The following is a 72,089-nucleotide window of genomic DNA, read 5'->3' on the forward strand; positions in this document are numbered from 1 at the left end:
TTTCATGCTAAAACATGAGATTTTATAGGCTCTTTCACTCTCCAATCATCCTACAAGTGTACAGAAATAGAATAATATGGAATTTTACCTAAAATAAGCTTTTGTTCCTTTCTTTCTAAGTTCTTCTCTTTTTGTATATATATCTTGACAGTATGGGTATCTATATAGATAGAGAGAGAGAGGGAGTCTGAGTATATGGATGGGTGAATTGTTTGTGTTGGTTTTTGCCACAGACAGTGGATGAAATGGGACTGCCTCAGTGAAGATTCAGTAACACAAACACCCCAATGTCGGTGACTTTAAATAGCAAGGCATATTTCTCATTCATGCTCATAGTCCATCCTCATCTAGCTGAGGCTCTGCCTCATGTAATCCTCAGTCTGGAAAACAGGCTAAGAGCAGCCATTGTCTGGAGTCACCATATCAGGGAGAAAGATGGAGGGACATATCGGCTCTTAAAACTGTCTTCCAGAAATTATCAATATCACTTCTTACATTTCACTGGTAAGGCAAGTCGTGTGACCACAGCTAACTTCAAATGGCAAAAAATTGCCATTCCACAGATTTTGAGGACAATCACAAATATTTGTGCGATAGTACTAAGGACTACTACAAAGACCAATCCAAAACTGGTGCTAGTGTGATTCCTTATAGCTGCTTACATAAGTAACAAAAGATGTGATCTCTTCTGGTATTTATCAAACATTTTAAGCTAATATTCATTCTGTCATTCATAATTAATTCTTATATAATTTTTCTTTCTTTTACATTCTTTCTTATTCAAGAAAAATCATTTTATGAGATGACAAATCTATAGCTCCTTCAGACATCTTTAAAAAAACCTATTTTTGATTCTTCATGGCAAAAGACTTTAGCACCAGATTATGTTTGCATGGTGGTTGGTTTGTTAGTGTGGTGGATTGGTTTAAATACTTTTTTAATGTTTATTTATTTTTGAGAGAGAGAGAGAGCATGATCAGGGGGAGGGGAAAGAGACAGATGGAGACAGAATTTGAAGCAGGCTCCAGGCTCTGTGCTGTCAGCACAGAACCCAACGTGGGGCTCAAACCCACGAGCCATGAGATGTGACCTGAGCCGATGTCGGACACTTAAGCTAAGCAGGTGCCCCATGAGGTAGGTTGGTTTAAAGGTTGATTATATTTGATTTAGGTAATGCTCCAAACTTAGGAAACCATAAAATAATGAAAGATGTTGTAAGAGATTTTTCTCTGGGAAGTCATAGGTATTTACTTAAGAGAGCTAAGTCAAGTCTAAAGGAAAATTTAAAGCTTTTATTGAATTACATGACCATTGGGAATAAAGTAATAAAAACTGTCCATTTGTTTGTTCTGATTTATCTGCATTAGAATTTTTCAGTAAGTGATGACACTGTTGTGTTCAGCATTGAAAACTACTGAAATAGATTTTGCATTCAGGTAGTTTCCTCCGGTGGTCCGATTTTGAGCATTCCCATGTTTGTTTTGTTTCTGAGATGAGAAGAGAGTTTGACTCTACACATAAATAAAGAAAACAGTTATTATCTAACTGAAAAATTATTAATTATTGGCTTATATTATCTCTTGGAGCATTGTAAACGGAGGGAATATTGTTTAAGCACTACCATTTATTTATTTCTACTTTCACCTCACTTTTACAACTTTTTACATGCCTGTAAGAACACTCTTCCCCAAAGATCTCAAATAAGTACTTGAATAAAACTACAATATAAGCATAGCTATAAAGAATGCATTTAATTTCAAGGGCTGCTATAAAGAATTTTACAAATGGCATGACAGGGTCCTTTTATTGTCCCTGATTTCATTACACAGCCTTCGTAACAACCCTCCTGAGAGCAAAGGTAGGATAGTGTCAATCCTTTTTATCAATTCGCTTGGTTACAAAAGAAGAACATTATCCTGACATTATGGGTATTGTTCAGCTATTTGCAGTGTCCCCATTGTAACTTCCCTTGAAATATAGTGCTGAACACAGAAGCAGTTTGGGAAGAACCTGCAAGTACTGTCGGCATTAATGGGATAAACTCAAATTTTGCCTAAGTAAGCTGAAAACAAAACACCTTGTTAGAGGGGCACCTGGGTGGTTCAGTCAGTTGAGCATCCAGCTTCGCTCAGGTCATGATCTTACAGCTCATGAGCTCGAGGCCCATGTCAGGCCCTGTGCTGACAGCTCAGAGCCTGGAGCCTGCTCTGGATTCTGTTTCCCTCTCTCTGCCCCTTCCCCAGCTTACACTCTGTCTCTCTCTGTCTGTCTCTCTCTCTCTCTCTCAAAAATAAATAAACATTAAAAAAATTTTTAAAAACAAACAACTCATTAGCTAAAAAAACAAACGTCTTCCAGAATCAGCACCAGAGCCCAAACAAGTTAAGTGGTAAAAGAGAGGTTCTGCTTCTCCTCTTCTGAAAGTTTGGCAATGAAAGCACGTCTGAACCAGCTATTACTCAGATATCTGTCAAGGCTTATACGATTAGGTACTAGAGAATTCCTCCTTTTAAATCAGGATATACCAAATTGGAGTCCACAGATTTTGGAGTTCCACAAACGATCTGTCAAAATTTTTAATTTTGTACTTTCATGATGGTTATAGCCTAAAGCAAAACAAAACAAAAAGATTAGGAAAATTGCACAATCAGACAGCACATGCTAGTCTGGGAATGCCAAATGCAATAAAGCAATGGCACTGGTCATCAGTCTGCACTCGTGTTTTCAGTGGCAATCGCATCTTAACAAAAAGTGTTCATAACTATATTAAGGAGAGTTTTGAAGAGTCTCACAGATGATATACTAAGGAAAGAAGGAAGATATAAAAGAATATACATTGTATGATTCCATTAATGTAAAGAAAGCTAGATTCAAACTAGTGCCTACATCTGTGGCCAAGGAGTGGATGGTGGACAGTGGTATTGATTGAAAAAGGATATGTGGGAGTCCTTTGGGGAATTATGAATATTTTATATCTTGACTCATTAGGTCATAGTCAAGTGAATATACAAATAAATAATGTGTATAAACTTCATACAACTTGGGATTTGATTCATATACTTTCTTGTATGGATATCCGTTGCACTTCAATAATACATTTTTAAATATCTATATTATTAGTTTGAAATTGTTTTATTTTGTTATATTGTTTTTGTATCTTTGTAAGTATTTTTGTTTCAAAACTGTATAAGAACTAAAACATAAAAAATTAGGGGGCACCTGGGTGGCTCAGTCAGTTAAGTCACTGACTTGGCTCAGGTCATGATCTCATGGTTTGTGAGTTTGAGCCCTGCATTGGGCTCTCTGCTGTCAGCACAGGGAACATGTTCCCTTGAAGAGGGTTTGTACAAGGACAGGTTTGGGATATACTTCTGCCCTGAGCTATGACATTTGTCACAAAATAATTCTTCTAAAACAAGAGGAAGCTAGAGATACAAGCCTACTGTCTCTGGGACATTGCTCCTGAGCCATAAATGGATCTCATTTGGGTCTAAGAAATGATTCATATTTCCTGCTGTGACCTAACAGGGCCTTCAGGATAGAGCCAGGGTCTTAGAGATTCAAGCATACAACATTTCTCTTCCCACTTTTGTGCCAGCATCAGACCACCTTCCAGTTCTCCATCTAATTCTGTGCTTCTGACTAGCTGGAAAACCGGATAAAGTGTTTCAAGTGATGGGAAGACTAAGGAGTGAGGCCTTGGGATTTAGGTCCAATGGCAGCTGGCTGACAAATGGTTTGACCTTGAGCAAATAATTTGATCTGTCTGAGCTTCAGTTTTCCTTCTTTCTACTTTGGAAAAACTACTCTAAGGGATTTTTGAGGCTTTTATGTAAAAATATGTAAAGCACTCAGTACAGTAACCAGCAGAGTAGGTGCTCAAAAAGTAACTGTTACGCAGTAATTAAATTAGAGACACTAAAACTGATTATAAAGGCCTAAAGCATAAAATGCATGGCTTTACCAAAGGCATTTTAAGGCTGCTTTTTAAAGTGCTCAGAAGGTCAGTTCCATCTTAACCTAAATTCTAGGCTGTTTCCATGACTGAGACATCAGAAGGCTTCAACGTGGGTGGCTTGTACTGTATTATATTCCTTATAGTTTGGGGGATACTCACTCTAATAAAACTGATCAGTGCACCTGGGTGCCCCTGGTTAAGCATCCGACTTCGGCTCAGGTCATGATCTCACAGTTTGTGAGTTTGAGCCCCACGACAGGCTCTGTGCTGACAGCTCAGAGCATGCAGTCTGCTTCAGATTCTGTGTTTCCCTCTCTCTGGGCACCCTGCTCACGCTCTTTCTCTCTCAAAAATAAACATAAAAAAAAGACCTGTTCGCTATGTAAGGGAGACAGCCTACTTAATGTGATTTCCAACTATTTAAATAATAAAACATAAAAATGTATTTTGAAATTTTTTTTAAAAAATTGAACTCCTCTATGTTGATGAGTAGGAAGACCTTACCAATTAATGGTTATCCTGATTTTATAACTTGAATAATGATATTTTGCATGATTTTTATTTCCTTATATCCATTTTTATTTAGAAGTTAATTATAGAAAACCAGAATTATGCTGGAAGAAGCCAAAGGTGATTGTACAAATCCTAGGGAACAAAAAAAAGCTAATGAATAGTGAATAGGTTCTTTAAGCATCTTAAGTTCCAGATATCTTCATCAGTATTTGACAGGACCTGGATCATAGGCCATTGGATATGATACAGAGGAGAGGATCTATTAGTTATCAAAATCCAAAAAGGATATCAGTCATATTTATTAATGCTTTGTGGAAGTCCAACAAGGAGGCATTACTTGCCAAACCTCCTGAAGAACTGAGTGAATTGACCTGTGGGATATATTTCAGAATGATCATTTTGTAGCTAAAACGTTATTTCTCATGCAGTTAAAATAGACCTGATTTTCAAGGTAATAACCAGACAGCATGTCCTACTGTTCATTGTTTGACAAAAATTGGGCAAAGGCAATATGGCCTCCTTTAAGTTATGGCCCATGCAGCACAATGCTAAAATCTGATAAAAGTTTTCAGTGAGTTCTAGGTGTTTTATTTTCAAAGTACCATCTGTCTCGATATGTAGAAAAATATAGATAATTTTTATGTTTTAATTCAGTTTTATTCAGTTTTATTCAAATGTTTGTGAACAAATCTTACTCATCAGAGTAAGTTATTGATATAACTTTGTCAATGCTTTCAATATGTTTAATTTAGTGGCTGTAACTTGCTTCAGACTATTTCTCCAGGGATGTTAAAATTATAGAACTTTAGAATGCATAAATAACCAAATATACCTCCAGAACAGAAATTTACTATAAAAACTCATAACCACATGTAAATGTTTGACTACATTTCAAACATTTAACACAACCACCTTAAACTTAACCATGGATGGAAGTTCATGAAGTTCAAGTCAAAAATCCTTGTTCTTTATTATTGTTGATTATAATGAATTCCAAGCCAATAAATAATTCAACGATTTCATTGTTTACCTACTATATGTCAGAGCGGGGTCAAGCCCTGGTGATATTATACTACCAAGATCCAGTCCTTGATGTTTAAGAGGTCAAGTATTTTCAATTAACCAAAAAATGAAGTTCATCTGCAAACTTGCACCTCTGATTCATAATCCATAACTCTTAAAAATGGGAAAATTGTAGCTGCAGAACACCAAACATCCAGGCAAGTTGTTTGGTTTTTCTTTCCTTTAATGCCTTTTCAAATGCAGACCCATATAAGAAACTTCCAGTATGTTGCCTTTTGAATCTTTATTTCACCAGTCTTTAACTTGAATGTCTTCCATTGATTTTTAAAGTAGATATATAGATACACAGAAGTTTCTTATGAGTTAACCCAATTTGTAAAGATCAGCACTTTCTCTTCATATATCAATCTTAGCATTTATCTCCACCAATACTCTAAACCCAAATAGACTGCGATTCTTGGCAACAAATATCATGGGCTTTGCAAGTTTGATATCAATTATTTTTACACAATAAATATTGAAGGAATGAATAAGTGAATGAATATAAGAATGAAAAAAATGCAGTGTAATTAAAATTTTGTGCATGTAGATCAAAATGGCATTAAAACAACCTAAGTGGAACAACAACAACAAAAAGAAATACTAAAATTAAGCAAATTCATTATTAAATTTGTGTTGCAATTTAGAGAGAAAAAACCTACTCCTGACAATAAAATAAAGGCAATTATCAATTTGTGAGTTAAAGATGAATAGAAGTGCAGATGTAGTATTCTATTACTGGAGGGGGTTGGCAAGGGATACCAATTAAGAAAGGTTCCTAAGTTGAATAGAAGGAATTTAAAAAAGTCTTGGTGCTTGTCTTCTCATTATTTATTTATTCTTCCTTTAGAGGGGAAGATTTATCATAGGAAGAATTTTTTTAATTCATATGGTTTTCTTATGAAATGTTTTCAGAATGACAATTTTATTCATTACTATAATTCATATTTTAGAACCTATTATAAATCTTCTGCAAAATATTCACATATACCTATCAAACACTATTATTTTTATTTTGTATTTAAAAAGAACTAACATTACACAGAACTCTAGCAATCAAATAATCAGATGTATCTTGGTAGATAGCACACTGAATAGCATTGAATCTAAAGGCTGGATAGCGTAACCTTTGTTTACGATGAATTTTGCCCTGAATTTAGAATTTTACAGAGGATAGAAAAGACAAAGTCAAGAATCTAGCCTATGACCCAACAATTCCACTTCTGGGTATTTATCCAAAGGCAATGAAATAACTATCTTGAAATATTCATTGAAATGTTCATTGCAACATTATTTGTGGTAGCCAAGTCATGGAAGCAACTTAAATATTCATTAACAGATTAATGGATAAAGAAAATATAGGTATGGGTAAATATAACTACAGAATATTATTCAGCCATTAAAAAGAAGAAACAACATGGATGGACCTTTAGGGCATCATGCTAAGTGAAATAAAACAGAGAAAGGCAAATACTGTATGATCTCCCTTATCTGTGGATTCTTAAAAAAAAAAAAAAAACAAGCAAACCAAGAGATAAATATATGGATTGGTGGTTGCCAGAAGTGGGGTGGAGGGGACAAAATGGGTGAAGATGATCAAAAAGTAGAAATTTCCAGTAATACAATAAATAAGTCCTAGGATGCAATATACAGCATGGAAAATATGGATATCAGTAATGGATTGTACATTTGCAAGTTGATAAGAGACTAGATCTTAAAAGTTTTCACCTAAAAAAAAATTTTTGGTAACGCCGTCATGGTTGATAAGACCTAAAATTACCATGGTTATCATTTTGCAATACATCCATATATCAAATCAAGAGGTTGTACACCTAAAGCTAATACAATGTTATATGTCAATTATGTTTCAATAAAAATAAAAGAATCTAGTCTAAAACAAACAAACAATCAAACAAACAAACAGAAACCAGAATATGAGAATTTTGAGTAAGATTTAGGGCAAGTATTATGAACTTGTCATCTCCCTTTGAGTTACATTTTGTTTTTACGTATGAAATAAAATTGTTATGCCAAATTTCTTTACGATCATATTGTGAAAATTAAGTTAAGAAATAGTAACATATATGACATTTAGATTTCTTCATAGGGCAAGTGGAAATATATGAGACAAAGGAGATTTCCATTAGAAGTCTGATATTTCTGCTTTGATTAATTCTTTTATTCAGCATGTATTTATTGACATCAGTCATGGTGTTAGATCACCAAATTATAATCTCCACAACAACCTAATGAAGTAGGTATCATCCTTTAAAATATACACTAAACTGTTTGGAATATGGTAGACACACAATGCATATTTACCAAATGAATGTACAAATGGAAAAATGTCTTCATAAAGAATACTAGGGTAACTGACCCCAAAACACTCATGACTTCATCCAGTTTGTTCTAGCTCCAGAATCTGTATCACTAATCAAGTGAGAGTCAAAAGAAATAAATGGATATATAGGTAAGGGGAGCCTGGGTGGCTCAATCGGTTAAAAGTCCCACTTTTGCTCAGATTATGATCTCTGGGTTCATGAGTCCGAGCCCTGCTTTGGACTCTGTGCTGTCAGCGCAGCATCCATTTCAGATCCTTTGTCTCCTTCCCTCTCTGCCCCTCACCCATTCATTCTCTCCTCTCTTTCTCTCTCTCTCTCTCTCTCTGTCTGTCTCTCTCTCTCTCTCTCAAAACTAAATAAACACTTAAAAATTTTTAAATAGATATACAGGTGCATATATTCATCACAGGAACTCCAATTTCCACACTCCCATCACGATCTCTAATACTGCTGAGAATTCTTCTCAGAGGCTCAGCCTCTCAGTCATCAATGAAAGGAAAACCAATGCCAAATATCAGTTTCATCTTTTGATTCCCTTTTCTTGAAATCTTAACTTCTCTAATCCTTACTGCCTTGGTAGCTCTCCAGAGTTCAAACTGATATTTTATGTTTTATTCAGGTTTCTAGTTGTCCTCAAGTTACTTCATGATTATCTGAGTCAAAACTCAGGGCTGGGATTTTAACAGTAAAAAAGATTAAAATACTAAACACAAATCTTTAAAGTTATATAACAAATGTCCTGGTTGGTCTTTTCCCCATTAGTAAAAGTATTAAATCTAAAAACTCTGGTATAAATCCTTTGATTGATATATCACCAATTATGATCTCCAGAGTTCCTGCATGAGATATACTCAGGTATTTATAAAACATATGGTTTCTGAGCCCCGTTCCAAATGTACTGAATTAGAATAGTAGGGATGGAATAAGGAATTGTTATTTTTTATTTTTATTTATTTTAATTTCTTTTTATTTTAGAGAGAGAAAGAGTGCACACGAGAGGTGGAGAGGGGCTGAAGGAGAGAGAGAATCTTAAGCAGGCTCCACACTCAGTGCAGAGCCTGACACAGAGCTTGATCCCACGACCTTGGGATCATGACCTGAGCCGAAATCAACAGTCAGATGCTCAACCAACTGAGCCACCCACGCACCCTGGGAATTTTTATTTTTAATTAACTTTCTAAAATATTCTTATTTTCATTGAAATTTAAGATTTACTATTGATCCTGTTGTGTGCAAAGAGATAACTTGACTACATAGGCATTTCCTTATCATTTGATGGATAAAAACCACAGGATTTTAAAATATATTTTCATAATATGTATTTCTTATAATCCGATATGTGCAACAGTATAATAGAGTTAAATAAAAACTCAAGTTTGTCAGCTTTGTTTTAGACAGCTATTCTGAAAAACACACTTTCATTTTTATGTTCAAATAAAGATTTTAATCCTTAAAATAAGGAAACCTGTGCATTTATGATATTCCAGAGTTTTCATAGTCTCATATTGCTATCGTAATGATTATCGTCGTTGCTTTTCACTAAAGAGGAAGAGGAATTAAAACAAAATTTTAGAGATTGGAATTATTAATAAAAGTTTCAGAAAACAGGGGCACCTGGGAGGCTCAGTCAGTTAGGCGTCAGACTCTTGATTTCAGCTCAGGTCATAATCTCACGTTTGGTGAGATTGAGTCCCTTGTTTGTCTCTGCACTGACAGTGTAAAGCCTGCTTGGGATTCTCTCTCTCCCTCTCTCTCTGACCCTCCCCACTAGTGCTCACTCTCTCTCTCTCTCTTTCAAAATCAATAAATAAACATTAAAACCAGTCTCGGAAAATAAAGCCCGTGAGGCATATTGTGTGGTTTTAAACATTCCCATTGCCAAACTGCCATTTATTTTTTCCTCAAAGTAAAAAGCTGCTGGGCTTAAACATTTTAGTGACAGATTTTAATTATAACTTTGGCTTCTAGATATTTTCTTTTTTTTTTAAGTTTATAAGTTTATTTATTTTCAGAGAGGGAGAGCATGAGCAGGGAAGGGGCAGAGAGAGAAAGAGAGAGAGTGAGAGAATCCCAAACAAGCTCTATGCTGTCACTACAGAGCCCAATTTGGGGCTTGATCCCATGAACTGTGAGATCATGACCTGAGCCAAAACCAAAGCCAGACACATAACCGACTGAGCCATCCAGGCACCTCAGCTTCCAGATATTTTCTTTTTTTTTTTTTTTTAATAACTTTTTTTCTTTTTTTAAAGTAGGCTCCACACACAGCACAGAGCCCAAGGTAGGGCTTGAACTCACAACCCTGAGATCAAGACCTGAACTGAGATTAAGAGTCCTACACTCCACCGAATGAGCCACCCACATGCCCTCCCAACCAGTTATTTTCTAAATAGAAAATTTCAGAAGACATTTTAAACCTTTTCAGGACCTCATAGCTACAGATTTATTAATAGTTCTTCAAGATGTAGAAAAGGCTGCTTTATCATTTATGCCTTTAGTAAATAGGTTTTGTTTTGAGGGAAGAGAGTTTGGTTGTTTGTTGTTTGCTTATTTTTTGTGAAGGCCAGACTAGTTCCAGCCACCAAGGACATTGAGAGCCATAATAAATTTAAATCGAAAATCAGAAGGATTTAAGTGTGAAATACAAACTTAATTCAGACAAGTGATATTAGCCTTGTAGGTAAAATACTGGAGCATCCAATCATGAAATAAGCTATGATAAAGTTTTAAAAATTAATTTAGAATGAAACTAGAACCTTGTAGCAGAGTATGCCGTAAAACAGATGAATTATATTACCTATAGAGTGTTCTCACTTACAAAGCCTGGAATGGTCTATCATCTCAACTTCTATGAGTATATTATTCATCTGCAGCAGTATTATAAGGTAGTGATGTATCCAAACTTTAGAGTTAAAGCCCAAGAGCAGCCGCTAACCAACTGAGATCTTGAGAAAGTTACTCTTTTAACTTCATATTCTTTATTTGTAAAATGGGAATAATAAAAGATCTAACTCACAGACACCACTGAGTGACTTAAGGAAGATAATATAAAATATTTGACATAAGGCCTGGCACACAGAAAATGCTCCATAAATGTTAAGTTCACATTTTTCCTTGTTTGTCTTATTTTCTTGAGTTTTTAATGGAATATTATACATTTTTTGAGTAATTCCATAAATAGTTAAAGTAGAAAAAATTGTCAATAGCTTAAAATCTCTTTTTAACAATTCATTATGGTTTTTGGGCATTTCTCTTTATTTTTATTCTTCCCATAAAAGATCTACTCTCACTCTCTGATGCTCTCCACCCAATATATCTTCCACCCAAATTTACCTCCTTTTCTAAGCATAGAAAAATGTTCTTTTTTTCAGTGTCTTTCCAATGTGTCATTCCCTCATCAACTTCATCATAAAATATTGAAAGGTGATAAAGTTAACATATGTGACATTTGTACAAGTACATGTTCAAAACGCTTCCTTAGATAAAATGTCACCCTTAACTAGCTTCTTAACTGCCACCCAAATATCTCTCTCTCTCATCTTATTTTATCCCTGAATCTTCACTCTCTTGATGCTGTGTCTCCTTCCTCTCTGCCTATCAAAGCCCTCCTTATCTTTCTTTCTTTTTAAAAAACATTTATTTATTTATTTATTTTGAAAGAGAGAGAGCATGCACACACAAGGGCAAGCGGGGGAAAGGGCAGAGAGAGAGAGAGAAAGAATCCCAAGAAGCTTCCCATGCTGTCAGCACAGAGCCTGACATGGGGCAGGATCTCACAAATCAAGAGTCAGATGCTTACCTGACTGAGCCATCCAGGCGCTCCAGCCCTCTCTTTATTTCAATACGCATTTCCAAACCTACTATCATGAACTTTTCCCTGGCCATCCTCTTCAAAAGCTCCTATTTAGTCTTTGGATTGTTATCTGAACTTTTCAAATATGCATCTCGTCTTTAAATTGTTACCTAATTGTCATCAAACAATTTATTTGCTTACATCTTATTTTTCTTGATACGGTTTACTGAATATAGGAAAACTGACTTTTTGCTAAAATATCTAAATATCAGTATCTCTTCAGTGTTAAGTGTTCAGTGTAGTAGGAGGGCATTAGTTTGAATCCTAATTTTTGGGCTTTCTATTTTATTTCAGACAAGTGAAAATACTCTGTATAAAATTAACAAGCTTATTTTGTAGTGTGTATGGAAATGCAAAGGACCAAGAATAATAAAAAAACTACTGAAAAAAAAGTAATTGAAAAAATTTATATGACCAAACAGCAAGACTTATAAAGGAACTGTAGTTAAGACAGAATTCCATAGAACATGAATAGAAAAATAGAATAATGTAATAGAATAGCACATCCAGAAATAGATCTATATGTTTGTGAAAAACTAATTTATGAAAAAAATTGTCACTGCATCAACAGCAAAGAGAAGTTAGTCCTTTCAGTAGAAAGGCAATGAAACAATTACACATCCAAATGTTAGAAATATCTATATCTTCATTCTACCTCGTACCATTTGCAATAATTAATTTCATGCAGATTATAATCTAAATGTGAAAGATAAAACAATAAGACCTTGTGTTTTTCAGTCAATATGTTTCAGAGATGCTGCAACAATACTTCCCAACCTCCATGCTCTCTTACAATCAAAGGAGGATAAATTGTATTGGGTATTACTATCTAAAATACTCATCATTCAAACATCTGGTTAGAGGGTGCAGAAAGGGCTCGCAAAGGAATTGACAGTTTGAGATTTGCTTTTGTATGTAAGATGTTGACAGGTGGAGAATAACATGTGAAAAATACATTGATGGGAACCTGCAAGGTATATTTGTGAATAGTCCACAGGCCTGCTTAGTTGTAGCAGAGTACAGCTAGATTCAACACAACGATTCAGAAAATGGATTAGAATAGAAGGAAACTGGAATTGCTTATTCATAATCCATATGAGGATATTAAGTTCCTGCAAAATAATTTAGCAATGGAAATGGAAGGTTAGAGCCAAATTTAAGAGACATTATAAAAAGAAAATTACAGAAATTGGCAGCCAATTAGATATAGGCATGAATAGCAAACAGTCTAAGATGATGCCATGGTTTTAAATTTCAGTGATTAGTGAAATAATGTGGTCATTAACAAAAATGGAAAATCCCACAATTTTGAAAGTTAAAGAAAATTTAAACATCAGTTGTTTGAGGACTTTCTCTCCATCTGTGTATTATTATATGGTCCTACAAGAGGTTAAGATGAAGAGACTAGAGATAGAGTATTCAAATTTAATCCTGGTTCTACTATTTAATAGCTGTGTCACCTTGGGCAAATTACATAAACTCTCTGTTTCAACACCCTAATTTATGAAATGAATAAAAATAACATGCCTTACTTCAAAAGACTATAAAGTGCACGGTCTGGCACGCCTGCATAAGTGCTCACTAAGTGTTAGCTAGTATATTTATTACTATTTCAATGAACATTTACAATACATTGATAGATATTTGAGATATACTTTCTGTAGACATGCACTGTAAAGGACAGCACTGCTGTTCCCCAAGGTAAATGTCACACCTTTCATAAGAGACTGCCCTCACAATGAAGAAATATGGCAACTTACTATCAGGAAATTGTGGCCCACACAGATCTATCAGCCAAAATGTTTAAAATGGCATGTGGAGAAGCAGGAATTGAATAGAAGTGTATTTAAATAGAAGAAATTTCAAGAGTAGAAGAAAGCAGTTTAAGAGGTATAGAGAAAAGACTTTCATCTCAATCAACCCATGTATTGGTCTTTCAAATCCTTTTGCTGAAAGTTGCTTCCAATTAAATATACAGATCTGTGATGTTTTGGATTTGCATCAGAAGATTAACTTTTCCATTATGAACACTTATATCTTTCTTACACTTCTTGTTGATGGTCTATTTTATACTATACACTGAAGTGCTTTTCTGTCAATTGATTGTCCTCTAAGAATATCATCCATATTTTTGGTAGTTAAATATTATGTTAGTATGCTACTGAAGGAGGAATGGTGCTGTTCCATACCATCAAGAATTTTGTATTATTGAGAAAGAATTCATTGATTTTTGTTGTTGTTCATAATCAATTTCTTGTTGAATGGTCACATTTTCAAAGGCTATGGAATTGAAAATCCTTCCCTTTCCTGCTAAATGTACTATGCATCTCAAAGAAGATCATAGCTGCATGCTTTGTACTGATCTGTCAGACTATGAAGATATGGACACAATGAACACAATAACTCAGGATTAACTTTGCACCGACAGAATTCTTTCACTCAGCTGAAAACTTCATCAGTTTCTACTGAATTGTATGTATATTTCCCCTTAGGAGTCCAAATAAACACTTCTCCTTGTTGACCAATATGAACATCTGAAAAATTATGTGAGTGATGCATTTAATCTCTTTTAAAAACAAAAGCCTCCAAATACACAAATATGATTATAATTTTATACATATGAAAATATAAATAAAAGCGTCATGCTCAGTACAAGCATCCAGCTAGACGCCACATTAACAACTTGTGATTTCGGGAGTGAGTACCAATGGATAGTTAGATTTCGGGAAAGATAATAAACACCATATTCTCAACTCATTAGGCAGGTAAAAAGCAGTTTAGTCAAAGTCACTTGTCTCTTTCTGCAACTTGATTTTGAGCTAAGCAAATAAAAAAAGGTTGAAATCTGAGCTGTTTGTTTTTCTGTGAACTTGAACCATATAGGCAGTCAAAATGGATAACTGAGTGAAATAATTTCATTTTTCCCCACTATGGCCACACCTATTACCCTGAGCCCTCACTCCCTCCCGCAAACTATTCTGATTTATAATTATTCCCTCAATAATGCATGCATTTTTGCAAGCCGAATATGTACAAACACGCTTATTATCAGAAAGTCTAATAAGAAATAAATATTTTGGCAAGGAATTATGCACCTCTTTAGGCACATATTATGTTAAAGACAGAACAGAATTAGAGAAATATTTTATCGAAATAATTCTTTCACTTTGATTTGTTTGTTTCAGAGACCATAAATCCTTCATTAGACAGATATATCTAAATCATATACAAGTAAATTCAAATTACATTATGAAAACTTATCTACAACTCTGTATAAATTAAATAAATGAAAAAGTTAAAAACTGCTAAAACCGTAAGTTGACTCTCTGTTACCTCTAAAGTGAACACTTTATTTGAAGGTCATACAGTTACCTTGTAAACCATAGGTGATTTCACTGGCTTGAAAGCTAAGAGGTCCTGTGTATGTGTACTATCTTGCTAGGCATGATAATGTTTAAGCCAATTTCCACTGAATTGTCATCTACTCTAGCAGGGATGATTCTTTTTCTGTAGGAAAGAGAGTATCCATTTATACTGTGCTTTTTAGTTCGAAAAGAGGGGAAGAGGTCAATAACCCGCCGTGTGTTATTGTGCCTTGGTACATGGGTGGTGTAACAGAGCTGCCAACACACATTACTGCAGGAATGTAATGTATGTTCCTTCATTCTCAAGCCTTGTATTAGAGGTATAAATGCATGTAGGCTCAGAAGAAGAAAAAAATTCATCAAGATTTTATAAATCCAATCACTGCATGATGGAATGTCTTATCTTATTGGAATATAGTATCTACAAACATTTGTTTAATATTCATCTATTTGTAAGAAGATGAACTGTATGGACATTAAATACACATAAGCAATGATGAACTTTTGTACATATAAAAAATATTTTTAAGTAATACATAACACATAATGCTATTCCAGGCATTTAGTATGTGAAATTCATGTATCTGTCTGTCAGGAACTCTATAAATTAGATTAAATAATTTCATTTGCCCTGATTATTTCTATACAAGTTTTTTTATTAAAACTAAGGCTTGCTCTTGACTTTTAATGACCCTTACACTGGTTAATTAAGGATCTATTTGGAGTACATGTAAATATAATATATTTCTCCTTAATATTAATGGTGACTTGGACAATCCGATGGAATTTAAGACTCTGGTTGGAAAGCCCTAAAATGTATCCACGAGTGTAGGGTGCTATTAAATGTAATATTCTGCTCTCCCAAGACAGAAAGCAAGAAATATAAGAAATTTGCAGAACACTTCATACATCTTTCTTTCCTTATTGCCTTGCAGTATCATATTCTAGGCACACTGGTGACACTTCCTGAAGCTCATATTCCTCCAGATAAAAAAAGATTGCTAAGTGACAAATGATGATGAGCCACCCCCACCACCACCAACCTACAATATTGGATTTTCCAAAGATTCCTTCACACATGAGCTCATGATGATCAAGAGAAATGAATCATTAGTAAAACTAAGTAATATGTCCAAAACGTCAAACCCAGATCTGCTTACTGGAAATCTGGAACTTTTGACCCCTTATGTAATTGAGAAAGTTGCACTGGGGCCTCTATTGGCCACACTGTAGTCATTTTGGAATTTGATTTAAAGTTCTTGGTTTAAAATTGATTCTTATATCACCAAATCTTAGCTGTTTATCCCTTCTAGCAAAGTATTAAGGCTGTCCACTTTTTATATAAATGATTTTATAGATTTTAGCTTCCCCAAAAAAGGTTTTATTGCCACTAAGTGTTTTTCTGTCCTGAAATCATTTAATTTGTTATGGAAACTTCCTCTACAAAATAAGAGTCATGACAGTAAACAGCCTGTGCTCCCATAGATTGGTGCTTTATATACTAAAACTGTAATTTTCTTAGTCCATTATTTAACAATATTTATTTTCTTTTTTATTTCTTATTTTAAAATCTTTATAATATAAAGTACCAGGAATCCAATAAATAATCTGACAAATGGCAAAGAGCATTTCTGGTGTATGTCTTAGAGTTTATTCAGATTGAGACTCATTTTAGGGAAACTGATAAAAATAAATGATGACTCAGATATATGACAGAATCTTGCATTATCAACTAAGATTCTTATGCTCAGGAACTACAAAGTCAGGAATTTGATATTTTAAAACTTAGTGAAATGAAAAAGGAGAGCAAGGGAGCTCTCTGGGGTCTCTTTTAAAGGACATTAAGCCCAATCATAAGGGTTCCATCCTTGTGACCTAATCACTTTCCAAAGCTCCCAATTCCAAATCACATTGGAGACTAGGTTTCAATATATGTATCAGGGGGAGGGATGGCACATGTTTAGTCTATAACATTCTGTCCCTAGTCCCCTTCCAAATTCATGCCCTTCTCATATGCAAAATGCATTCATTCCACCCCAATAGCCCTTTAAGTCTTAACTCCTTTCAGCATCAACTTTGAAGGCTAAAGTCTCATCTAAATATCATCTTAATCAGATAAGAGTGAGACTCAAGGTATGATTCATTCTAAGGCAAAGTCTTCTCCCACTGTGAACTTGTGAAACCAACATATCAAGTGCTTCCAAACTACAATGCATAGGATAAACAGGCATATAATAGACACTCCCATTCCAAAAGGGAGAAACAGGAAAGAAGAAAGGGCTAACAGGTTCCAAATAAGTCCAAATAAGTCCAAATAACTCCATGAGATCATAAGGCTTAAGAGTAATCCTCTTTGGCTTGATGCTTTGCTTTCCAGACCCACTGGGGCTGTGGCCCCACCTCTGAAGCTCATCAGAGGTGGAATCTTGAGCAGGGTGCTCTATTGTTTTGGAGTCTAGGTTGTAGCCTCACTCATACAGCTTATACAGTCTGCACACTAGAAGCTGTGGTGTCTTTGCCTTCTAGAGGAGTGATCACCACAGCCTGTACCACACACGGCCACTGGAGCCACTGGAGCCACACCTAAGCTGGCCAAGGAGTAAGGGAGCAGAGCCTGTGATGGGAACAGCACTAAAACTTGTCTCTAGATCTCACAGGCACCAGCTTCTTTGAAACCACTCCCAGCCTACGATGGGAGGTACACCATGATGATTTCTGAATTGTCTCCAGAGTTATTTTTCCACTGTCTTGAACTGTCAATCCTGGCTTCTGTTAAGATAGCTAGCTAATCTCCTTATTAAATAGTTGTTTGGGCACACCCTTAGTGTTCTCTTTCAATCATGCTTTCTCATTTTTTAAAATGGATAGGCTAAGAATATTCCAACTATTTAACTTCTTTTTCCTTTTTAATTAACAATTTAACCTTTATATCATTTACATCTTCTCAAATTTTACTCTAAGCAGTCAGGAGGAACGAGCCTACTCCTTCAACACTTTGCTTAGGAATAGATTCAGCTAAATACCCAATTCCATCCCTGAAAAACTCTACTTTCCACAAAACACTAAGACATGAACTCAATTCAGCCAAGGTCTTTGCCACTTTATAACAGGATCATCTTTCCTCCAGTTTCCAAAATGTTCCTCATTTCCATCTAAGACCTCATCAGATGGCCATCAGTGTCTGTATTTACCAATATTCTGTTGAGGATTACTTAGGCATTCTCTGCAAAGACTGAGGCTTTCTCAATTCAGTTCTCTTTTTCAGAACTTTCTCTTTTCATCTCTCCTCCTTTCTTTCCAAAATCTTATCAGAATCACCCAGAATGGTCCATTCACAGCAATATAAGCTTTGCCAGAAAGAACTTCAAAACTAGCCTCTACATGGGGCGCCTGGGTGGCTCAGTCGGTTGAGCGTCCGTCCGACTTCGGCTCAGGTCACGATCTCGCGGTCCGCGAGTTCGAGCCCCGCGTCGGGCTCTGGGCTGATGGCTCGGAGCCTGGAGCTTGCTTCCGATTCTGTGTCTCCCTCTCTCTCTGCCCCTCCCCCGTTCATGCTGTGTCTCTCTCAGTCTCAAAAATAAGTAAACGTTAAAAAAAAAAATTAAAAAAAAAAAAAAAAACTAGCCTCTACCCATTATCTATTTCCAAAGCTACTAATGTATTTATAGGTATTTGTTATAGCAGTACCTCACTGCAGGGTTTTAGCTCAAACCCATTCCCAGTGGGGCCGGTGGATCCCTAGATCTATCCTGTGGTCATTTACCCAGTTCCAGAATGCATAACTGACATAGACATACTTGGCAGCTGGCAGACTCCCCACAATGGGCTATAATGTGGGAGAGGCCAACAAGAAGCCAGTAATGCCTTAGGAATTTTAACATCAGGAAAATAGCAATACAGAATTCTGAGAGGTCTTGCAGAGATCAGTGCCATCATGAAAGACTTGAAATATGCAAGGGTGGTGATTCCATCACATCCCCATTCAGCTCTCATATTTGTCCTGTGCAGAAGACAGATGGATGATGGAGAAAGACAATTGATTATTGTAATCTCTGCCAGGTGGTGATTCCAGTTGCCACTACTGTACCAGATGTGATTTTATTCCTTGAGCAAATTAATACATCCCATGGTACCTGGTATGCAGCTATTGATCTGCAAGTATCTTTTTCTCTATACTTGTCCATCAGGTCCACCAGAAGCAATTTGCTTTCAGTTGGCAAGGCCAGCAATGCATCTTTACTTCTTTACCTCAGGGGTATATCAACTCTCCAATCCTATGTCATAATTTAATTTAAAGGGATCTTGATCATTTTTCCTTCCAGAGGATAACACGCTGGTGCATTACATTGATGACATTATGCTGATTAAACCTAGTGAACAAGAGGTAGCAATGGCTCTAGACTTATTGGTAATACAACTGTGTGTCAGAAGGTGGGAAATAAATATGATTACATTCAGGGGTCTTCTCTCTCAGTGAAATTTCTAGGGGTCTAGTTGTGTGGGAATGTCAAGATATCCATTCTAAGGTAAAGGACAAGTTGTTATATCTGGATACCTACAGCCAAGAAAGAGACACAAAACCAAATTGACCTCTTTGGATTTTGGAGACAATATAACCTTCATCTGGGGCTGTTACTCTGGCCCACTCACTGAGGGACCTGAAAAACTGCTAGTTTTGAATAGAGCCCAGAGCAAGAGATCTGCAGCAGATCCAGCTACTGTGCAAGCTGCTCTGTTACTTGGGCCATATGATTCAGCAGACCCAATGGTGCCTGAAGTGTAAATGGCATATGGGGTGCAGTCTAGAGTCTTTGACAAGCTCCTATAGGTGGATCAAAACACAAGCCCTCAGGATTTTCGAGTAAGGTTCTGTCATCATCTTCAGATAACTAATCTCCCTCTGAGAAATAGCTTTTGGTCTGCTACTGGGCCCCACTAGAGACAGAACACTTGACCATAAGCCATCAAGTTACCATGTGACCTAAGCTGCCCATCATAAAATGGGTGTTATCTGACTCACCAGGCCATAAAGTTGCTGAGCACTCCATTATCAAAAAGAAGTGGAATATACATGATTGGGCCTAAATAGGCCCTGGGAAAGCGGCTTGCCCAAATGCATGAGGTCTCTGACTTTGGTTTTAAACACAACAATCCAAAAAGATCTGTTGCTAAGTTTATATTGTATTTGTCTCAAGCTACAGGATTATTCACAAAGACTACTGATGAGATCGTGGCTATTTCTCACTTGTCCATAAACAAAGGGCTCACATTTATCAAGGTCATAGGATAATATCACCAGTGGAGGGTAGATGGCCACAGCACAGTGTCAGAGGTGAGTGCACATGCACAAGGGTTATGATAAATATCATTCATAATTAGTCTTTTTGTCATATGGCAAAAGAATACAAGCTGTACAGGAAAGTTGATGCATAGAAAAATTTTCCTTACATCTTGGTTAGCTGGACAAATTTGCCTTACCTTTATGGTGGGAAATAATGAAAAGTGATGAACAAAATAAGTGTCTCCAGATACAGGGGATGTCCCTGTTAAATAGCACTAAGTGAGCAAATGTCTACATTTATCATGCAATCCCAAAAGGGTAAGGGGTTGAGGAGCAATTATTATTTTTTTAATTTAAGGCAAGCAGTGATAGGAAAGACCATCTCAGAGAGTGTGTCTAAATTAAATCAAATATTCACTGGCTCTGCTCAACCAACATATATCCCTTCCTGCCTAATATCATGCACTGTAGTAAACTACTCATGAAATAAAGAATTTAAAAACAAATTTAAAAACAAAACAGTATGGCTGTGTCTATCAGTGTACATCAAACATCAGTGTAATCCTCTGTATTGTGGAATCCCCCATCCAATTAGATTTGGGTGATTTGACCATAGGTTGCTAACCAAATGTGAACAGAAGTGTCTATGTCACTTCCAGGTCAAAGAAGCTAAGAGCCAATATGCGTCCAGCAGAATACCTTGCCCTAGTTATCGGTCTCAAGGTAACAGAACATCATGCACCAGTATGAATCCCAGGGGAGGACTCCAACTACATTGAGCATAGCAAAGATCATCACTGTGCCAACCTCCAAAAATAAAAGTTCAAACATTTCTTTCTTATTACATATTGGTTTCAGAGTCACCATGGAAAACACAAAAAATCAAGCACTAGAAAGACACTTGACTAACATAGAGAAGAGGCAGAGAAGGATCAGCTTCAATAGGGGGCATTGAAACCCATGGCCAGCAAGTGTCTCCCAGCAACTGATGTAGGACACACACCTCTCTTGTGCCTCAATGGAAGGACCTTGTCCCCTCCCCACAGAACACGGATATAGCAGTGAGGCTGCCCAAGTGTCATATGAAGCACATGCTTAAGCAGAATGAAATAACACTCACTGAATGTAAAACAGGGAAAGATATTCCCACACAAGATGATAAATCACCACAGGCTATGTGGGCTCTTTATCTCATGGTCAAAAAGTGTTCAAGGCTCAAGGCCCATTCTTATGTAGCCACCTGGGACTGCCTGACTCACATCAGAACTTGTGTGGGGAAAATACACATTTTTATTCTGTTAATTTTCTGAGATGCCAAGATCAATTTGTTAATGCAACACAGTCTGGTCTATGCTGACTAACCCAGTGGGTAAATAGTTTTGTAACCTGCCCAAGGGAAAAGACCTCACAACCCTGAATGTAAAGACAGAGCTATGAAGAGAGAGGGGTTTGACTGCTTAAAATCTATTACTGTTGTATGTCAAAATTACTAAAAAAAAATTAAAAGATGAAAAAAACTGAGAAGAATATTTCCAATATATGTAACAAAAAGTATTACTATCTTTAATACATGAAGGATTCTCAAAAGCCAATAAAGTTACTAATAGGACAAGAAGCAATGAAAATTAGTAGATATATTATTTAGAAATTGCATCTCACTGCTAATAACAGAGGCCAAAATTAAGCAAGTTAGAATTTATATTTTATGTAAAAGAAATCTGGAGACAAGAGGTCAAGTGCTATTAAGTCAGATCTAGGATATTATCATGGATCCAATCTACTTCTTTCCTTCTGTTCTGCATCCTTGGCATGTGGCTTCCATTCTCAAGGTTGATGTTAACCCATTTCAGTTACTGAAGCTCAAATCATCTTGCCTATTTTCCAAGTAACTGCAGCAAGGATTTTCTGAGTGTCATATGACAAAATTTACGTTTACATCTCATTGGCCACCTCTATCTTTAGGACACATTGAGAAATGTGAGTACTGTGTTACTAATGAAAAGAAGAATGAACATTGTATAGACACAATTGCCCTTTATCCAACCAACAATCATACTCTCGCTCTCGCTTCTCTACAAGAACATACACTTTTTCCTTCTCTACTGAAACAACCTAAAAGCCATGTCAGGTTATAGCATCCATCCCAATGTCCAGAACCTCTGGTCAAAGTGCAGTCCCCTCCACTGGGTTCTGAGGAGGCACCTCATGGTCTGATAACCTGTAGACTAAAAGGCATGTTATCTACACCCAGCACTCAGTCATTGGTTACAATGAAAGAGGATACCCTGGGGGGTGCCTGAGTGGCTCAGTTGGTTGAACTTCTGACGCTTAATTTCAGCTCAGGTCATGATCCCAGGGTCATGGTATCTAGCCCCGTGTTGCGCTCTGCACTGAGTGTGGAGCCTGCTTAAGATTCTCTCTATCTCTGTCTCTATCACTCTCTGCCCCTCTCCTTTGCACTCTCTCTCTCTCTCTCCAATAAAATTAAAAAAAAGAGAATAATATGAAGGAAAAAAATAACATCCCACCCCCCAGACAGAAAAAAATGAGAGGGGAAACACAGTAATACCTGGTCCTGCTGGGCCAGAGTAAGAAAAGGCCCCAGTCCTGGAATGGAGTGAGTGCTTGGTGAGCCAGTTGGGAAACTCCTGATTCACTCTTCTGAGAGGGTCTCCTTGGTCCACTGTTCTCTGTGGCCTCTGGCTCAGCCCTCAAAAGTGGGCACCTGGAGCACTTCTTTCCCAGTAGCTACACAGCTCTAGCACATGCTGGTGCCCATTCCAGGGGCCATGGGTTGTTATAGAAAGTAAGGCATTGGCCAGTGCAGGCCAAATTTGTGTGTATGTGTGTGTGTGTGTGTGTGTGTGTGTGTGTATGGCGGGGCAGGGGGGTGGGGGGTGTTGGGCAAGACAGTTCTCTCAAAAACATATTAGCCTTCTGATCTCTTCATCTACAGTTGTGAGTATCAACAGGCAAAAGCTTCATCTGGGCATAGATTTTAATCTGAGGCTCTGTCTTTTCAGACTGTGCTTTGCTTCAGTGGAAGACATCGTCATTACTGCTTAATTTTAAAGGAGGTTTGTGATGGGTCCTTGTGACAATTCAGACTGCAAAGAAAGCATAAGAAAAGATAAATGAACAATTTGATAACATGGTAGAAATGGTTGCAGCCAGGTATTGGGTTCATGAAGGTTTATTATACTATTGTTTCTACAATTGTGTATAGTTGGCATTTTCCAAAATAAAAGTTTAAAAAAAAAAACTAAAATAAAGAACAGAGAATATTCAGTCTTTCCCCCTTGGGGTGGGAGGAGAATGGATGGATTAAGACTCCCAGGGCTTATATAAGACCAACTGAATAAGAATCTTTGGGTAGGCATTTTTAATAAGTGTTCCAGGGGAGTCGTAAGCACCCTAAAAATTTGAGAAGCACTACATAAAAATTTAAGGGAAACCATCTACTATTTATCTTCCTTATTTAACAACCTGTCACACATATTTATTAAAATTTAGAGTCTTCCTAATTATCATGTTAAAGAGCTGTAAAACATTTCACTGTTTATACACCATAAATTGCAAGACCCTTTTGGAAGGGAAGCCACAGGTGAGGCACAGGTGGCATTAGTTAGATTAATCTAAAAAGAACATTTCAGCATAGCGATTGGAAGCACGGCAGAATTTGGATATATTTGTCTATAGGGAAAAGGAAAAATGGAGAGCACAGTTCTAAAGCAGAAGGCTACACATACACAATCCAAGAGGCACAAATAAGCACACAAATCCCGCGGCAGCATGTTGGGAGCTTCGAGTAAAGAAGTGAGGCAAGAGTGGAAGGGCGAGATGATGACCTGTCTTGAAAACCTAATCAAGGTCTCAACAAGAGATAAGTCTTTGAGCAGAGAAATGATGAGACACGATTTGCTTAGAAAGGCAGACGTGGGCATATGATGTGAACAGATACTGGAAGCAAAGACATCTATTAAGAGGCATTTCCAACAACGAGAAAGGATAAAGTTCAGGAAAGACTGCCAGCATCGAAGAAGGAAGGAGACAAAGGCAGACGTGATACCAGTTGCTCTGAGCCAGTATCTTGTTTATTCATCCCTTGCAGTCAGTGTTTGGTTAGGCAGTGTCGCCTTTGATCTCTCAGTGCTCTCTGCCCTTCTGACGAAAGGACTGAAGATAATAGACACAGTGTCAGAAAAATGATCAGAATTAATTAAAATCAGAAGAGTGAGAAAAAGGGTGATCCTAAAACCAAAATGCCAAATGTCAAACCACCATGGACATTTCTCTTCTTAATCTGAAATTCAATCCCAAGTGATTTTTTTTTGCTTTTTCATAGATTTTGAATCAAATAAAGTTAAAATTTAATTTCTTTCAAAATGGAAACAGAAACAATAAGAAAGAAATTTATTGAAATACCAAAATGGGTCAGATCGTAAAACAAGTTGATTTGCCCCATTTCAACTTTAAATAAAGAAACAATGTTTTAAATATTCTATTTGTCAAAAGCCTAATTCATTCTATGAGGTTAATAGAAAATTCTGTGATGGACCACACCTTTATTCTTGATTTAATTTGTTTTAGTTTTGCAAACAAATTTCTTCATGCTCCCAATAAGCATTAAAATTATATTACTTTCATTTCTATAAAACTATGCATGGGAACAAATTATTTCAATTTTGCCGTGAGCCTCTTGTTTATCTTACATGAGGTGAAAGTTACGTAATTCTAAAATTAGTAGTCCTTACTGAAAACATCAACCCAGTTAGGTATAAAGATGTATAATTTTTTGAAGAAACAACTATTAAAACTGATGGAAGAAAGAAATAGCAGAAACACTTGTTTGGAAGGTCGACCTTTCTTAAGATATCACTATTACACTCCAAAAAGAAAAGTATCAATTCTCATTATCTCTATTTTTTTCTTTTTCCAATGAAATTTGAAAATAACCACTTCAAATTAGCTGTATCCAAGCAACCATCTCTTTCCTACTCTCATAACTGTGGACATTACCAAATACAACTACATTTTTAATTAACAGTGGTATTGAAACACGGTATTAACAATATGGTTAACAAAACCATGTTTTGAATTTCTTCATAACCATTTATTTAGGCATGCCAATTTTTATACTCTCAGAAATATACACAGTACAATACATTTCTATTAAATAGTAAAACTTCCTTTCCAAAATGTGTGTCTCAGGAAAAAAAGTAACTTAAAATTAGAAAAACCATTATTTGAAGCAATTTGTTTTTAAATGATCAGCTTTTACTTCACAGACTGTATCAATATGATACTAAATCCATGACATTTACTCAAATCGTTATTTTTTTCAGCAGAATCGGCCAAATTGAACTATTGTTTTGGTATTGCCTGGAAAGAATATATGCACACAAAAGTTTGAGAAGCACTGCATAACAATGCTTTTAACTTAGTAGGAAAAAATGAGAAGTAATAAACCAGACAAACTTAGTTTATATAAGCTATATGAACATGTGCCGTATTATTTTGCTAGGGCTGACATAACAAAGTGCCACAAACTAGGTGGCTTCAACAACAGAAATGTATTGTCTCACAGTTCTGGAGGTTGGAAGTCGAAGTCAAGATGTATCAGGAGGGTTGATTCCTTCTAGGGTCTGTGAGAGAGAATCCGTCCTATGCCTCCCTCCCAAGCTTCCGGTGGTTTTCTGGCCATCTTCGGTATTCCTTGGCTTGTAGATGCATCACCCTGATCTCTGCCTTCATGTTCACATAGCATTGTCCCTGTGTACATGTCTATCTGCCCAAATCTCCTTTTATATATGGCACAATTCATATTGGATTAGTACCTATTCTAATGACCTCATTTTAACTTGATTACTTCTATAAAGACCTTATTTCTAATAAGGTCACATTCTGGGCTAATAGAGGCTAGGATTTCAACATATTATTTTTAGGGGACATGATTAAAGTCACAGTATATGCAAATTTATATAAAATATTAAGTGTATGCACACTATGGTAGCATATAAAGTGAATCTCATAGAATAATCTCTCAAGAACATATTTTCTGCAGCCCCAGTTCTGCTGAGAGGGGTACAGGAGAAAGAACCATCACCAAGGACTCTGGATTCAGCTCCATCACTTACTGATTATATGATTATGACAAAATCACAACCTCCCTGAAACTTAGTTTTTTTATCTTTAAAAATAAAGGGATTTACATGGATGATTTCTATGGTGTTTTAAATTATATATATATTTAGATATAATATGTATTTGTAGGAATTTTTTCAATTAAAAGTTAATACCTCAATGTGGTTAGAAAAAACAAATCAAACGTTATGAAAGGAATTGTCATGAAATATGTTTTCCTCCCATTCAAAACTCTTAGCACCTCATAGTCAACTATCATGAACAGATTCTATGGATCATTTCAAAAACATTCTGTGTATATAGAGGTACATACAAATGTACATTCCCTTTTCACACAATATGGCATAGTGTTTCTTAGCCCCATGAATTGTTCTGAACCTTACTCTTTTGTCATTGATCTTTTTTTTTTTTGTGGCAGCAGCACTTATCCGTTGTTTCTTAACTATCTTTAGACAAAAACATCCTTCGAATATTCTAGAATAAATGGGCAAGGTAAGGTAAACTTTAAGGAGAGTAAGCTTCTAAGATTTCTTTATCTTAGATGGGCACTAGTATTAATCAGAAGTGATCAAAATATAATTTTATTCCAAATATATGATACTTTTTATTTTAAATTGTTTAATGTTTATATATTTTCGAGACAGAGGGAAGGAGACACAGAGCACGAGCAGGAGAGGGGCAGAGAGGGAAGGTGACACAGAATACAAAGCAGGCTTTAGGCTCCAAGCTGTCAGCACAGAGCCCCATGTGGGGCTGGCTGTAGGCCACAAACTGCGAGATCATGACCTGAGCCAAAGTCAGATGCTTAACCGACTGAGCCACCCAGGGGCCTCTTATAATACTTTTAATACAAGTAGTTTGAAAAAGCTATGATAATGGAGGAGAAAGGACTTTTCAGTGCTATTATATAGGCCAAAACTAATTGTCTTGTCATCATAAAGGCAAAGATGTCTAAGCCAATAGACACTGAAGCAAGAGGCAGAGTCAAGCATGAAGTTTAGAGGGACATGGAACTGAAAAATTTTGAGAATGAAGATTTAGCCTCCTAAGCTAATATGATAAGCTTAGAAGATTCAGGCTGAAGTGAATCAGTAAGCAATATAAGCTGATTTAGTGATTAGGGGAGTCGGATCCCCATAAGACTTATTGTTCAAAAGGATGTTTCAGGTCTTCAAACTCATCTATATCAATTTTTCCTCTAGTGTATTCACTCTGCCAATGGCACAAAACCATGAGCTCTGGGACAGGGCACCTACTGTGTAAACATCTGATAAATAGACATTGACCAAATGAATTAACAAAAGAAAAATGCTGATATCTAGACACTTGACAGCAACGTTAACAAAGATGAACACTGTCCTCACTGTTAATGTTTAATACAATCTCATGAACTTGATTTTCATGTGCCTCCTGGGAGAAATAGACTTAATATGTTGTTAATTCAGATGAATGGCTGCTTAAAGAAGGCTATTAGGCCCATAATCAAGAATTTTCTGTGCCGTTTGAAGCTAGGAAACAGAGACTATAACTTGGGGTTTTCCACCAAATATTCCTACTTTGAACAGTTAAGATATATCTACTTATAATAGCATAGAATTTGAGGACAATCTAATAACAAAAAAGCAGTAGTTGATAACCCCTGTTTTTAGGTTAGTGTTAGACCATATGTGCAGCAAATACTAACTTTAAGTGATTAGCCAATTATTTTGTAACCGGTTTTTTAAAGCTAGTTTCTAAATATACTAATATCCAAAGTGTTATAATTAGTTTCATGAAAAAAAATTATCAGACCGATATGTTGCTGCATTGAACTTAAATGTCAGAAACAAATTTAAAACTGGGTTTTTAAGGTTGCTAGCATGGAAAGATTCAACCACTTAATTGCATGTTTTTGCAAAAAAAAAAAAAAATTGGATTGTTTTCTTTAATCACTCTTGAGTAAACGTTAGTTAAAATTATTTTAAGAAATACCCACTAAAGGGGCACCTGGGTGGCTCAGTGAGTTGAATGTCAGTCTTCTGCTCAGGTCATCATCTAGTGGTTCCTGAATTTGAGCCCCGTGTCGGGCTGTATGCTGACAGCTCAGAGCCTGGAGTCTACTTCAGATTCTGTGTCTCCCTCTCTCACTGCCCCTCCCCTACTCATGCTCTGTCTCTCTCTCTCTCTCAAAAATCAGTAAACATTCGAAAAAAATTAAGAAATACCCACTAAACATAAACAAGGTAGTCCATGAGAGTGCCATGCAGTAAGGCATCCACTTGCATATGTGTTACTTACAAAGATCCCTAAAATGCTACAGTTCCCAAAAAAGAAATCTCTGTTTAGCCATTCTGCTGCTCTGAGCTTGCCCTGTTGCTGTGGGTTTCCACCATCCTTTCTCCTAAATTCTTGAATTCTTAGTTCCTCTCAGGGGTAAGACAAAACAAAGCCTATGGCGTGAAAATGACAATGTAAAAAGGAAATAGGCCGACTGACTTCTAGCTTCACAAGTGACACTCCCAACTATGACTGGAGCTCCACTTCAGCTCAGAGTCTCAGAAATGTGCAAGAGTTCTCATCCCTCTTTTGTAAAAAGAGCTATGATTTTCCTCTGGGCATATCTTTGACTTTCTCCATGGACAAATTAATAGAAGATGAGATAATCTCTAAACCCCTGGGTATTTTTTTATTGTTATAACACTGAATGCCCATAGAAATTTCCAAATGGATGAATTCTTGCTTTAGGGTTAGACAAAACCACTGGCAGTGTTCTGTTCCTTACCAATCCAGGGGACATAGAGACTTGGTTCCAAATTAATAAGTGGAGAAAGGGGCGCCTGGGTGGCTCAGTTGGTTAAGTGTCCAGCTTCGGCTCAGGTCAGGAACTCGCGGTTCGTGAGTTGGAGCCCTGCGTCGGGCTCTGTGCAGACAGCTCAGAGCCTGGAGCTTGCTTTGGATTCTGTCTCCCTCTCTCTCCGTCCATTCCCCACTCATGCTCTGTCTCTGTCTCAGAAATAAATAAACATAAAAAAAAAAAAGTGGGGAAAAAAGACTGAAAATCAGGTGTTCTGTTGGAATAAGGAGAAAGTGGAATGTAAAGACAACTTGAACGCCTTTTTTATTTTAAATAAACCATATTTCTACTTCCATATGTATATCACACAAGTTCTCATATTTTTTTCCATTTTAAAGGCAAAATCTACACTTTCAAATAATAATACAGTTTTATTAAAGGACCACAATTATTTCCTGAGATTTAAAGAATATCAAAATTTATAAATAAATCCAATTCTGATATTAAAAATCCTAATTATTTCCTGAGATTTAAAGAATATCAATCTGAAAAGTTTTTTTTTAGATAGCTCTCTTTACTTTATTTATTAATTTTTAAAAGACACCATATGTTTCCCTGATGTCTTGTATTTTGATCCTTCAGACTACTCTGAAAAATAATAAAGTATAATAATCAATAATTGTGATTTATTCATTCATAAAGCTAACCAACTTTTACTACATTTGTATTATGTGTAAAATGCTGTGGAAATGCTATTAAAAACACAAAGAAGAGAAAAAAACAGCTTCCTATTCAAAAATTATTTTCACTTTCTTTTTTTTTTTTTTAAATTTTTTTTCAACGTTTATTTATTTTAGGGACAGAGAGAGACAGAGCATGAACGGGGGAGGGGCAGAGAGAGAGGGAGACACAGAATCGGAAACAGGCTCCAGGCTCTGAGCCATCAGCCCAGAGCCTGACGCGGGGCTCGAACTCACGGACCGCGAGATCGTGACCTGGCTGAAGTCGGACGCTTAACCGACTGCGCCACCCAGGCGCCCCTATTTTCACTTTCAAATGGAGGCAATGCCTAGTAAATAAAGTACTAACACTAAGATGGGAAAAGATAAAAAAAATATACAGAAGAGATTTTTTTAAACAGCAAACCAGAATTAGAAAATCAAAGGACACAATAGAGGGAGATGTTTGTAAGCAGGGTAATAACTTCCCAGCTATCAAGTAAAAGAACAGATGGCTGGTAACTAGTCAAATGAGTATATTTTAATAAGAGATTTGGTATGCTATGTGGAGAATTGTGGACTGAAGGAATCTGTAAATTAGGACAATCGCAAGTATCCACTTACGTTCTATATAAAGCGTATTGACTCTCATTTTAAAACAAAAGCCTTTAAAAAACGGAACATTTGTGGACACACAAACTCTGAGCACACTGACTTAAATGACTCACATACATCAGTAATCAGCAAATTGGCAGATTAAGTCCATGTTTCGTTACTTTTGAAGTCAAGGACCAACACTGAGTTTCTCCCATCCCTAAAAGGCACATTGTCAGGACTTAGTAGCTGATTTACTGACTGATTGATTCCTAATATCAAGAAAGTAAACTTGTTATGAGTAAGGATGTTTTCTTATTTTCTTATTTGGTTCACTGATAAATCTCTAGTGCCTTGATGAGTACTTGACACATAGTAACATTCAATAAATATTAGCCAAATAAACGTTCCGACTGATCTGTTAACTTTACTCTCCAGATAAGGAACTTTTTGGACAACAGTGAGATATTTGGAAATAGTATTAATAATTTAGAAATAAACACAAAATACAAATTTAGATTCATCTAATACAAATTAGTTTTAACATATTCACATTCCCAAAGAAAGACTAGCCATAAATTTTTATGATTTTTTCAGATTGCCTTCCCATCACTAGTCACTCATCAACATAACCCTAATTGATAGAAATAATATAAAATACATGTATTCATTTAACATTTACTGAGTATATGCTTTGTAGGTCTGCTTTTCAATCAGAGAGGCAGGACTAGTTGAAGATAAATAGGGAGAAAGGGATTTATTATAAAGAATTGACGTGTACAATTGTAGATACTGGCTAAGCAAACCTTAAGTCCACAGGGCAGGCAATCAGGAACAAAAGCTCACAAACAAACTGGAAACCCACCAGCACTAACTGAAGCTAGTAGTCTCTGAATTCATGGAAGATTGATGTCCCATTTTAAAGGTTTTCACACTAATTAGGTCAGGTCCACCCAGTAATCTGCCTTGTGATCAACCTAAAATCAACTGGTTAGGAACTATAATAATACCTGCAAAATCCCTTCCCAACAACACCTACATTAGTGTTTGATTGAATTACCAAAAGAAGGTGTTTTTTGCTGCAAAATGGCTGTTGCCTCCCTCTGTCCTCTAACTCTTACTAAAGAATATCTCTTGTAGTTCACTGACCTGGAAACATACTAGCAAAGAATTATGGGGAATATAGTTTAGGCTAGCTAAGGTGATACATCACAAAGCAATTCAAATGGGTAGACTTTGGAAACATAATAATGACTATGACATGGACCCTGCCTTCAAGAGGTTTACAGTTATTAAAAAAAGATTGGCATGCATTCATGTAGTCGTTAGTCTTACAAGTGCTCTATAGTAATATACATACATTAAAAATACTGTAGTAGAAAAGAGTAAGAAGCAATAAATTCTTATTACTTTAACAGACAAAATTCAAATTCATTTACATCATAAATCATCTCATGGCCTGTTCTCTACTTTCAGGTTCTTCTCTTACTAGTTTTGCCTATCCACCCTGATTTTCTGTCCTTGGATGAGCCAGATTCTTGTGTGCTACCGTATGCTAAACTATGCTTTCTCTTTACTATGCTCAATGGATGCTTCTCCTCCTTCTCTATTATCCCTAGACTGCCTATCACCTACTCATTCTTCAAGAACTATCACATGTATCTCTATTCCAGGGCAAAATCAAAATTTTGGTTATATATACATCAAAAGTAAGAACATTTATACATTTCTAATAATCTGAGAACTTTTTGCTTTTTTGACCTAAGTCAAAAAGAAATGTAATTTTTCATTGTAATTAAACCATAACTGATGCATATTTCAAGGAAACATTTGGACAACTGCAAATAATGGGTTTAGCATAATATAAACAATACCTTGGGGAAGACTTCGAGGGAGATAGGAATGAGCTATCAAGGTAAAGAGAGAGAGAGAGAGAGAGAGAATTAGTACATTTGTCCAAGCAGAGTAAGAGAAAGATTCTTATAACCAGAGAATTCTATAGCTTGAAGGTCCATCAAATCATTATTATCAAATTTTCCTTTTATTTATATAGAAACGCAAATCAGAGTGAAGAATCAGTTCACTTCACTTTTAGAATAAGCATACTAAGAAGTTGCTTCAGCCGAGGTCACAGAAGTTGCTGTCTGTGTTTTCCTCTAGGATTTTGATGGTTTCCTGTCTCACATTCAGGCATTTCATCCACTTTTAACTTTTTTTTGTGTATGATGTGGGAAAGAAGTCCAGTTTCATTCTTCTGCGTGTTGCCATCTAAATTTCCCAACACCATTTGTTGAAAAGACAGTCTTTTTTCCATTGGATATTATTTGGATATTCTTTCCTTCTTTGTTGAAGATTAGTTGACCGTATAGTTATGGGTCCATTTCTGGGTATTCTATTCTGTTCCATTGATCTATGTGCCTATTTTTGTGCCAGTACCATACAGTTTTGATGACTACAGCTTTGTCATATAGCTTAAAATCCCGAATTGTGATGTCTCCACTTTTGTTTTTCTTTTTCAGGATTGCTTTGGCTATTCGGGGTCTTTTGTGGTTTCATGCAAATTTTAGGATTGTTAGTTCTAGCTCTGTGAAACATGCTGACGGTATTTTGATAGGGATTCCATTAAATGTGTAGATTGCTCTGGGTAGTGGAGACATTTTAACAATGTTTGCTCTTCCAATCCATGAGCCTAGAATGCTTTCTATTTCTTTGTGTCCTCTTCAGTTTTTTTTTTTTTATAAGTGTTCTATAATTTTCAGAATTCAGATCTTTTACCTCTTTAGTTAGGTTCATTCCTACGTACCTTATGGTTTTTGGTGCAGTTGCAAATGGGGCTGATTCCTTGATTTCTTTTTTCTGCTGCTTCGTTATTGGTGTACAGAAATGCAAGTTTTTTGCACATCGATTTTATATCCTGATGCTTTGCTGGATTCATGTATTAGCTCTAGCAATTTTTGGGCAGAGTCTTTCAGGTTTTCTGTGCAGAGTATCATGTCATCTGCAAATAGTTTGCCCTCTTCCTTGCCAATTTGTATGCCCCTTTTTCCCTTTTGTTGTCTGATTGCTGAGTCTTAGACTTCCAGCACTATGTTAAATAGAGGTATATTCTGTCTATGCCTACTTCTTACAAGTCACGTTGCCAAAGGCAAAGGAAACAAAAGCAAATACAAACTATTGGGATTTCATTGAGATAAAAACCTTCCTCACAGCAAAGGAAACAATCAACAAAACTAAAAGTCAGCCTACAGAATGGGAGAAGATATTTGCAAATGACATATCTCATAAAGGGTTAGTATCCAAAATCTATAAATAACTTATCAAACTCAATACCCAAAAAACAAATAATCCAGTTAAGAAATGGGCAGAATACATTAATAGATACTTTTCCAAAGAAGAAATCCAGATAGCTAATAGACACATGAAAAGATGCTCAACATCACTCATCATCAGGGAAATACAAATCAAAACCACAATGAGATACCACCTCACACCTGTCAGAATGGCTAAAATTAACAACACAAGAAACAACAGGTGTTGGTTAGTAGGCAGAGAAAGGAGAATCCTTTTGCACTGCTGGTGGGAATGCAAACTGGTGCAGCCACTCTGGAGAAGAGTATGGAGGTTCCTCAAAAAAATAAAAATAGAACTATGCAACAATCCATCAATTGCACTATTAGGTATTTATCCAAAGGATACAAAAATACAGATTCAAAGGTGTACATACACCCCAATGTTTATATCAGCATCATCAACAATAGCCAAACTATGGGGAGAGCCCAAATGACTATCAACTAATGAATGGATAAAGAAAAGAAGGTATATTTATATAACTGAATATTACTCAGCCATCAAATAGAATGAAATCTTGCCATTTGCAACGACATGGATGGACCTAGAATGTTTATGCTAAGCGAAATAAGTCAGTCAAAGAAAGACAAATACCATATAATTTCACTCATATGTGGAATTTAAGAAACAAAACAGATGAATATATGTGGATGGGGTGGGAGAGAAGAGAGGGGAACAAACCACAAGAAACTCTTAACAATGGAGAACAAACTGAAAGGTTGATGGAGGGAGGCAGGTGAGAGATGGACTGGATGGGTGAAGGGTATTAAGGAGGACTCTTGTGATGAGAACTGGGTGTCATATGTAAATGATGAATCACTAAATTCTACTCCTGAAACCAATATCGCACTCTATGTTAACTAACTAAAATTTAAATTAAAAGAAGAAGAAGCATACTGGGGTATGCCAAACATTTCTCTCTTAACTTAATATACCTTTGCTCTATAAGTCTTGATTGAAGGTATGCCTAGTACAGGGATATTTTATCATTGTTTGATGATATTAAAAAATTAAGCCCATTAGTTTTTATGTAGGTTCTCCTTTCCTAAACAAGAAGTGTAATTCTAAAACTTGGGGGAAGATTCAAATGATTGTGCATCCTCAAAAAATAACAAAAACTCAAATTTAATTTCTTCAAAATAGGATTTTTAATAAAATTGATATAAAATTCTGGTTAAATTGAGAAAACAAGATATCTATTCCAAAGGAATCTATTTCAAAGATATCTATCCCATTAAAAAACTACTATAACAATAACAAATCTTGGATTCTCTATAATTGAAAGGATTAAACATATGTTTATGTTCAGCAGCAACAGAATGAAATTCACTTTTAACTAAAATAGTACTAAGTTTGCAGAATTTCAACATAGTATTCCAATTTATACACTGATTTTTCTCATGCCAATTATAATGTTTCTGTTACATCACCTAACTCGTGATTGCCAAAAACAATAAAATATTCTAGTAAGTCTGTTTTAAGCACTGCATTTAGTCTTTCAGTTAAAAATCTAGAAGTTGGAAGGTCCTGTGATATTCAGCTGTTTAATGACATTGTGATTCTGGTTCCACATGTCTGAGATTCTCTTGGCCTTCTTATGGTTGAGTTCCTAGCATCAAGCTCTTTTTTTTTTTTTTAAATTTTTTTTTTTTAACGTTTATTCATTTTTGAGACAGAGACAGAGCATGAACAGGGGAGGGTCAGAGAGAGGGAAACACAGAATCTGAAACAGGCTCCAGGCTCTGAGCTGTCAGCACAGATCCTGATTAGGGGCTCGAACTCGCGGACAGCAAGATCGTGACCTGAGCCGAAGTCGGCCGCTCAACCGACGGAGCCACCCAGGCGCCCCAACTTCTAAGACACTAGTGAAAACAAGAAGGAAGAGACTAAGAGGAAGACAGGGTTTTCACTCAAGTAACTGTTTCAATTAAGGGAGAAAAATCTTTTCAGAAGCCCCTTGTGGCTAATGTAAAAATGACCACAATTTTTTGCAGCTCCTCCTACTGAGTCTATTTCTTCAAACTTCAAATCTGTGCTAGCTGTGACTTGCTTGATCAATAGAGTACACATAAGTAATGTTGCAAGAGTTTCAATGCCGGAACCCAAAGAACTTTGCAAATTTCTATTCTTGTTTTATGTGTATATGTATATGTATATGTATATGTATATATATAAAATCATTGCCATGTGAAAAAGACTTCCTCAGTCTGGCTGATGACAGACATGGAACCTAGTCAATTATTCCTTTTGCCCTGGCTAATATATTGCCAAACACTAGGCATGTGATTACGGCCATCCTATATCATACAACTTCCTGCCCACCTGCTGGATGAACACAGACTCATGAGTAAGTCCAGAACAGATCAGTTGAGCCTGCCTGAGCCAGAAAAACCATCCAGCCAAACCACAGAATTGTGAGTTAAATAAGTCACTGATATTTTTAAACTATTAGTTTTAAGGGAGGCAAACCATAAGAGACTCTTAAATACAGAGAACAAACTGAGGGTTGATGGCAGGAGGGTGAGGAGTGGAAAATGGGTGATGGGCATTGAGGAGGGTACTTGTTCGAATGAACACTGGGTGTTGTATGTAAGTGATGAATCACAGTAATCTACCCCCAAAACCAAGAGCACACTGTATACACTGTATGTTAGCCAACTTGACAATAAATTATATTAAAATGAATAAATAAATAAATAATAAACTACTAGGTTTAGGGGAGAATTGTTATGCAGCAAAAGTTATCTAATACCTTTTTTATGACCTTTTATTTAAATCTCTTTCATCAGAAATCAAGTTGTATTTCCATATCTAGACCAAGTTTTATTACAATGATTGACATAGAAATCCTTAGACACTGTATACACTGCCACTTAAATAAAAAGAGGCTTCTATTAACAAGGAAATAAAAATATTGGCTTTCAACAAAGCAAACAACATTATCAGCTACTGACATATTGTAGTCTTTAGAGCAAATGAGAGGGGAAAACCATTTAAGGAGTCACGAACTTGTCTTGACATAATCCCATATATGAGCCTACTATAGAATAAACAGCTTCAACATATGTTACAACTTTAAACCCAAAAATAGTCATTTCTCTTAGTCTCTAAAAGCAATTACTATTTGCTATTTCTTGATAATCAAAATTTAATTTAGATTCAATTTCTTTCAAGAGCTAAAATAATGGCCGTAGTACCCAATGTGATCTATACAGTCAATGCAATTCTTACCAAACCCCAAAGATATTTTTTTTACAGAATTCGAAAAAATAATCCTAAACTTCATATGGAACCACACAAGTGCCTGAATAGCAAAAGCAATTCTGAGAAAGAAGAACAAAGCTGGAGGCATCACACTTCCTAATTTAAAAATATATTGCAAAGCTATAGTAATGAAAACAATATGGTACTGGCATAAAAACAGACATGCAAACCAATGGAACAAAATAAAGAGCCCAGAAATAAAGCCATGCATTTTTGGTCAATTGATCTTCAACAAACATGCGAAGAATACACAATAAGGAAAGGGCAGTCTCTTTAATAAACGGTGTTGGGAAAACTAGATAAAATTGGACCTCTCTCTTACAGTATACACAAAAATCAACTCAAAATGGATCAAAGACTTAAACATGAGACCTGAAACCATAAAACTCCTGGAAGACAACATAGGCAGTAAGCTCCTTGTCTGGTCTTGGCAATGATTTTTTTTTCCTTTGGGGAGGTTGAAGGGAGCAGGGAATATGACAACAAAACCCAAGGTAACAAAAGCAAAAATAAACAAGTGGGACTAACTCGAACTAAAAAGTTCTGCACAGCAAAGGAAAACATTAACAAAATGAAAAAGCAACCTTCAGAATGCAATAAAATATTTGCAGACCTATACATCTGATAGAGGGTTAATATCCAAAATATATAGGGAATTCCTACAACTCAATACAAAAAAAATTAAATAAATAAACAAATAAGTAGATTTTTTTAATCGGCAAAGAACCTAAATAAACATTTATCCAAAAAAAAAGACATATAGATGACCAACATGTATGTGAAAAGATGCTCAATATAACCAATTATTCAGGGAAATGGAAACTTAAACCAAAATGAGATGTCACCTCACATCAATTAGAATGGCTATTATCTATTATCAAAAAAAAAAAAAAAGGTAAATGTTGATGAAGATGTGAAGAAAAGGAAACTCTTGAACACTGTTGGTGGGAATGTAAATTGATTAAGCCACTATGGAAAATGGTATGGAGGTTCCACAAAAATTAAAAATGGGGGCACCTGGGTGGCTCAGTCAGTTCAGCATCCGAGTCTTGATTTTGGCTCAGGTTATGATCTCATGGTTCGTGAGATCAAGCCCTGCATTTGGTTCTGTGCCGACAGCACAGAGCCTGCTTGGGATTCTCTCTCTCTCCCCCTGTCTCTGCCTCTCCCCCACTCATTTTCTCTCTCTCTCTCTCTCTCTCTCTTTATCTCTTTCACTCTTTCTCTCAAAATAGATAAATAAACTTTAAAAAAATTAAAAATAAAGTTACCTAAATGATCCAGCCATCCCACTTCAGAGTATATATCCAAAGGAATTGCATTCAGGATCTGCATTCCCATGGTCATTGCAGCAATTCACTATAGTCAAGACATGGAAGCAAACTAAATGTCGATTGACAGATTACTGGATTTTAAAAAAATGTAGTATATACATACGATGGAATATTACATAACTTTAAAAATTAAGCAAATCTTGCTATTTGCAACAACGTGGATGAACCTCGAGGACACTCTGCTAAGTGAAATAAGCCAGGCACAGAAGGACAGATACAATATGACACAAGTCATATGAGGAAACTGAAATAGTCGTAGTAGCAGGGAGTAGAATGGCCCTTTCCATGGTGTGAGGGGAGGGGGAAATGATGAAGTATTAGTCAAAGGGTACAAGTTTCAATTATGCAAAATGAATGAGTCTTATGGAACTACTGTACTACATAATACCTGTAGATAACAATATTGTGTGCTTAAATATTTGTCAAAAAAGTATATATTATATTAAGTATTCTTATCCCATACACTAATAATAATAAAGAAAGAAAGAAGCTGGAAGGAAACTTTTAGAGGTGATAGGTATATTTATGGCATAGATTACGGTGATGTTTCACAAATAACACCTCCAAATTTAGCAAGTTGTATACATTAAATATGTACAGCTTTTTATATGTCAATCATACCTCAATAAAGTAGTTCCTTTTTTAAAAAAGAAATTGGTAGAAAGTACATTTTTAAAGTAAGGGCATAGTAAAAATGTAGGAGGTAAAGATTTCACAACTGCAGTTTGAAGAAATAGAAGAAATAACCTCCACTTTACTGCATTAAAAATGACATGAAACCACTACTGCATTGTGAGAACAAGAAAATGTACAGTCATATGCACTTTTCTACTATCTGAAAATTCCCGTATTGTGTATATGTGGTTTTAGAAAAGACAAAAAGTGGTGTACTTGTTACCATTAGAAGGACTGGATGATATAAATTGCACTGAATGTTAGTTTTACAGTATAGCTAGCTGTAAGTTGATTATCCAAATCAAATACATCATGGCCTTCCTAGATGGACAGAAGTTTTCATTAAGGCTCATATATTAAGAAATGTTTGGAGTTGAGTCTAGGAATAAAACTCATTCTATTATAATTGGTTGCACCTGAAATGCTCTTCAATTAGGTAGTCTAGATTAGTCAAGGGCTAATGTCCAGGGTACTGGAGTATTCAAAGTAATAAATGGCCCCTGCATTTGATTAAATGCAAAATGAGGCTGATGTGTTTAATCAACCACAAATGCCTCTTTACAGAAAATGAGTACACTTTAACACATGGGCCATTATAATTTCTCTGTAGCAAGGGAAAACTTTCAGTGTGTTTATCCAGCAGATAATGAAAACACCATCATACTGTAAGGGAGACTATTCTGCTTTTTGATGCTCACAGCAGGATTTACACAAGGCTACCAAATTGATCATTTTACTGATTGAACAAAATAACCAATTGTCTTTCCTATAAAATTACAGACATTTTACTCTTAGGTTTGTGAAGCTCAGTGAAACAACTGTGAAACAACAGTCCGTAAGTAGTGAAACATTATCTAACTCAATAAAGATAATGGAATCAAGCAAATGATTTGAAGTGGTTAAACCTTGAAAAAGTAGAAGAACCACGTGTAGAGTGATGAGTTGTCCTCTCCTTTTCCAAGAGGGAAAGATAAATATTGCCACAGGTTAGAGCATTCTACTTTTCCACCCCTTCCTGCCACTCATTACAAAGCTGAGACTGCTCAGAGAGAAGGTGCCCTCTTCATTCTGGATCATCTCTGTTTGACTCAGGACACCTGCTAATGAAATCACCGTGACACTGTTCAGCTTCATGCTTGCCCACTGCCTCTGGACATATAGATTAGAAAATTCTCTTTCTCCAATATAATTTTTCTCTCTGCAAATTCTTCATTCCTTTAGGGAACATAGAAAAATTCAGAACATTCATATGGATAGCTCATGTTCTTAAGACCTACAGAATTCTCCATCCTCTTTTCAGTGGTATAGAAGTCCAAATTCTCTGCGCAAAACCCTTATTTGAGATTGTCCTACAATGGGGAAATGACTCCAGCCCTCTGAAAAAAAAGGGGATAATTCTTAGACACTGGCCAAAATGGCATATTTGTTACATCCACTTTTACGTTAAATAATCTGTTTTCACCTAAGAAGACATTTTTTATTTATACAGTGTGTTTGTTTCCTGAAGCTGCGGTGACAAAGTACCAGAAACTGAATAGCTTAAAATAGCATAAATTTATTTTCACAGTTTGGAAGGCCAGAATTCTGAAGTCAAGATGTCACCAGAGAAGCACTCCCTCTGGAGGCTCAAGGGAGAAATTCTTTGCCTCTTCTAGTTATGATTTGTCTGCATTCTTTGACTTGTAGCCACATCACTATAAACTCTTAATCTCTGACTCTGTGGTCATATTGACATCTCTTCTGCCTGTGAAATCTCCCTCTGCCTCACTATTACAAGGACACTTATTATTAGATTTAGTGTCCAACCAGATAATTCAGGATAAACGTCTCTCAAGACACTTACATTAATTGTATCTTTTGTCTTATAAGGTAATATTCACTTTTACCGTATCAAATCATATTCACATGTTCCAAAGATTAGAATGTGGGCATATCTTTTGAGAAGGCCACCGTTCAGACCACTTTATACAGAGATATATGTTCATTCAAACATCAACAATTTCTTCCAAATGGAACTATTCAGCTATCACTTCCAAATCCCACTTCATTAACCCTTTTTCTTTTGAATACTTCTTTTTAAAATTTTTTTTTATATATTTTTTTGAATCTCTGGATTTTTGACGCTCTACTAATGTGTTTTTATTAGCTCCATGAGACATTTCAACATATGGAGGAAAAGTCAGTGATGAAAATAAAAATATAATTGTCACAGATTTCATCCTTTGATCTTTATTGCCCTATGTGCTTTATCAAGCTACTCCAAGAACTAATTCATCCATGAGGTTCAAATTTTCAGATTATTCAATCTATAGCTCCAGTCCTGACCTTTCTTCTTTATCTTTCACTGAATGTTTTCACTTTCACATCCCCCATCCTTTTAAACTCAACCTGTATAAAATATAACATGTGTTTGCTCCAAGATCAGTTCTCCCTCAAGTTTTCCTATTTTGTCAGAGGTTATTTTTCTCCACAGTAAACTGCCTCTAATTCTAGAAAGAAACTCTGAACCCTCTCTCTTTGCCTTTTGTTTATAATAATGTAATGTTAATTCATCCTTTTTTTTTTTTTTTTCAGATTCTTGTCTCTTTTCTATCCCAGACTTTACCACTTGAGAGAAAGTAGCTAATACAGCTAACCTGTGATCTAATTACATCATTTTCCTGGGGGAAATGACCCAGTGAGTTGGGATTAAACAAACAAACAAACAAACAAACCCACAGTCCCCCGTCTGATCTCCTTAACAACTGGACCTCTGAGTAAGTACACCGATGATATTTGCTAGAAAAAAGAAGTTTATCTCTGAAATACCACTGGCAAGATGTCCCTGGCAAAGGATTATCTATAGTAAATAGAACATTGTATCTATGAGGCACTGCTCCCTGGAAAATGTCAGGTGGGCTACACAACTCTCCAGAGTGTGAGATGGAAATGTTTTATAATTGAATGCTCCTTCTGTGTAAAGCTATCACGTGGACCTCACAAAGACCTCTATTCTAGAACTGAAAGGACTTGAAAAGCTGCCCTTGACATTCCAGATCTCTTCCTATTTCCTTTGAGCCTTTTGATTACTTGCATTCCCGAGATTTACTCAAGTTTGATATGAGTAAGAACTCTGATTCGTGGGAGTCTGATTCTGTGTGTTAAGTCATCACCTATCTATTACTTGGATAAACCAATACTGCTTCCTAACCTCTCCAATCTCTTATAAAGACTGCCGTAGATAAATTTTTCTCGGATGCCATTTTTAATCACATCTTTTCCTTGTTCAAATATCATTAGTGAGACACCTACTGCATAAATATTAAGTCCAAAGTCCTTATCCTAGAAATTAAGGGTAACTGTGTAGTACAAATAGTGGGCCATTTTGGCTTTATCTGGGTACATCTTAGCAGTCAAAAATTATTAAAAAAAATAATTCCAGATGGATTGAAGATTTAAATATGAAATAAAACTGTAAAATTTATAGAAAATAATATTGGTATCAACTTGAGATCCAATTACTTTCTTCATTGGGGAAACATCTATTCCCAATGGGAAGGGAAGGATTATTTGGTTATATATGGTTATATCATTACATATGGTGTGTGTGTGTGTGTGTGTGTGTATGTATGGTTCCTATGAATTACTAAGAAGGATATGAAAAAAATAGAAAAATTGGGTAATAAATGCATGAAAAATACTTATTAATAAGGAATTACAAATTAAAAGACGGTTAGATACCATTTTATATCTGTTGGATTGACCAAAGTTTCAAATTCCGACAATATCATCATTTGCGAAGATGCACATTAAAAAAAAAATGTTTAAAATTTTCTGGTAGGAGTATAAATTGGTACAAGCACCTTTTAAAATAATTTTGCATCATTATATCATGAAACTGAATATGGGCATCACTTACCACTCTGTAATTCTCTACCTGGTTATATGCTCTGAAGAAGTACTTTCTCTTAGGAGATGTGAGCAAAATTATTCATTGCAGCAAATAAAAGACAAAAGAGAGAGAGAGAGAGAGAGAGAGAGAGAGAGAAGTAACCCAATATACATTTGTGTTAAAATGTATACATATAATGTAGCGTGTTGATGCAATGGACTACTATAGAGAAAGAACATCAGTGAGGTTCAACATCACTGAATCTCAAAAACATGATATTGATGGAAGAAAGCCAAGACTCAGAGAACTAGAGTACAATTTCATTAAATGAAGCTCAAAAACAATTTAAAATAATATATACATTCACAGATAATGAAACTACAGGGAAATCAAGGAAATAATAGACATAAAATTGATCATACTGGTTATTTCTGGGCATAGGGAAAGTTGGGGAAAGGGGATTAAGGTGGGCACATAGATCTGAAAGGTAATGGTAAAGTTTCATTTATTAAGTAGGTGAGAAGTGTACAGAATTCATATTATTGTTATTAATATTGATATCCCACATAAACATTAGAAATATTATTTTATATATTTAATTTTAATATAATTGATTATAATAATAATTAGAGCCCTGCCCAGTGACCCAATAATACAAAATAACTAATAATTCACACATGAAAATTTATAGAAAGTAAGTATATTTTTAAACATTTTTTTAATGTTTTTATTTTTGAGAGAGAGGCAGAGCATGAACAGGGGAGGGGCAGAGAAAGAGGGAAACACAGAACTTGAAGCAGGCTCTGGGCTCCAAGTTGTCAGCACAGAGCCCAATGCAGGGCTCAAACCCACTAACTGTGAGATCATGACCTGAGCTGAAGTCAGACACTTAACCGAGTCACCCAGGTGCTCCAGAAGTAAATATACTTTTAAAAAATTAATCGGTGATGGGTTCTTCTTTGCGTCATCCTTTAGAACTGATGGCCTAAAAGTTGATACTCTATGATTCTGACTTTGGCACAATTCTCTCCTAACTCTTCATGCTCTTCATTTGCAACCTCATCTACTATCATGGTTTTAACCACCACCCAAAAACCTATTTTTGCCCTGTGTTTCAGATTCATTTATTTGAATGTATCTGAGTTCACTTCTCTTGTTGTTAATGAACACTTCTATGCCACATGAGTAAATCTAATTTTAATTTCCTCTACGCTAGACATATTGTCTCATCTAGTGTTCCCTTTCACAGTTCACAGCCTCTCATTGGGTACTCCAGTCAGAAACTTGAGCGTCATCTAAGATTCATCTTCCTCCCTCCCCTTAGCAATCAATACTAAACCTTACTAATTTTACATCCTTGCTATTTGTGAAGTTTGCCTCTTTCCTCCATTCACTGCACCAGGACTTGTTAGTGAGGGTCTCAATTATGTCAGTGGGAGTATGACTGCACTTGGATATATATGAATGCAATACTATATGATCATTTTCTCTTCAGTCTTGCCCATCTAAAATCCATCTTCTATCCCTCTTTGAATATGATCTATTCAAAGTCATATTTCCCTCCTTAAAACCTTCATTAGCTTTTACCATCTAGACAATGAAAACCATTATATGCATTTCCCTTCCTAACTCAACCTTTCCTGTTGCTGTAAATTCATTTGCCATGACCTAGTTTCTGTTTATGCTCTAATTACATCACATCATGAGCCTTTGCCATAAGTTTTCTTATGCCTGGAATAGGCTTCTCCATACTTTTTTACCTACTTACCCTTCAAGTTTATCTTCTCTGGAAACTTTTTTTCCACCTCTTTCTACTGCTAAAGATCGCTATGCATATTTCTATCAATAAATTTTCCATATTTCATTTAACATGTTTACATCTGTGTCTTCTCCTCTAAGCTATAATATCCTAAAGTACACAGATTGTAATTCATCTTTGTACCCCTCTCTTTGTACATAGCACAGGTTGGCTCATGGTATGTACTCCACAAATATTAGCTTAAATGGACTGTGGAGATGTTGAATAATTAGACTTATTACCTGAGGAATTGCCTTACTCTGTTTGCACAGCCCTTCTGAGCCGGCAACTTAGAATTAATTTTGTGAACTATTTTTGTGTCCTGGACAGTTGAGAGAGAAATACTCCTCTCTGTTCCAAATCAGGTATTTTAACCCCATTTGATTGGAAGATTAACTTCTTAATTGGGGGGCTACTTTAGAAAACAGAGGTCCTCATTGATAGCATAAGCATACTATGACACGTTCTGTATATAAGCATTAAATTTTTCCTTGGCTGCAAAATTCAGGGATATTAAAGTTTAATTACTTCTTGCTAACTGTTGAGAAACAGCTCACCCTAAATTTAAATTTCAAGTTATGTTTTTAAGATTGTGGGAGCGATCAAAATTAGAATAAGAAACTCATAGTGGAAATGAACATTTAAATTGGTGAAGATTATGGGTTTTGGAATCAAATAGAACAGAACTCAAATCTTACATCTGATTATTACTAATAATATGATTTTGGGTTAGTTACTTCACTTCCTGAGCCTCAGTTTTTTTACCTGCAAAATGAAATACATAACACATAACTCTGTATGTTGTACCAAATTGTTTTATAGACAAGTTTTATAAATCATTCACTAATAGGTCATTCTAGTCTTACATCAACTCTTTCATATAATAAAAAAAAAAAAAAAGAGAGGACATTCCCTGTGCTAGGGATCCCCATGATTATGCCCAGGGCCTATTTATTCACCAAGAGGACTCACAAGACTCAGGATAGAATTATATTTATGGCTGTTATGATTTATTATCGGGAATGGATACTAATCCAAATCATCAAAAGGAAAAGGTGCACAGGGTATCACCTAGGGAAAACTGGGTACAAGCTTGCAAGAATTGTTTCCCATGGAATCACACAGGCATGCTTAATTCTTTCAGCAACTGAAAGTTGTGACAAAACACATGAATTTTTCCACCAGGGAAGCTCACTAGAGACTGTCCAAATTTTATTGGAGGCACAAATTTAATACAAGCACTATCTGCCTGGAACATGCCAAAATTCCAGGCTCCCAAAAGGAAAGCAGGTGCTCAGAATAAGCCACATCAGGTACAGTGTGCAGCTCTTATCATTTAGGGACAGTTTTATATCAGTGTAGATAGTAGTTCACCATTCAAGTTCCCAGATGCCAACCAATAGCCAACCTTGCATGCAGGCCTTTCCAAGGACAGCAGTCTCAGGCATGCTATCTTAATTTTTTTCTGCACAATGGCCAAATCATTTCGTGAAATTAATACACCATCATGGCTAAGTGCACCACTATGGAACAAAAATGACTGACTGAATCCTAGCTTTGTCACTTATTGGTCTCTCCAGGCCCTGCTTCCCCCACAAGTGAAATGGAGACCCTGGCAGTGTTTACCTCATATAGTTGTTGTGAGGACTCAATGAGTCATCACATGTGAAGTGCCCCTGGCAAACAGAGGTCTAGTTGCAATAGCAGAAACACCAGCAGCAGTAGTAGTAATGTGACTTTGATTCCAGTATGTGACAAGGATAGAATTATAGGCCAATTGCAATCATAAACTTAGATATAAAATCCACTCACAAAACTATTAGCAAACTAAAGTTAACAGCGTATAAAAAGTATAATATATGCTAAGTTTACCCGAGTAATGCACAATGACTCCAAATTAGAAAATTTATTACTGTATCTCAATAGATAATTTTTTGATAAAATTTAACATCTATTTCTGAATTGTAAAAAAACTCTAGGGGTGCCTGGGTGGCCCAGTTGGTTAAGCATCTGAGTTTGGCTCAGGTATGACCTCACAGTTCTTTAGTTCAAACCCCGTGTGGGGCTCTGTGCTGACAGCTCAGAGCCTGGAGCCTGCTTCTGATTCTGTGTCTCTTTCTCTCTCTGCCCCTCCCCCGCTCACTCTCTCTGTCTCTCAAAAACAAATAAATGTTAAAAAAAATAAAAATTAAAAAAAAAAACTCTAAGCAAACTAAAAATAGGAAACCTATTTCTTAACTTGATGAGTCACCTGCCAAAAAATGCAGAAAATAGCATACAAAAGTAGTAAAAATTTTTAAATAGAAACAAAAGATTTGCCTTCTATGAGGACTTTTATTCAACATTGTACTGGAGTTCCCAGCCAGCACGATAAAAGAGGAAAAAAGAAAAAGTATAAGGATTAGAAAGGGAAAACCCAAATTGTCACTATTGTTTACATCTACAAAATAATCTAGAAATTATAAGAACTGGTGAGAGGTTAACAAATTTTGTGGATATAAAATCAATTAGAAATATCACTTATATTTTTATACTCCAATAACAAAATGTTGAAAGATTAGAAACAAAAAATATATAAGCTACATAGCAATTTAACGATAACAAAAAAAACAAAATTCTTCATACAAAAACTTAAGACTGAAAGACACCAAAGAAAAAAAATTGAAACACATGAAAAAGCATAAAGATTCATGAAATAGAAGATAATATCACTTGAAAAACAGAATAAGTGCGATTTCAATTAAAAATCCCAACATAGCATTCCATGGAACTTGAGAAGCTGATTTTAAATATTTTTATGGAAGAGACAAGATATTTCTGAAAGAGAATAATAAAGTAAAAGGATTTGGCATATGAAAAATGAATCATAAACTATTATAACTAAAATGGTGTGGTATTGGCCTAGGAAACAAACAGATTAATGTAATAGAATAGCGAACACTAAAACAGATTCATACATAAAGGGGAATTTGCTATATGGTCGTAGCAGCATTACAGATCAAGTAAAAAAAGGGTTGTATTCAATAAGTTGGTTCTTTGAATCAGAGAAAAATACAACTGAATCCCCCCATTCATATCCCACACAAAAATCAAGAAAGTTTAAGAACTTTAATGTAAGTGGCAAAATCTTAAAATTTTTGTTAAAATATTTCAGTAATATCTTTGCTGCCTTGGCAAAAGAAGTAGATATCTGGACGGATGGATGGATGGATGATGATAGATGCATAGATGATAGATAGATAGATAGATGATAGATAGATAGATAGATAGATAGATAGATAGATGATAGAGGCAAGAAATGGCACTGTACTCAGGATAGTGTATTCTCTGAGTAAGAAAGGGTGGAGAGATCAGGGACAGGTACTTTGGAGACATCAGTGATACTTCAAGGCTAATAATGCATTTTCTAAGATGATAGTGAAAACATAACAGTTCACTTAATTATTATTTATTATTATATTATTAATTATTATTATTTCACAGAAAAACACACTTTCTATTCTCAGGTATGTCCAAGTCATTTCCAAAGTGTTTTCATATTGATTACCAGAGTTTCTAAAAGAATTGGGCCAAAAATCTCTATTCAGTGTCAGTTATAGAGGAAAAGATTAACATTTCCCCGTCATGCTTTTCTAATCTGATGCTTCAAAGAAAAAGTATAGAAGAATTTTCTATGGGTGTAATATAAGAACCCTAAGTTCTGCTTCTGGAAATTTATTTTAACCAATATATAAGAGATAAAAAATTGCAGGTTTTCTAATTTTAGATTTATACATAGTTCCATTTCATCTGCATTGCCACAATCACCAGAGACAGCATATATTATTTTTCCTGAAAGCAAATGAGCTATTATATGCAAATTCTGATTTAAAAAAATTTTTCATAGAGTTTAAAACTCAATGTGCCACAATTTTATGTTTTCCTGTTGGATATTTCAGATGAACTTTTTTTTTTTTTTTTATTTATATATGAAATTTATTGTCAAATTGGTTTCCATACAACACCCAGTGCTCATCCCAAAAGGTGCCCTCCTCAGTACCCATCACCCACCCTCTCCTCCCTCCCACCCCCCATCAACCCTTAGTTTGTTCTCAGTTCTCAACAGTCTCTTATGCTTTGGCTCTCTCCCACTCTAACCTCTTTTTTTTTTTTTTTTTTTTTTTGTTCCCCTCCCCCATGGGTTTTTCTTAAGTTTCTCAGGATCCACATAAGAGTGAAACCATATGGTATCTGTCTTTCTCTGTATGGCTTATTTCACTTAGCATCACACTCTCCAGTTCCATCCACGTTGCTACAAAAGGCCATATTTCATTTTTTCTCATTGCCACGTAGTACTCCATTGTGTATATAAACCACAATTTCTTTATCCATTCATCAGTTGATGGACATTTAGGCTCTTTCCATAATTTGGCTATTGTTGAGAGTGCTGCTATGAACATTGGGGTACAAGTGCCCCTATGCATCAGTACTCCTGTGTCCCTTGGATAAATTCCTAGCAGTGCTATTGCTGGGTCATAGGGTAGGTCTATTTTTAATTTTCTGAGGAACCTCCACACTGCTTTCCAGAGCGGCTGCACCAATTTGCATTCCCACCAACAGTGCAAGAGGGTTCCCGTTTTTCCACATCCTCTCCAGCATCTATAGTCTCCTGATTTGTTCATTTTGGCCACTCTGACTGGCGTGAGGTGATACCTGAGTGTGGTTTTGATTTGTATTTCCCTGATAAGGAGCGACGCTGAACATCTTTTCATGTGCCTGTTGGCCATCCGGATGTCTTCTTTAGAGAAGTGTCTATTCATGTTTTCTGCCCATTTCTTCACTGGGTTATTTGCTTTTCGGGTGTGGAGTTTGGTGAGCTCTTTATAGATTTTGGATACTAGCCCTTTGTCCGATATGTCATTTGCAAATATCTTTTCCCATTCCGTTGGTTGCCTTTTAGTTTTGTTGGTTGTTTCCTTTGCTGTGCAGAAGCTTTTGATCTTCATAAGGTCCCAGTAATTCACTTGTGCTTTTAATTCCCTTGCCTTTGGGGATGTGTCGAGGAAGAGATTGCTACGGCTGAGGTCAGAGAGGTCTTTTCCTGCTTTCTCCTCTAAGGTTTTGATGGTTTCCTGTCTCACATTCAGGTCCTTTATCCATTTTGAGTTTATTTTTGTGAATGGTGTGAGAAAGTGGTCTAGTTTCAACCTTCTGCATGTTGCTGTCCAGTTCTCCCAGCACCATTTGTTGAAGAGACTGTCTTTTTTCCATTGGATGTTCTTTCCTGCTTTGTCAAAGATGAGTTGGCCGTACGTTTGTGGGTCTAGTTCCGGGGTTTCTATTCTATTCCATTGGTCTATGTGTCTGTTTTGGTGCCAATACCATGCTGTCTTGATGATGACAGCTTTGTAGTAGAGGCTAAAGTCTGGGATTGTGATGCCTCCTGCTTTGGTCTTCTTCTTCAAAATTACTTTGGCTATTCGGGGCCTTTTGTGGTTCCATATGAATTTTAGGATTGCTTGTTCTAGTTTCGAGAAGAATGCTGGTGCAATTTTGATTGGGATTGCATTGAATGTGTAGATAGCTTTGGGTAGTATTGACATTTTGACAATATTTATTCTTCCAATCCATGAGCAGGGAATGTCTTTCCATTTCTTTAAATCTTCTTCAATTACCTTCATAAGCTTTCTATAGTTTTCAGCATACAGATCCTTTACATCTTTGGTTAGATTGATTCCTAGGTATTTTATGCTTCTTGGTGCAATTGTGAATGGGATCAGTTTCTTTATTTGTCTTTCTGTTGCTTCATTGTTAGTGTATAAGAATGCAACTGATTTCTGTACATTGATTTTGTATCCTGCAACTTTGCTGAATTCATGTATCAGTTCTAGCAGACTTTTGGTGGAGTCTATCGGATTTTCCATGTATAATATCATGTCATCTGCAAAGAGCGAAAGCTTGACTTCCTCTTTGCCAATTTTGACGCCTTTGATTTCCTTTTGTTGTCTGATTGCTGATGCTAGAACTTCCAGCACTATGTTAAACAACAGCGGTGAGAGTGGGCATCCCTGTCGTGTTCCTGATCTCAGGGAAAAAGCTCTCAGTTTTTCCCCGTTGAGGATGATGTTAGCTGTGGGCTTTTCATAAATGGCTTTTATGATCTTTAAGTATGTTCCTTCTATCCCGACTTTCTCAAGAGTTTTTATTAAGAAAGGGTGCTGGATTTTGTCAAAGGCCTTTTCTGCATCGATTGACAGGATCATATGGTTCTTCTCTTTTTTTTTGTTAATGTGATGTATCACGTTGATTGATTTGCGAATGTTGAACCAGCCCTGCATCCCAGGAATGAATCCCACTTGATCATGGTGAATAATTCTTTTTATATGCCGTTGAATTCGATTTGCTAGTATCTTATTGAGAATTTTTGCATCCATATTCATCAGGGATATTGGCCGGTAGTTCTCTTTTTTTACTGGGTCTCTGTCTGGTTTAGGAATCAAAGTAATACTGGCTTCATAGAATGAGTCTGGAAGTTTTCCTTCCCTTTCTATTTCTTGGAATAGCTTGAGAAGGATAGGTATTATCTCTGCTTTAAACGTCTGGTAGAACTCCCCTGGGAAGCCATCTGGTCCTGGACTCTTATTTGTTGGGAGATTTTTGATAACCGATTCAATTTCTTCGCTGGTGATGGGTCTGTTCAAGCTTTCTATTTCCTCCTGATTGAGTTTTGGAAGAGTGTGGGTGTTTAGGAATTTGTCCATTTCTTCCAGGTTGTCCAATTTGTTGGCATATAATTTTTCATAGTATTCCCTGATAATTGTTTGTATCTCTGAGGGATTGGTTGTAATAATTCCATTTTCATTCATGATTTTATCTATTTGGGTCATCTCCCTTTTCTTTTTGAGAAGCCTGGCTAGAGGTTTGTCAATTTTGTTTATTTTTTCAAAAAACCAACTCTTGGTTTCATTGATCTGCTCTACAGTTTTTTTAGATTCTATATTGTTTATTTCTGCTCTGATCTTTATTATTTCTCTTCTTCTGCTGGGTTTAGGCTGCCTTTGCTGTTCTGCTTCTATTTCCTTTAGGTGTGCTGTTAGATTTTGTATTTGGGATTTTTCTTGTTTCTTGAGATAGGCCTGGATTGCAATGTATTTTCCTCTCAGGACTGCCTTCGCTGCATCCCAAAGCGTTTGGATTGTTGTATTTTCATTTTCGTTTGTTTCCATATATTTTTTAATTTCTTCTCTAATTGCCTGGTTGACCCACTCATTCGTTAGTAGGGTGTTCTTTAACCTCCATGCTTTTGGAGGTTTTCCAGACTTTTTTCTGTGGTTGATTTCAAGCTTCATAGCGTTGTGGTCTGAAAGTATGCATGGTATGATTTCAATTCTTGTAAACTTATGAAGGGCTGTTTTGTGACCCAGTATATGATCTATCTTGGAGAATGTTCCATGTGCACTCGAGAAGAAAGTATATTCTGTTGCTTTGGGATGCAGAGTTCTAAATATATCTGTCAAGTCCATCTGATCCAATGTCTCATTCAGGGCCCTTGTTTCTTTATTGATCGTGTGTCTAGATGATCTATCCATTTCTGTAAGTGGGGTGTTAAAGTCCCCTGCAATTACCACATTCTTATCAATAAGGTTGCTTGTGTTTATGAGTAATTGTTTTATATATTTGGGCGCTCCGGTATTCGGCGCATAGACATTTATAATTGTTAGCTCTTCCTGATGGATAGACCCTGTCACTATTATATAATGTCCTTCTTCATCTCTTGTTACAGCCTTTAATTTAAAGTCTAGTTTGTCTGATATAAGGATGGCTACTCCAGCTTTCTTTTGGCTTCCAGTAGCATGATAAATAGTTCTCCATCCCCTCACTCTCAATCTAAAGGTGTCCTCAGGTCTAAAATGAGTCTCTTGTAGACAGCAAATAGATGGGTCTTGTTTTTTTATCCATTCTGATACCCTATGTCTTTTGGTTGGCGCATTTAGTCCATTTACATTCAGTGTTATTATAGAAAGATATGGGTTTAGAGTCATTGTGATGTCTGTATGTTTTATGCTTGTAGTGATGTCTCTGGTACTTTGTCTCACAGGGTCCCCCTTAGGATCTCTTGTAGGGCTGGTTTAGTGGTGACAAATTCCTTCAGTTTTTGTTTGTTTGGGAAGACCTTTATCTCTCCTTCTATTCTAAATGACAGACTTGCTGGATAAAGGATTCTCGGCTGCATATTTTTTCTGTCTAGCACACTGAAAATCTCGTGCCAATTCTTTCTGGCCTGCCAAGTTTCAAAAGAGAGATCAGTCACGAGTCTTATAGGTCTCCCTTTATATGTGAGGGCACGTTTACCCCTTGCTGCTTTCAGAATTTTCTCTTTATCCTTGTATTTTGCCAGTTTCACTATGATATGTCGTGCAGAAGATCGATTCAAGTTACGTCTGAAGGGAGTTCTCTGTGCCTCTTGGATTTCAATGCCTTTTTCCTTCCCCAGTTCAGGGAAGTTCTCAGCTATTATTTCTTCAAGTACCCCTTCAGCACCTTTCCCTCTCTCTTCCTCCTCTGGGATACCAATGATGCGTATATTATTTCTTTTTAGTGTATCACTTAGTTCTCTAATTTTCCCCTCATATTCCTGGATTTTTTTATCCCTCTTTTTCTCAGCTTCCTCTTTTTCCATAACTTTATCTTCTAGTTCACCTATTCTCTCCTCTGCCTCTTCAATCCGAGCCGTGGTGGTTTCCATTTTGTTATGCATTTCGTTTAAAGCGTTTTTCAGCTCCTCGTGACTGTTCCTTAGTCCCTTGATCTCTGTAGCAAGAGATTCTCTGCTGTCAGCTATACTGTTTTCAAGCCCAGCGATTAATTTTATGACTATTATTCTAAATTCACTTTCTGTTATATTATTTAAATCCTTTTTGATCAGCTCATTAGCTGTTGTTATTTCCTGGAGATTCTTCTGAGGGGAATTCTTCCGCTTGGTCATTTTGGATAGTCCCTGGCTTGGTGAGGACCTGCAGGGCACTTCCCCTGTGCTGTGGTGTATAACTGGAGTTGGTGGGCGGAGCCGCAGTCAGACCTGATGTCTGCTCCCAGCCCACCGCTGGGGCCACAGTCAGACTGGTGCGTGCCTTCTCTTCCCCTCTCCTAGGGGCGGGATTCACTGTGGGGTGGGGTGGTCTGTCTGGGCTACTTGCACACTGCCAGGCTTGTGATGCTGGGGATCTGGCGTCTTAGCTGGGGTGGGTAGACAAGGTGCACAGGGGCAGGAGGGGCAGGCTTAGCTTGCTTCTCCTTAGGTGATCCACTTCAGGAGGGTCCCTGTGGCAGCAAGAGGGAGTCAGATCCGCTGCCGGAGGTTTGGCTCCGCAGAAGCGCAGAGTTGGGTGTTTGCGCGGAGCGAGCAAGTTCCCTGGCAGGAACTGGTTCTCTTTGGGATTTTGGCTGGGGGATGGGCGGGGAAGATGGCGCTGGCGAGCGCCTTTGTTCCCCACCAAACTGAGCTCTGTCGTCCGGGGGCTCAGCAGCTCTCCTTCCCTTTGTCCTCCAGCCTTCCCGCTTTCTGAGCAGAGCTGTTAACTTATGACTTCCCAGACGCTAAGTCGCGCTTGCTGTCGGAACACAGTCCGTCAGGCCCCTCCGCTTTTTGCAAGCCAGACTCGGGGGCTCTGCTTGGCCGGCGAGCCGCCCCTCCGCCCCGGCTCCCTCCCGCCAGTCCGTGGAGCGCGCACCGCCTCGCCGCCCTTCCTACCCTCTTCCGTGGGCCTCTCGTCTGCGCTTGGCTCCGGCGACTCCGTTCTGCTAATCCTCTGGTGGTTTTCTGGGTTATTTAGGCAGGTGTAGGTGGAATCTAAGTGATCAGCAGGACGCGCGGTGAGCCCAGCGTCCTCCTACGCCGCCATCTTCCTTATCTCTCAGATGAACTTTTTTAGTATCTGCAAGTGTTAGGGCTTAAAAATTCCCATCCCAAACCAAGAACAAAAATTAAAACACCCTCAAAGAAACAGGCTTTATAAATGCTTTCAGTGAGAAAATAGAAATTTAATCAAAACAGCATTTATCTAATAAGCACCTTCTGTTTCATTTAGCATGGGTAATCAGGGTGAGCATGATTTTTCTGGCAGCTGTGTTCTCCACATTAAGTTGATGCAGTTCAGGAGCTGTGCTGATACTGTGACTCCATTAGAATTCACTTCACTAAAAATATACTGTTAACATTTAACAGAGACTTTCTAAATAACCTACAAGTCTATAAACTGTCCCTTTTTTCAAAAATGGATGAAACTGGTCTACCATATTGTCCTGAAGGGCTGTCTGTTTCTTTCAAACAGAAGAGACACAACTAAATTGCAACCTGTATCAGATTATATCCCCAGGGCCTGCCATTTTGAATACTCTGAGGTGTATGCATAGACAAGAGGGGGGTCCATCAATGTTGAGTTAGATATATTTCATTCAATTCCTAGCTAATAGTCAGAAGGAATCCTTAAACAGAAAACACTATTCTAGACCTCTAATATGACCAGCCCAAAGTCTTCCAGTACAAGTACAACGTACCCTGATGCTGCTTTATTGCCCAATAAACTATAAGGTTATAGATTAGTCAATCTGATAAATCCACTGATGGTTTTGTGGTTCTATGATCAGTGTGCAAGGATTTTTATAGCTCAGTAAAACACAGGACAGCTTTACAACCCAAGACTAAACCTGTGATAAGGGGGGGGGGGGGGGGAAGGCATCCACATATTAAAGGAAAATCTTCAAAAGTCACAGAAAGATGTATTTACATATTAAAATTACACATATCTAGAATCTAAACCACTAGATTCAGAGAGTGAGACTTTTTTCTAAAGTATAAAATGCAATCTATATTTATTATAATGACCCTAAGGGACTGTTTAGTACTAAATCCCTTCAGAAAACAAAACATAAATTAACTCCTGTATAGTGTGATTATGGTGTGAATTGTATCTTATTATATCCTAATTCCTTTAAAACTGTAAATTAAAAACCCAAATTTTCCTTCCTATGTAGGGAAAAACCCAGTTCTTTCTCACTGTGGGTCTCCTTTACTATTCACACAAACACTTCGCTTCTAACCCTCTGGTCACCAAATATGTGGAGGTCCCCCCCCCAAACAAGCAATTCTCTGCAACACCAGCTCATGTCTTACAATTTAACTCAACTATGACACTATTTACCTGGAGGTAGTGTTAGATCCTGCAGGTTAAGGCTCAGTCCCACAAGATTGTCCTCTACTCCCAAACACACACACACACACACACACACACACACACACTCCAGATGCCAGTCACAAGTCCAGGTTAAGATAAGATAGATAAGATAAGATAAGATAAGATAAGATAAGATAAGATGAGATAATAAGATAGATGAATAGCCAGAAGCAGAGATACATAGGGTGAGGTCTGAGAACTTCTGTCCCTGTGGAGCTGGGGTAAGTCAACCCTCCCAGTGTTGATGTGTTGATGTCTCCAAACCCTGTGTTATTGGGATTTTATGAGGTTTCTTCACAATGGCATGATTAATTACTAACTCCATTTCTAGCCCCTCTCCCCTGTCTGGAGGATGACAGATGGTCTAAAAATTCCAAGCTTCTAACTATGGCTTGGTCTTTCTGGTGACCAGTCCTTCCTTATTCAGGAGCTACTCAGGAGTCCACCCAGAGTCCCATGGTTAGAAAGTAGATGCTCCAAGTGTTCTTATCACTTATGAATGTACAAGCCAGACCCATGCCAGGAATCCGGAGCTGATATATTTTTTTTCTATTATCTCACCCTGGCCGTCTATATCTTCTAATGGTGAAATACAGTTAAATAATACACTTATTTTTTTTTTTTAACATTTAGGAGTAACAAGAATGTATTTAATTAAAAACTGCTTTGAAAAGCGGATTTTAAAGGAACCCCTTAAAAAGCAAGAAAAAGAAAAAGGAAAAGAAGGGGAAGGAGGAGAAGAGGCAAGGGAGAAGCAACAAGAGGAGGAGAAAGAGGAGTGGCCATAACCTGCTATTTCCTGTCCTTTAAAAGGTGCCCAGAGGGGCGCCTGGGTGGCGCAGTCGGTTAAGCGTCCGACTTCAGCCAGGTCACGGTCTCACGGTCTGTGAGTTCGAGCCCCGCGTCAGGCTCTGGGCTGATGGCTCGGAGCCTGGAGCCTGTTTCCGATTCTGTGTCTCCCTCTCTCTCTGCCTCTCCCACGTTCATGCTCTGTCTCTCTCTGTCCCAAAAATAAATAAACGTTGAAAAAAAAAAATTAAAAAAAAAAAAAAAAAAAAAAGGTGCCCAGAGTCTTTTAGGGCAATAGTTTTAGTGCTCACGTCCATTAATTTTCAAATACATTGTGCAAATTTTAAAACTGCTCTGAAGCGTTGATTTATTTTTGGATCTTTGCTTGTTTCATCAATTTGCTATATGAAATACAAAGCCATTTAAAATATTATGAATACATTAGTATTTTTGCCTTTTCAAAAAGTAATGGCATTTTTAAATGTTATTCTTTTAACTAATCAATGTTTCAAGTATTTTAAGGAAAGACAAGTTTAAGGATTTATACACCAGTACTTCAGCAATTCAAGTGAAAACTCTGCCTCATAGTGAGATTTTTTTCAGTATCGCTTAAGATAAACCTGAAATGAGACAGCATTCTGTTTGCATGTGTTATTTGAATTATAAATTTTAGCTTAACTCTCTAATAAAAGTAAGTGATTTTGATCAGGGAATGCCTTGAGGAAAGCTATCATATTGAATGATAGAAGTTCCCAGAAATCCTTTGAATAAAATGTCCATTATTCTTTGGATTATTAATGATAACTCTATACTACTGAAAAATAATGCCCCAGTGTGCTTTGTGTTCTCTCTAGAGATAAACTGATTACTCAGAACCTGAAGACATCTATTTTACTGAATAGAAATGAATCACCTAAGGGAACCAAGAACTCACTACTTGAAGGAAGTATTGTTCATACATTTTCATTCCTGTTAGAAAATTCAACATGCCTGCCTTATAAAATTGCCATCATATAGATTAAATCAAAGGGGACTGCTTTCTTTATTATACTGCTTTCACTTTGCTTATTTATACATTATATAACTCACACTTTTACTTTAAATTCCACTTTAGAAGATTTCATAAATTAGCTTGTCAGAAACAATTCAAACCAAAAAACTTTGATATTGCATTTAGAATGAAGCTAGTACACTTAAATTTGGCTTAGAAAGGTCCATTAGACGAAACATATAGTATAAGGCATCCAACACTATGGGGCTGTATCACAGATCTATCCGCTGTTTTTCCTCATTGGATATCACATTAACATTTTCTTGAGCCCCTTGAGATTGAATCACTATAAAATTTGATAAAGGGAGGGTGTATTTAATATTTGTGAACATAACATCATACATATATGATTAAAAATGTGATAATTCTCAGAAAATTCAAGTAAATAAAATAACTTGGGCTCTCATGCCTCGATTGAGTTTAGCTGCACAACCTAAACTGCTGACCATTTGTTAGTGTTCTCTCAGTTGGCTACATTCTCTCTGGAAAAAGAGAAAAAAATCCCAATTTTAACTCTGATACCTTGTTAACAAACATCTTCTAGTCTTGCAACTGATTGGTTCACAAAACATGAACTGATAAACCCTTTCTTTCATTTGTGCCATATTTCTAGATTATAAACCTACACTGATGAATTTCTAGAAATAAAAGTGAAAATTGTGATTCATCTATTCTCTGCCAAATTTCTGTTAAATCACCCACACTGTATTTATATGTGCTTTTCATTACATCATTTTCCATCTCAAAGTATTTTTTTAAATTTCAGTGCAGAACAGTTAACATCACTCTTTATAATATCCAGGAAATGCAGAAATGCAATACTAATCTTCAGTAATAATTTCCATTGTCTTGAAAGGTTTTGGATTTTAAAACTGAATTAAATAAAAGTATATATAAATGACTGAAAGCAAATATATCAACTCTACTGGAAAAAAATGAAAATATATATCTTGCTATCAGTAATTAGTTTAAATGTAAAGGAATTAAATTTCCCAATCAAAATATAGAGATTGGGGTGCCTGCATGGCTCAATCAGGTTAGCATCCAACTTCAGCTCAGGTCATGATCTCGTGTTTCATGAGTTCGAGCCCCACATTGGACTCTGTGATGACAGCTCAGAGCCTGGAATCTGCTTTGGATTCTGTGTCTCCCTCTCTTTCTGCACCTCCTTCATTCATGCTCTGTCTCTCACTCTCTCAAAAATAAATAAACACTTAAAAAATTAAAAAATATAAGTACAATCCAACAATACACATCTGCAGAGACTCACTTAGATCCAAAGATACAAATAAGTTGAAAGTGAAAAGATGGAAAGTGATATTCCATGCAAACAATAACCAAGAGGTCAGGAGAAGCTATCCTATTATCAGATGAAATAGATTTTAAGTCAAAAAAGTTACAGAATACAAAGAATGATATTATATATTAATAAAAGTTTTGATGAAGCAAGAATATAACAATTATAAATATTTATGCACCTAATAACAGATCATCAAAATATGGAGCAAACTGACAGACTTGAATGAGAAAGAATTGAAGTGAGAAAGAGTTCTATGGTAATAGTTGGAGACGTCAATACTCCACTCTCAATAATGAATAGAACAATCAGACAGAAGGTAAGTAAGGAAATAGAATAGTCAAACAATCAAACAATACAATAAACTAATCAGATGTAACAGACACATACGGAACACTCTACCCAACAACAGCAAAATACACATTCTTCTCAAGTACACATGGGACATTTTCTAAGACACACCATATGTTAGGCCACAAATTAAGCCTGAATAGATTTTAAAAGATAGATATCATACAAAATAACTTTTCTGACCACAGTGGGATGATGTGCATAAAGTTGGAAATCAATAACAAAAGGAAAGCTAGAAATTTCACAAATTTGTGGGGGAAAAAAACAATACATTCTTAAATAATCAACAGATCAAAAAATAAAACACAAGAGAAATTAGAAAATGCTTAGAGATGAATGAAGACAAAACACAGCATACTAAAAATTAAGGGACACAGCTAAAGAAATGCTAAGAAGGAAGTTTATATTATAAATGCTTATATTAAAAAACAAGGAAGATCTAAAATCAACAACCTAACCTGCAATTTAAGGAACTAGAGAAAGAGGGACAAACTCAATTCAAAGCTAACAGAAAGATATAATAAAGATTGGAGAGGAAATAAATGAAATCGAGAATAGAAAAATAATAAAGAAAAATCATTAAACCAAAATTTATTCATTGAAAAGATCAACAAATTCACAAACCTTTAGCAAGATGGACTAAGAAAAAAAGAAGACTCAATTACTAAAATCTGAATGTGGGGGCATTACTACCGATTTTACAGAAATAAAATGAATTATAGGAGAGTACTACCAATAATTTTACACCAGCAAATTGGATAACTTAGAATCAGTGAACAAGTTCCTAAACACACAAAACCTACCGAAACCAAATCATGAAGAAATAGAAAACTTAAATAGATGTATAACTAGAAAAGAGATTGAATCAATAATCAAAAGTCTCCCAAGAAAGAAAAGCCCTGGAACTGATTGCTTCACTAGTGAATTTTACCAAGCATTTAAAGTACTAACAATAATTCTTCTCAAATTATTCCAAAAAATTAAAAACGAGGAAATGCTTCCTAACTCATTCTTTGGGGGCAGCATTACCTTGATACCAAAGCCAGACAATGGCACTAAAAGAAAAGAAAACTACAAACCAATATTCCTTATGAACATTGAGTTTAAAAACCCTTAACAAAATACAAGCAAACCAAATTTGCCAGTATATGAAAGGAATATATACCATAACCAAGTAGTATTTATTCCTGGAATGCAAGAATGTTTCAATATACAAAAAAAAAAAAAAAAAAAAAAAATCAATAGAAATAAACCACATTGACAGAATGAAGAGGGAAAAAATCACGTGATCATCTCAATCGCTGCAGAAAGAGACTTCATGACATTTTTTTAAAGCTTATTAATTTTTATTTACTTGGGGGGGGGGGGGTGTGTGCAGGGACAAAGAGAAAGAGAGGGAGAAAGAATCCCAAGCAGGCTCTGCATGTGAGCCCAGTGCATCGCTTGAACTCATGAACCATGAGATCACGACCTGAGCCAAAATCGGAAGTCAGATGCTTAACTGAGGGAGCCACCCAGCCGACCCCTCTTCATGAAAATTTTTAAGTTTTGTGCATCAAAGACCTACAGAATAAGAGAAAATATCTTCAAATCATCTATACAATAAGGCATTAATATCCAAATTATATTGAGAATTCCTAAAATTCAACAATTAGAAAACAAACAATTCAATTAAAAATGGTCAAAGGACTTGAATAAACATTTCTCTAAAGAATATGTACAAATGACCCCTAAGTACATGAAAAGATGCTCAACATCACTAATCATTAAGAAGATGCAAATTAAAACTACAGTGAGATAGTACCTCACACCCATTAGGATGGCTACTGTCAAGAAAGAAAGAAAGAAAGAAAGAAAGAAAGAAAGAAAGAAAGAAAGAAAGAAAGAAAGAAAGAAAGAAAGAAAGAAAGAAAAAGAAAGGAAACAAGTATTGGTAAGGATATGGAGAAAATGTTCACTGTTGGTGGAACATAAAATGATACAGCTGCTATGGAAGTCTGTACGGTGGTTCTTCAAAAAAATGAAAATGTAATTTCCATATGATCCAGAAATTCCCTTTCTAGGTATACACCTAAAAGAATTGAAAGCAGGGCCTTTCTTATGTACCCATGTTCATAGCAGCATTATTCACTGTTATGGATGGAATGTTTGTTCCATCCATATTGAAATCACATATTGAAATCCTAATCTCCAATATGACAGTATTAGGAAAATTCACATATTGAAATCCTAATCTCCAATATGACGGTATTAGGAAATACAACCTTTGGGAGGTGATAGAAAATCAAGGTGGAATGCTTGTGAGTGGGATTAATAATGTCCTTATAAAAAAAGACCCCAGATAGCTCTCTTGCCTTGTCTACCATAGGAGGACACAGCTAGAAGATGACTATGTGTGAACCAAAAAGCCATTCATCACTGAATCTGCCAGCATGTTAATCTTGGGCTTTCAGGACTCCAGAACTGTAATAAATAAGTTTCTGATGTTTATAAGCCACCCTGTGTATGGTATTTTTGTTATAAAAGACGAAACAGACTAAGACATTGACAAAAACTAAAATCTGGAAGAAACCCAAGAGTACATCAACAGATAAAGTATAAGCAGATTGTTATATACACATACAGTAGATTATTCACCCTTAAAAAGAAAGGAAATTCTGACATATGCTACAACATAGTTGAACCTTGAGGACATTATGCCAAGTGAAATAAGCCAGCTGCAAAAAAAAATCAACAAATACTGTATGATTCCACATATATGAGATACTGGGAGTAGTCAAAGTTAGAGAGACCGAGAATGTAATGGTAGTTGCCAGCAGCTAAATGGAAGGGGGGATGGGGAGTTATTTTCTAACTGATAAAGAATTTCAATTTTACAAAATGAAAAGAGTTTTGGAGTTGGATGATAGTGACTGTAGCATATTATGAATGCATTTAATGCCACCAAACTGTACCCTTAAAATGATTAAGGTGGTAAATTTATGTTAGTATATTTTACCACAATGAAAAATAATTGGAAAAATATATTAGTCTTGCTCATGTCATCTTTGCATATAATGATCAACATTATCTAAATGGACAATATTATATTGAAATTTAATTAGCAGAATCTATAATACCTTTCCAATTTTTTTTAAATATTACAATTCTAGGGGCGCCTGGGTGGCGCAGTCGGTTAGGCATCCGACTTCAGCCAGGTCACGATCTCGCGGTCCGTGAGTTCAAGCCCCGCGTCAGGCTCTGGGCTGATGGCTCAGAGCCTGGAGCCTGTTTCCGATTCTGTGTCTCCCTCTCTCTCTGCCCCTCCCCCGTTCATGCTCTGTCTCTCTCTGTCCCAAAAATAAATAAAAACGTTGAAAAAAAAAATTTAAATATTACAATTCTAAATTTGTCAGAATTCTTTTTTAACTTGCATTTCATAATGGCATAATGGCAAGGAAAAACAGCAAACATTAATGTCTCAAAGTTTTCATTCTTATGATTCAGTCACATAATATTTGCCCTGGTTTCCGTGGTCTTAGACTTACTTGGATTTCAGTTCTGGTTTAGTTGTATGATCGCAATCATGTTAGGTACCTTTGCTCAATCTGTTTCCTTATTAAAAAAATACAGTGTGTGATTGTTTATTTTTATGGGTTAAATAAGGATGGGGGTGCAATACGGCAGCTTTTGTTGGCTTAATCGAGGCACAAACATTATCAGAAGAAACATGCCTCACCTTTCACCCAATTTTCTTCAACCTTACTTTTTCCTTAAAGGAGAGGAACAGACCCTATTCTCCTGCAAGCTCCTGGACCAGGTAAACTCTTGACATTAAATGACACAGGACAAGAAGCTGACAGACTGTCTGGTATAATTGGTAAGATTATGGAAACATGGGGGCCTGGGTGGCTCAGTTGGTTAAGCATCTGACTCTTGATTTCGGCTCAGGTCATGATCTCATGGTTTGTGAGATTAAGCTCTGCATCAGGTTCTGCCACTGACAGCACAGAGCCTGCTTAAGATCCTCTCTCCCTCTCTTTCTGCCCCTCCCCCCGCTCACATGCATGCACACACTCTCTCTTCCTCTCAAAATAAATAAATAAACATCTAAGATTGTGAGAAAAAACACAGTATTTTAGGGTTGAGGAAACAAAGTGTGGTAAGTAACTATAGAGGAGTCTATTCTTCCTATTCACCCTAATTCCTCATAGAAACCAGCCATTATCTGGAACCTTCAAGATTGGAAGCCTTGGAGGCGCCTAGGTGCTTGGTCAGTTAAGCACCTGACTTCGGCTCACGTCATTATCTCACCATTTGTGAGTTTGACCTCTGCGTCAGGCTCTATGCTGACAGTTCAGAGCCTGGAACCTGCTTTGGATTCTGTCTTCCTTTCTCTCTGCCCCTCCCCCACTTGCACTCTGTCTCTCTCTCTCAAAAATAAATCAACATTAAAAAAATTTAAAAAAAAGAAAAAAAGATTGAAGGCTTGGGAGACAGCACTCAGTGTCAGGTTGCTTAACATTGACACTAGATGTCCCAATACAGGCAGTGACTAAGTGGCTTCATAGGCAGTTGATATAAACAGATGGGAACCAAAAGAAGATGAAGGAAGTAATACCCTCAGTATTTGTAGCTAAACTGGCTGGATTATGAGACTATTGGGAGTCTCATTTTATTATTTCTGAAAATAATAGGAAATACATTGAGAGCTGTTTACGTTTAGCAATCCAGAGATGAAGGTTCATGGAGTTCTAATTTGAATATAAACAATTTCACTGTATTTTGTAGGTACAGACTGGTGAAGCCTAAGCCATGGATATTACATGTGACTGGCCCTTTATTGCCCTTATCTTATAAATAGCTTGGAAATAATCATCATACTTTCTCCATCTTTTTCCACTTAATATTCTGAAATATAGAAGGAATTGAGACTTTTAGGAATTATCTGGACTGGTGTTTTGCCTCCAGATTGAACTGTATTTTAAAATGAGTAAGTGTGGGGTGCCTGGGTGGCTCAGTCGGTTGAGCATCCAACTTTAGCTCAGGTCATGATCTCGCGGTCTGTGAGTTCGAGCCCCGCGTCGGGCTGTGTGCTGACAGCGCAGAGCCTAGAGCCTGCTTCTGATTCTGTGTCTCCCTCTCTGTCCTCGCCCCTGCTCATGCTCTGTCTCTCTCTGTGTGTCAAAAATAAATAAACATTAAAAATTTTTTTAAATAAAATAAAATGGATAAGTGTATCTTACAACTAAAAAGTATGAGTTTAGTACATAATTGCTAAGATGACACCATCCCATAGTAGCTGGGTGAGAAAAAAAAAAAGCCTCACAATGTTCATCTTCCTTACTGTGAGTTATGAATTTTGTAATTATCTTTCATGGAGGAATTGTCAATACATTTTTGTTACCCGCAAAGTGTTCAAAACTGAAAAGGGAATTTTTCAAACATGTATTCCAGTGCAGAATATGAGAATGCCACATTTTCAAAGCCAGATTAAATCTCCAACTTAAAATATATTTCCAAATAGCATAGCACACTCAGGGATATATTTAAAGAAATGAACATTGTCATCATTATATCATCCAGAAATTTAGAACAATTTAGCAACAACTCTGGAATCTACCTAGGGTGTATCTAATCTTTAACAATTTTTCCATGCAGACATAAGTGCAAATCCATTGCTATTTTAATCATTTAATCCATTATACTTATGGCTTTCCTCTCTTGCTAACAACTGGAGTTCTCTGATCTCATGCATATATGAGCTAGGAATACATCATGAAGAGTCCTTGGGGATTATACAGATATATGTAATTTTTTCAGGGCACAGGCACTCATATAACAAGAATAAATTTCAAAAGCAGCCTTTCTGTCTCATGGTAATTGCCAGTCCTCTCAATTTCCCATCATCTACATCCTGTAATTCTTAATATTCATGAAATATGAGTCACTGTCATTCTATTAAAACTGGCTTCTTTCCCACTTTCTTAACACAGTTATACATACGCCAAATCCTGAAAAATAATTTTGGTGCTACTTATGCTTTTCTTCTCCTTGATGTACTCAGGAATTGCACTATGACATACACTTGACTTCTTGCAGTCTAGCCACATGACAGTGTTATGATTAGGTTATGCTGTCTCTGCCAATGAATTTTTAAGTGCTTGAAAAATATCCCATATAAATTTGTCATTTGCTAAATTCTACTATGCAAAGAAAAATATGTACAGTCACATAGGGTTTTTTTAATGTTTATTTATTTTGAGAGAGAGAGAGAGACCGCGCACAAGTACATGCCAGAGAGGAGCTGAGAGAGAGGGAGAGAGAGAATCCCAAGCAGTCTCTGTGCTGTCAGCATAGAGCCCAACGTGGGGCTTGATCCCTAGAACCATGAGATGATGGCCTGAGCCGAAATCAAGAGTCAGACGCTTAACCAACTGAGGCACCCAGGCACTCTTGGGTGTTTGTTTGTTGGTTAGTTGGTTGCTTTTGAGAGAGAGAGAGAGAGAGAGTGAAAGAATGATCAAGGGAGGGGCAGAGAGATAGGGAGAGGAAGAATCCCAAGCAGGCTCTGTGATGTAGCACAGAGCCCATTGCTGGACTCAATCTCACAAGTCGCAAGATCATAACCTGAGCTGAGATCAGGAGTCTGATGCTTAAAGGGCAGAGCCACCCAGTCACCCCTGTACAGCCACATTACAACAAATGCTTTTCACAACAGTCCAATGAGATAACAATGAAATAATAGTCACGGGAAATGAGTATACATCTCCTAAATGCTACATAATAATTACAAACACAATGTGAAAATGAAGAAACCAGGATTTGAACTTAAGTATGTTTTATTTGACATCTCGTTGCTCTGCAAAATTTCATCCCAGAAACATGGGTTAGTTAATGCTGTAGGCAGCAACTGTCAAACAATGGATATGAGCCGGACAGTAAATACCTCTCATTTTTCTGTATGGTTAATTCTAGGAATGCTCTTGTATGTTTCTCAGAATATTTATTGGAATATGTTACTCATTTCTCAGAGCAGTGGCCTTGGAAATATACCATAATACTCCTTTTCCTTCTGTCTTCATTTTCCCCCAACTCTCATTCCTGTTTTCTTAGATAATCTCCCCAATAAGCTATCTGCACCCAAGCCCTTGTCTCCAGCTCTGCTTTTGGGGAAATAGAAACTGACATAGGCCTGTGTGTATCACCATAGCCTGCTGCTTCCTATAGAGGTTGACCCCAACAGGATTGTGTTCATTTACTTTGGCAGACCTCTCTTTTTTATGGTTTTTTTAAATCTTTATTTATTTTTCAGAGAGAGAGAGAGACAGAGTGCGGATGGGGGAGGAACAGAGAGAGGGAGACACAGAATCCGAAGCAGGCTTCAGGCTCCGAGCTGTCAGCACAAAGCCCAATGAGGGGCTCGAACTCACAAACTGTGAGATCATGACCTGAGCTGAAGTCGGATGCTTAACCAACTGAGCCACCCAGGCACCCCTACTTTGGCAGACTTCTGAAAGTTATATGTTGAAAGAACACAAGATGCTATAAAGGATGCAGATACAATGGAAAGAGTGTTGGGTTGGCAGAGTGAACACTTTATAAATAACTAAAATGGCTTTGGACCAATCAATTATACTTTTTGGCACCTGTTTCCTCATCTAGAAGAATAGAGCTACATAGTCTATAAATTACTTCTTTCCCAGACCTAAATTCAATATTTCAAAGTCTTAAGTAAGAAAGAAATGTTTGATTAAGTAATAGGTGTAACCTAAATTAGTCCAAACTGGAATGCTGAAATGATAAAGTGAGTCCTTCTTTATGGTTAGTCAATGACCCACAGGTCAAGTGATATGACATGAGGCATTTTTATAATTACTAGACACTTTTTCTGAAAGCATTTACACTTTTCTTTGTCAGCCACAGTGGAATTTAGTGGACTCTATTCTCACTAACATTATCTTGGATAGTTACTCTCTACAGCTATAAAGAAAGAGAAATACTACACAATGAGATGATATACTGAAGTCAAGGATGAGAAAAAGCTCAATTTAGCAGATTATGTGTTTTGCCTATATAGGAAAATTTTGCTGATTATTGAGATAGCAAAATAAAAAAGAGGAAATATTCCTTCTGCAATTTTTGCATAGTAAGCACTCTTACCTCTGGGAGTCCTAAACCAGTTCAAATTTGGAATAAAGAGAAAGTGGTGGGGGAACCATTAACCTCATTGTTTCCTAGGTTTTCTCCAATGTGTTATAAGTGACTAGGATGCTCTGTCTGACCAGAATGAGTCTTGCTCCCTGGAGACAAGATGATGATAGACTAAACAAAGTGTAATGGTCTCTTTCAGTCCACTATTTCAATGATAAACCTAAATTATTTTAGAGGCACTGTATATGCATCTTTTCCATTTTGAAATTTGCTCCTCTCATGAAGTTATTTTCTCGTACTATTTATGATGTTCCCATTATAACATAAATTTCTTAAATTTATATGTCAGTTTCAAATAGCTTTCCCCTGTTCCAGACCCATATACCCAACTATATGCCAAACATCTTCACTTAGAGACTTCGACTCCACAAACACCTGCACTCCAATATGTTCCAAGTGAATAATCACGATTCCTCTTAAAACCTCTTTTCTTTTTCTTTTCACATCCTTCTTTATTCTGAAAATCCCTCTACTAGGAGATGACATCATCATCCTTATTTTTTTTAGAAACCTCAAGGTAATCATTGCATCTTCCCTCTCATTATCTGATTTAGTCTTCTCAGGCTGCTATTAAAAACATACCATGAGCTGGGAGGCTTAGCAAATAGGTATTTATTTATTTCTCAGAGTTCTGGAAGCTGAAAAGTCTTTAAGATCAAAGTGTCAGTCAACTTGGTTATAGGGGAGGGCCATCTTCCTGGCTTGCAGCTAGCTACCTTTTTTGTGTCCTCACATGGCAGAGACATTTCTGGTCTCTTCCTTTTCTTATAAGGACATTAATCCACTATCTTATGACCTTTAAACCTAATTACTTCCCAAAAGCACCACTTTCAAATACCATCACACTGAGGGTTAGGGCTTCAACATATGTATTTGGAGAGGACACAAATATTCAGTCCAAATATTCCACCCATGGCCCCCCAAAGCTCATGTCTTTCTTGGATCAAAATGCATTCATTCTATCCAAACTATCCCAAAAGTTTTCATTTACTCCAACATCAACTCTACAATCTATACTTGGATTTACATATTATCTCAATGAAATATGAGTAAGACTTGAGATGTGATTCATCCTGAAGCATATTTTTCTCCAGTTATAAATCTGTAAAACCAGACAGGTTATGTGCTTCCAAAATACAATGGCGGACCAGCCATCAGAGAGACATTCTTGTTTCAAAAGGGAGAAATCAAAAGGGAAAAGGGGTGACAGGTCCCAAGCAAGTCCAAAACCTAGTAAGGTAAACACCAGTAGATCTGAAGGCTCAAGAATAACTCTCTTTGAGTTGATACTCTGTCTTCAAGACCTGGTGGGGATGCTGTCCTGCCTCTGAAGTTCTACTGGGAGTGGGTCTCCAGGCAGCTGCTGTCTGTTCTGTTGAAACTGAGGTAATGTCCCTCCCCACCCCACTTTGGAACTGGGAAGGCAGCCCTGGTGATCTTTGAATCACTTTCAAGGTCATTCTTTTCTTGTCTTGAAGAACAGCTCATGCTTGCTGCCAAATAGCTCTGTGGTCCTGTCTTGTAGGACCTTAAAAGTCTTACAGCCTTCCTTCATTTCATCCTGCTTCTGTTCCCTTCAGTTCAAACTTGCAATGTTTCTGCTCAGGTAGCTGCTCAGAATCACCTTTAACAGTCCCTATATGGCAATCTTGGCTTTTTCCAGCATGCACTTAAAAACTCTGTGGTTCACACTGATAATCTCCTTAGCAAATGATTCTTCAGCCATACTCTTATGGTTCTTTTCAGAACAAGCCTTCTCATTTTTGCACTATAGATGGGCTGAAAATTTTCCACATCGTTAGATTCTGGCTCCTTTTTTGCTTAACAGTTCCTTCTTCCTTTCATTTTTCTCTTCTCACATTTTTCTATAAACAGTCAAAAGGAACCAAGCCACTTTTTGAATTATAAATCTCCTCAGCTAAATATCCAGTTTCATCACTTGCAAATTCTACCTTCGCAAAACACTAGAACACAGTGCAGCAAGGTTTTTTGATGTTTTACAACAAGGATCACCTTTTTTCCGTTGTCCAATAACATGTTCTTCATTTCCATCTGAAACCTCACCAGAATGGCCTTTACTATGCATATTTCTACAGACATTCTGTTCATGTTTATTTTGTGTATTCTCCACAAAGATGGAAGCTTTCTCTACAGCTTTCTTCTTTCTAAGTCATTACCAGAATCACCTTTAACAGTCCCTTTATGGTAATCTTGTCTTTTTTATCATGCACTTCAAAACACTTCCAGCCTCTACTCATTACCCAGTTACAACGCAACTTCCATATTTTTAGATACTTGTTACACAGCACCCCATTTCTCAGTACCAAAATCTGTATTCACCAGGATTTTCTAGAGAAACAGAACCAAAGGAATATAGATAGATGATATAGATAGATATAGATATAGATATAGATATAGATAGATATAGATGATATAAATATAGATATAGATATAGGTATCGATAAACTGAGAGGGAAAGAAAGAGAGACTATCAGATCCATGTGATTATGGAGGCTGAAAAGTCCAGACCCAGGAGAGTCAATGGTATAGTTTCAAAGTCCAAAGTCCTGAGAAACATGCTGTACGTTCCATTCCCACTCTGAGTCCAAAGGCAGGAAAACACTAATGTCCCAGCTTGAAAACAATCAGGCAGATAGAGGGGATTCTTTCTTACTAAGCCTTTTATTCTATTCGGACCTTCGAGAGATTGGACAAGGCTCATCCATGCTGGGGAGGGCAATCTTCTTCACTTAGTCTACCGAATGTTAATCTCATCCAGGAACACCCTCACAGACACAGCCAGACAAAAGGTTAAATCAAATATTTGAATACCCCATGGCCAAGTCAAATGGACACATAAAATTAACCATCAAATTATCCATCCAAACTTATGGAATCAAGCTTACTTTTTCATCATTTACTACCTGGGAAAATGTAATGTCCTGCCTAGCTCTCTCTGTGTCTAGCTTCTAGCTTCCAGAAATATATGCCTAAAATACAAATTGATCCCTACCATCTTCAGGATATGGCATCTGCTTACATTTCCTGTTTGATGTAATCTATCATCCTTCCTCACTCCTTCTGTTTGGTTAACTGAATGATTTCCTTTTCTTCAACTGCACCATATATTCTCTTATCCCTTTTGCCTTTGCGGTGACTCATTCAAAATTCAACCCCTCATGTATTCCTTCATCTGAGTAAATCCCAAAATTGTTCTAAGTTCTGTCCACATAGAGAATGTTCCACATTAAGTAGAAACATCAATAAAAATAGAGAATTATGAGGAAGAAAAAGATGCATAATCATAAAATTCTTATTCTTCTGTATTTCTTATGCTTTGTGTGGTAAGCTTCATGTGAGCTACCTAAAGGTGGAGGAAAAAGAAGCATCTCATTGTCATTTATCCCAGCAGATGGCAATGGATACTTACAGTTTTTCTTTACAGTTTCTAATCCCTTTGGTTAAATATGTTTTTTTTTTTTTTTAACAACTCACAGCAGAGATAAACATCTAGCAGGTCTTCTAGCCTCATGTAATATATCAACCCCTAAACATAGACTTTCCTTGGCCCATTTATTCTTTCCTTACTATCTCAAAAGGCAACTAAGGCATTTCTGCTCTGCTCAGAATGGACCATAATCCTTTTCTCAAGGCTTCTAAGAGCTCCCTTGGCTCTCATCCCAGCGAATCTTCCTTATCCCCTGGAGTTCTTGCCAGAGTGTTAAATCCAGTGTCCTGAGAAAGTGTCCCCAAATTAACAAAATTCTTCCTTACCTAGCCAAAGTTCTGGCTCCCTTGATCACCCTAAAATTCCAGTAATGGTGTCATTCCCTGGCTCATGCTGGTACAGACTAGCTAACACAGCTTGCTCAGAATATAATCTCTTTCTTCCATTATGAGGCCCAACATGATCCAGCAGGTTTATTTGGTGATTTAAAACTACCTGCCAGCTTGGCAACCAGGAGAGGAGTTGAGGCAGCCTGAGTAGAACACCTGTTGCTTTGTGGGGGAGAGGCCTCTGCAGTATCTTTTCATACAGGAGAAATGCTCACTCTGGGTAGGGAGGCATGGAGTACTTCTCTAAACTCTGAGAGTTTGGAAGGGTCTGCAAAACCAGATTTCTCTACCCAGATTTTCTTAGACTATATTCCAGGGCCCCAGGTTTTCCTTACCAAGGACCTGACTTCAACATAAAAGATCTGTCCTCGCTACGCTTCTAAATATCTTTGAAGCTCTTTGACACTAAACATCAAGCCCATCTATGCTTCATTATGTTCATTCTTCCTCTGAAGCTAAATAAG

Source organism: Puma concolor, chromosome B2 (assembly GCF_028749965.1).
Source record: "Puma concolor isolate L17-30 chromosome B2, mPumCon1.1.hap2, whole genome shotgun sequence".
In the NCBI taxonomy this organism is placed as follows: domain Eukaryota; kingdom Metazoa; phylum Chordata; class Mammalia; order Carnivora; family Felidae; genus Puma; species Puma concolor.